Here is a 72089-nt window from a genome sequence, read left to right as displayed (position 1 = left end):
CATCAGTAAATGCATAATTTTCGGGGCATTCGCAGAAAAACAGCAGAATTGAAAAAAGACTATGTAGGGCGAACAATAAAAGTTGAATAAACTTAGTAAATATCATCAAAACGAATCACTGAACACAATTTAGGAAAACAGTTATATCACAAAATTGCTGACGAATGCTGGCATGAGTACTAAAACAACAACTACACATCTATGTAATGTCACGCGTTTATTACACTGTTTTTTTTTTGTAAAGTGTTCCAAATGCTTGTAGACAATCCATGGTTGATGGCCAGTAGTAAACACTAATGATCAAGCATTCATCAATGGGCAACTTCAACAAATGACCAAAAACCTAAAAAAGTATTATACACATACACATATGCACTTATGTACGTTAGGATACATGAGTAATCACATAAATAGCAGCAACAACATTCATATAAGAGTTAATAACACGCAATTTGGAGATATTCGGAGCGGAGGAAAATGTTGTTATAATTGGTTCAATGGAAGATTGTTGATCTTGATTTAAACTAGGTATCTATACATGCCCAGTTTTGAAAATAGGTGAGAACAACTGCTTAGAAACAACAAAGCCCTTGGAGCAGATGGTATACCGGCTGAGCTGTGCAAAGCCGGCGACGAAGAGTTGGTGGGGAGCAAACATTAGCTTTAAGCTGAATTTGGCCTGTTGAAAGCATGCCCGAAAATGCATAAAAAGTTTTCTCGTTTTGGGACATACGTACTGCATATATACATACGTCACTGTTTGGAGTTTTAACATGGAAATGGTGAATAACTTTGTCAATCTAATGTCATCTTGGACATCAAGCGAAGAATAATTCTTGGCAACAGGTGCTAATTTGGGTTCGGTAAGCAAGTGCAAAGCACTACAAATCTCTCATCATTTACATATATATGGCGAAGAACATGGGTGGCGTCGAACAAAGTTGTAAAGGCTGAGAGGCCTGGGTATGATGTACTCATTGATGACGACGCTTCCGCAATAAGATACTTCAACTCGGCACCCATGGGTCATGGGTGGACAACGAACAAAATGGAAGAACCAAGTGCAGAGGATGGCCGCTGTGGTGGAGTGGTTATAGGCGCGTATTAAATCTACGTAAGACCTGAGCTCGATCTGCGGCCCGAGCAACATCCAAATTAGAAAAAGTTTCTCCTAACAGCAGTCGCCCCTCGGCGGGCAATGACAAAACTTCGAGCCTATTTCTGCCGTGAAAAAGCTTCTTATAAAATCCATTTACCGTTCGCAGGCGGCGTAAAACTGTAGATAGAACTGTAGATTTGTGCAACAATTTCAAGACATAGACGACAAATTGGAGGAGAAACTTGGCGAAACACTTGGCCAAAATATCTGTTCGCTCGATTTATAAAAAAGGTGTCAAATGAAAACGCTTGCCCTGTAGATGGTTTTTTTTTTCGAAAAGTGTGGCCCCGCACCGCACCGCTCGTTCGACTGGCAAAAACGATATATCAAATTAAAACTTTTGGACTGCAGATGTGCAATAAGGTTTCCTTTTTGAAAAGAGCTGCCACCTTTTAAAAAAATGTTGTTAAATTATTTAAAAAATTAAACTAATTGTTAAACCAATTGTTATAACTATAGGAGGGTTGCCACCTGTTTAAAAATCATATTCAATTTATATTAAGTGCATTAGGTGAGAGACATATGAAATCGATACCAGAAGGTAGTAGTTTGAAAATATTTTGAAGAGGGTTGTCACCCTACACACATTACATGAAATGTCAAAGTATGGATTTCAAATCAAAGAATGTTAATAAGTCTTTAGTTTGAACACTAAGAATATTTGTGAGGGGTTGGAAGAGGGTTTAAAAGTAAAATTCAAAATATTTTATAAGTTAAATGAATTATTATAGTATGGGTATCAATCAAAGGGGGTTTGAAAAATCCATATTTATACCCGAGCGCACTTGTGCACAAGGGTATATTAATTTTGTTCACATAACGGTTGTTTGTAACAGCCAAAACGAATCGAGATAGATATAGACAAATGTATACATAAATGATCAGGATGAAAAAAGAAATCGATTAAGCCATGTCCGTCTGTCTGTCCGTCTGTCCGTCCGTCCGTGTACACGATAACTCGAGCAAAAATTGAGATATCTCAACGAAATTTGGTATGTAGGTTTCCCTTAATCCAAGGTAGGTTGGTATTGAAAATGGGCGAAATCGGACTTTAACCACGCCCACTTCCCATATAACGGTAATTTCCAGAAATACGAAAACTGCGATATTTTAGTAACTACTGAAGATAATTCACTCAAAATTGACATTTATAATAATTTTCAGACGAAAAATAATAATATTATAAATTTTTGGAAAATGGGCGTAGCCACGCCCACTTATGGTTACATGTGTATATCTTGGTAACCGCTGCACCAATTTCTTCCAAACTTGGCACAGTTGTTGGCCTTCGCACAGCATACCAAGTGGCCGAAAATTTTTAAAATCGGACAATAACCACGCCCACATCCCATATAACGGTAATTTAGAGAAATACAAAATCTTCGATAAATCAGTAAATATTGAAGCTAATTTACTCAAAATTGATACACCCCGGCTTACCATCTAGCGGTAGCTTTCGGAAAGGTGAAAAAACATATATTTAATACTTGCGCCGGGTATTTAATGTTCGGCTCCGCCCGAACTTAGACTTTCTTACTTGTTTTGAACTACATTTAGCGGGGTTGCGGCATATTTAAAAAATCAAATTCAACTTAATCCAACAGTTAATTAAAATATGTATCGCAACGTCAGACGAAGGGAGTTAATTAACAAAGTTTTAACTTGAAAATACTTTTGAAGAGCGTTGCCACCTGTTTGAAAATCCAACTTAGTTAAGTTATACACAAGTTTAAAGAAATAATAAAATATGAATATCAATCGAAAGAGATTTATGAAAGTCATATCGATCCAGCTAAGTGTGTATACTTATAGTTATGCATATTACACGGGTTTAGTTGAAATATGGCACTCCCATCGCCTATAACTCTGACCAACCGCCCGTGCGTCCGCCACTGACTGACACGTAGTTTAACCCCCAAAACTATATTTTTATGCATTAGATATTTGGAAGAAAGAGTTTCCCGGTCTTTCTATTACTTTAGCTTTTTAGCCTGCCAAAACCGTTTTGTTGTGGTTAAATTAGAAGTGTCTACAATCAAACAAAGTCATGGTTGACAGAACGCACCGCCTGCCTTTTTTGTTGTTATTGTTTTTATAGCACTTGCTTTTGCTGACAAATACTTGACAACACATTGCTACAACTTGAGACATTTTGAGGCATTTCGACTGTGACCACACCGTTGTCATAGTTCTGGTATGTCGCTTTCGGTGGCAAAGCATAAAGCGTACAAACAAACATACATATGTACATATATTTATATTTGCGAGTGAGTAAGTATGTCATGTTGATCTAACGCATCTAATGAACGCAAAGCCGCTCTAGAATTTCACTGAAACAGTTTTATTTCACTTATTCATTTACTTCAATTTGCCAAGAAGTCGCTTATTTGGCACTCAATCGACGACATTTGTTAACTTTTCCCCCAGTTAATACATACACATATCTATATATTTAGATACATTTGTATCCCATATCCGCTTTATAAGTGGGTCGCAACCATTTAGTTCAATTACCACAATTACAACTCGATTGAATTAAGTATTTTGGGGGATAAATAATTTCTAAGTATGGCTAACCCGATGGTAACTTGTTAATACATATGTATGTATGTATGTATGTACGTACATATTTATTTCCAAAATGGTGGGTTGGAGGTGAGGCTAAATGCGCTATTTTAGATTCTGTGGACTATGCTCTCGATTTTCAAAGCTCTACCCACGTTTACTGGCTATCAACAGCAGTAACGGATGGCAGCAGCAATAACAAGAGCATGCAATTGCAGTAACAGCAGCTGCTGGCGGCATTAAAATGCCAAAAGCGGCAGGTTCCCATTAAAATTATTTGCGCCCATTCATAGCCGCATAATGGGTAACAAAGGTGTGCCAATTTACATTTGGCCGGTTGACTTTTATACACACTTACATATATACATATATGTATGTACATACCAGTACTTTATACTTAGAGCTCGAGTTCGGGAGGGTGAAGTTTTATGGGAAAATGTGTGAAACACATTAACACTCGGTGTGCAGCCAAATTGGAGTGCAAACATTTGCGCTACATAGCAGAACTTATTGCTATTGGCTTCTGTTAGATACTGCTAGCAGCGATAATATCGATATTATAAATCTACATACAAGCAAATACATTCATACATATGTATGCCGCTGATTGGGTTTCAGAGTAAAACTTTGTTGTTAGAGTTTTGGCTTTTAAAATATTGAGTAGTTTAAGTCGTTAAAATAAACAGCTATTCTTTTAAAATGCCAAAGTTTCTTACGAAGCAATATTCAAAACTGGTTTTAAAACGCCAAATTGGACCCAATAAGAGAAATTCGTTGCGAAAATGCGTTGCGTCTAATCAACTAGTAGGCACCTCTAGAAAATATTTAGTTTAAGTTAAAAAAATTGAATCCTATTGCACATCTACAGGCCAAGCCAGTTTATTTGAGATCACATTTTCGAATAAACGGTGCATATATGATGACCTTTGCAAAAAATGCCTTGGCTTACTATATTGTATGTATGTACCTACACAGTCAGAGAGATACACATAATAATAAGAGGCGGAAACCCTAATAAAAAAAATTTTCAAACTAAATATTCTTTAAAGTGTTTCGAATATAACTTGTGTACAATTTAAGTTGGCTCGACTTTTGAAACAAGCGGCAACCCTCTTCAAAAATATTTTCAAACTAAAACCTTAAATTTCTTTCACCGGACATAGTTAAACATATTTCCATTAACTGATAAACTATGTTTAATTGACTTTACACAGATGGCAAGCCTTACTGCATATGCATAGTTTAGAAATAAAGCCTTTTCAAAGCCATTTCGATTGATCTTTTAATAATTGATTTAACTTCTTAAATAATTTGGATTTAACTTTTTACACGCATGGTAACTCTCTTCTAATACCTTAAAAATATTCTAATTGTTTAATGTAAGGATTTCTTAACACTCTTTCGTTTGATACCCATAACTTAATATTTCATATAACATATGTATAAGTTAACCAAACTCCACTTTTCAAACATGTGGCAGCCCTATTTCAATATTTTTTCAAACTAAAACCGTCTTAAATATCTTTCTTCTGATCCCCAAGTTGTGATACTTTATTCAATTGCCTAATTGCCCTAATTTAAGTTGAATTTGATTTTTTTAACAGGTGGCAACCTCTAATATGTAGTTAAGAAATAATGCCTTTTCCAAATCTTTCCGATTGAAATAATTGCAGAACACTAATTTACGGATATATATCTTTATTTATCTCTTTGTACGGCTGCGGATGAGGGCGCCGTTTACTACCAACCACGGAGAAGCAATTAATATGACAAAGAGTGCCCGCTCTTGGAGAGGAATACGCAACTTACTAAGCCACCCTGGAGTCAAAAGCTGGCAAGCGACAGTTCACCGCTCCATAAAAGACTAGGTTTTAGGCAAGGTTACTTTTATTCAATGTGATGCTGGAAAGTATAGCAGCGACACACATGGATAGGTTTTTGGCATAAGCAGGTAGTCTCAACCCCAGAGCATCAGTACAGCGTTCTTCGCCTTCGAGGCTTAAGAGGTTAGACTGACAATAAACGAGTGAAAGACAAGGTACATCCTAGCGAAACTCGAAGAGTCTGCATGTATTGATACAAACCTCACTGCATACATAACATTGAAGTTTTGAAGGGCTACCTTTTCTTCTTTTTTTATTCCTTTAATTCCAAGGGGTCATGGGACATCTAATGCGCCTGCTATCCATCTAGTTCTATGTATGGCAATTACTTTAAGCTTAACTCGAGTTGCTTCGCCCCTGAATCGATTGTTCTTCTCCTCGTTTCGCGGTGTCTGACGGGAGGCCTACATCTGCCGATGAAGGGATTCCATTCTGAAAGCATAGACAGTTGCAGCGTTGATTCGGATCAACTCGTTGATTTGGAATTAACTCGGAAATTAACTGCAGTTGATCCCGACTAAGTCCTGCAGCTAAGCCAAGAAATAAATGGATATCACGGAGTTTTCGATGACAAGACTGACCAAAATGGGAAGCTGTTGTCTATTGTACAAGTAAGCAAACAAAGCAAGCAAACAAAGCAAGCGAGTTTGGTGCCTTCGGTAGCCGAGTGGTGTGAGCTGCGTCCCAGCAAACAATTAGGTTTGATATACATACGTAAGAGAATGATTTGAAATCAAAGCCCTTTCTAAAATGTCAAACGTTTGGAAATTATTTGATATTGATTTGAAAATAACAGCTTTCTCAATAAGAGGGCATTAGGTTAACTCTTAAATCAATTTCAAATGTTATTTATCAATTGTACTTCAAATGTGGAGATAAAATTAATTATAGAATATGTATATTTCATATTTCATAACAATAGAAACAATAAAGATAAAGTAATTTCTACTAAATTCGCCTTGAAGGGCTGTAGCTTCTTTAATCCGCTCAAACATCGAATCTACTATTTGCGGGCTTTCTATTTGAATTTTTTTTTTCTATCGAATGTTTTTTTAATTAAATTTAACTATTTTTATAACAATTCTTTATGCGCACTTTTATATTATTAGATTCTTGCCATGTTTCTTCAAATCAATCTCAAATGAATTTCAATTGTAAAATGTAAACCTCGTATGATATCAAATTGATTTGATTTGATATCAAATTGAGAAATAAATTTTTATCAAAAGTTTGATACTGTGTTTGCTGGGGTACTACAATTTCGTAGAATCCAGATTCGATCATCGGTTTGAGCGATTGTCAAACATTTTATTATTTTATTTCATATTACTTATTTTAATATTTAGTTATTAAAATTTTTGGAGTTAAATTTTGTTAAAAATTTCACAAAAACATCTATAATTACATTAGAGAAAAAATAAAAGTTGTAATTGAATGAATCAAAAAAAAAAAAAAAAGAAATGAAAATTCTACCGGCAGTGAAACTCGAACCCACGACCTCGCTCGACCTTGATAATCCACATCACTGCCGTCTATCAGGGTACAATTTTGATCAGATCAACTGCGAAGTTAATCTGGATAAACCTTGCCATCCGTCTATGCTATAAGGCCTTTGCGCAATGTGTGGCCTATCCACTTCCATTTCTGCCTCCGAATCCAAACTCTTCATTTGGGATTGTTTTAGGCAAGAAAACTTCGGAATATTAGCCTAAAATATCTCTTTACGAACCGACAGTATCGATATAGGGTACACATTAGTATTGGGATAAAAAGATTCTATATTCTAAATATCGATACCAAATTAAAAAAATACTAAGCTATTTATTTGTCAATGTTATTGTGGCTTATTAACATAAAATTTTTTAAATTTTTATTGAGATTGTTACCACTATTATTTTATTAGGAAAAATGGAAAATGCACAAAGTCTTAGAGGTAGAAGTTATAGCAGCTATCAACACAAATAGCTGCTCTGCGAAATAGTTGCTATAACTTCTTCCGCGTAGACTTTGTTGCTTTTTCCATTTTTCCTAATAAAATAATCGTGGTACAAACTTTAATAAAAATAAACAAAAATCAAAAAAATCAAATCTGAATATTGAGCACGTTTTCTAATTAAGTGTATATATGTACATATATAGGCGTTTGATTATCCTTTTCATTATATTTTTTAACATTTTATCATAAAAATGTCACGTCACGTGAGATAGGAAATGCCTGTACGTACAAACAAAACAAATTTAATAAGAGATAATTTTTTAAATATGATATGCAATATACTATTAATCACGGTTTCTTTGTCATATGCATTTAAGATTCGATGGTAATTGATTCCAAAAAATATCGTTTTGTAACTATCGAGTCAAAGGTATCGGCATCGAGTGACAAAAATATCGATATCGAGTGGCAAAAGTATCGATAAAAACTCGTGTCCCTACTCACGCGTTAAAGATATGATAGATACGTATGTATGTATGTTTTTTTCTAACAAGACGATGGCATATGCAATATACTCGTCAAAGAAAAAACGACCTCACAAAGAACTAAGAGACTATCTATTTACTTATATACATATGTACATATGTTTAAGTACTGTCTTAAGTATATGTAACCCCCTTAATTTGATTGCTAACGGAAGCCAATAAATACCTGTCCACGCATAGACATAGAATTACGAGTGCAAATTATTATTCTGCTATCTAGTCTATTGTTAGATGTTGCAACTTCTATTAAATAACAACCTAACATACATACGAACATACTTACAAACATACCCATATATTAAGCTGAAATCATGCAAATTGGCAAAAGACAAATTACAGTGCTACAAGACAAATTAGCAGATAGACAAACCTACAGAAAAGCCGACAAACAATCAAATGCCGAGACGAGGCTATTCTTTTCTGGCGCATGTGCGTAGTGATGTTTGTGTGAATACGGCTTGCTTGCGAAAATAAGCGCCTTATAAGCATTGGAGACTGAACACATGAATCATTCTACTTACCACAAACATATTTATATACGAATGTACGTAGGTATTTATTCTTGCATGCACCCACACTTCTGGTAAGGATTAAGTTATCTGCTTCAAAACAATTGCAAGTTAAAAAAGTTTTAAAAATTGACCAAAAGGTAATGTAATAGGTATAGTGAGGTAACAACACAGAAATAGTTTATACCTTTTCATGTACATATTTATGCGTATATGTGCATACATACATACATACATATTTTTGTATGCGCACAAATTTCCGATTTGAGGTTTATTTCCCAGCAAAAAATCGGTAATCGCTCCATCGACCAGGACACTTATATAAATACAGTTCCGTTGGTACTGGCGTTGCATTATTTTGAAGTATTTTCTGATATTATAAGCAATGTAGTTTTGTGGCACAATCCGTAGCTGAATGATTGATGATGATGAAAGGCTTAAGTTCTGATTTTTTATTTAATCATGAAAGAACCAATTTCTCTTGACGGTGACCTAACTTGGAAAAATGTTTGGAGTTTTTGACGTGACCTTGAATGCTTGCCTTATCACCATTAGCAAATTTCCACATATCCTACAATGCGCTTCATGATCATTTTTGCCATTTTGTATATGCATAACCAGAAGATGATTTAGGTAGGATGTCTGAAGTGAAGCCATTCTAAAAGACTTATCCAATAAGGACTGAAAAAAGTGCTTCCCTGCATGCTTCCTAGAAAGGGGTTTCCTATTTACAATTTACGCGAATGTACTTAAGTATATGTTTATATTATTTATTCAGCTTTCCAAACAGGATTCAATAAGCATTTTAAGTCTCAATAAAATATATTTGATCTGAAACTTAAAGAAGAACTAAAACTAAAACAGCTTTAAAAGAACCTCTTCAAAAGGCCTTCTGAAGTACGCCCTACAAAAGCCCTTCTGGGAGATCTTCTTTGAGTAGCGAAAGCAGAAGCCTTTCAATTTATACCACTCCGTACAAAAAAAAAGGAAAGAGAAATCAATGACTTTCAGAATGGCCTTTTGTTAGAGATTTTAACTCCTGAAATTATCTACTGCGTAGTATGAGTGACCACTCAGCCGTGTACCTGTTCAGGAGCTTGCACTTTTTTGGCATTTGCCTGAAGATAAAAAATTAGATTGGAACCAAATGAACTAAACAGAAAAGAGGTAAATTCACCAGATATTGTTCAACATGATAGAAAAAATGTTTCATTATCGATTTTCGACTACTAATGACAGAAAGCTTAACCTTTTTTTCAGAGCAAAAATCTGATAAAAATTAGATGGGTGTTTGCGTTGACCTTCATTAAAAAAACCAGGACAATTTAAGTGTGGCCAGGACACCAGGATAATTTGTTTAAATCAGGACAAATCCTGGAAGACCATGAGGAAGTACAATTTTAAATTTAATTAAATATGTATGTACCGATTCTAACGTAATACATTTGTACATATGTATGTATAAAAACTGATTTATAACAATTTTTATTAATTTTAAAATTTTAAGACAGTCTGCATTTTCTGTTTTCAATTTAATGTACATACATACATATTTACATTCGTATCTAGACATTCTACATTACGTCGTTTAAAGAACAAAACCGCGTATCGTCGTTCTGCAAAACCGCGTAAATGGCATTTGCTGCCAAAAATTGGATGTGCTCACACAAGCTCTTGGCTTAATCCTTATCCTTTCGTCCTCAAATATACTAGCCAGAAATACGATTGCTTTATAAAAAGATAACCATTTTAATATATGAATATTTTTACACTGTAGAAAATAATTTATAAAATCTCAAATACGCGGTTTTGCATCTTGCTGATACGCGGTTTTGTACTTTAAACTACGATTATTTTATCTATAGGTCATTTTTTGTTCGCTTCTCTGGATTCTGTTTATCTATGTATCTGCATTCGCTTCTTTGTGAGGCGTTGTCAATTCGTTTCTCTTCAATCCATAATGTAAAGTTTTCTCCCTTCGCTCGAAGGTAATGCTGCCGGTAAGGGCTTACGGCCAATGACATGCCCATGTTAAAGTAATGCCTTCTTGAAAGGGTAAGCGATTCCGATCGCCTAGTTCGATTCCATTTTAATTTCTATGGTAATCGTGTGTTTTTTGCTGGGTTATTAGAGGCGCGAGTAGGTGGTAGTAGTTGCAGAAATAATCATGCCAATATACATATATATGTATGTATGTATGTATGTATGTATGTATGTATATACTAACGATTTCTTATGAGTGTTTATATAAAAATAAATAAATACACACATATGTATGTATCTACGAATGCTAAAACCGAACAGGTAGGTAATTTTTCCCCCTTCAACCAGTCCAATATACAGGTAGGTATCATTTCATTTAGGTGTACGAACGTGTGAAATTTATGCACGCCCAGTGAATTTATTCAACCAAATCGAACGCAATAAACCAAATGCAAATACCTACACCAATACATGAAATGGCACAAATGGCAAAGAAGAAATATCGCAAAATCTGAAAAATATATGTATATGCACATATTTATGTATGCATATTTTTTTTTATCGGAAAATAGTCAGCAGCTTCCTCCTAGAAAACTTTCAAAAATGTTCATTATTTAATATGTATTAATTTCTTCAGTAACAAATTTTATTTTATTCCATAATTCATTCCATATGGTAACCCATTCGTTCATGCCTCTACTTATCGCCTTCGTACAAATTATGTATATATGTAAGTATGTACATTACGTTCGTAATTCGTTTTGACTTCTAGTCAAATTTGTGCGGATCAAAAAAAGCCGCAATATTTTGGTGGAGATTTGGACATAATTTACTTGTCACGGAAATATTGAATCTATGTCTCTGTGCGCACAAAAGCGTACATGTTTACAACAAAAAGCTGCTGTTGGGCAGCATGCGCGAGCATTGAATTGTCTAAGCGCGTTGAAAGTTATAGAAAAGACAAATTAAAGCAAACAAAAAATTCACAAAAAACATAATCAAAGTGTTCGTCCACGTAAACCGACTCTGTCTCCGTGACGTCTTCCCTTTATCAAGTTGTATACATACATATTTATATACATATTGTAGATATAGCAAATAAAAGTGGGCGTGAGATTTTCTGTTCAGCTGCAGTTTGCTTTAGGTGAATGTACAAATGTAAAATATTTCAACTTACATATATGTTGTTGTGTTTATTTTTGAACTTGTAAGTGGTGAATGTTGTGGGCTTTGACAAGTTGATTTTTTACGAGTATTACGAGAAATGGAGCTATTAAATGGGGCATTGCACACAAATTCCCGGCTAAATTACGTAACATGCTACATGTGGGTCTAACAATGATAACTTTATTATATAATAACGCGATTTTGTTTCGTGAGTAAATATCAAAATTATTTGTATTTTCATCTATTTAAGTTTATTTTATATTGTTATTATTTCAGTTAAACGCAATTCGTTTATTTTTCTATTTATTTAAATTTTATTCATATTAGCTATATGTATTAGGGTGCTTTTTTTTTGCGACTATTTTTTTTTTTNACCGAAAAAAAAAAATAGTCGCAAAAAAAAGCACCCTAATATGTATACTTTTTCATTTACCTTTATTTCATTTCATTTTATTAACTATTCCTCTTTATTTTATTTTATATTTTATTGTGTATGTTTATTTTGCTAACTTTTCCTATTCTAATTTTGATTATTTTATAGCCGTTTTTCAATTATTTTATATAAATTTAAATTTTATGTTTAGGCGAGTTTCGTTTACTTTGTATTTATTTAAATGCATCTTAATCATTAATTTCTATAATGGTTTTTGTTTTGTTTAGTTTCATTATTATTTTTTTCTCTGTTTTTCAACAAAGTTGTTGAATTGTTTTTAGGGGGAAAATATTATTTTATTTTATTTGTAATTTATGTGGTTTTAATTTAATTTAATTTAAATTAAATTAAATTAAATTAAATTAATTTTATTTTATTTTATTTTATTTTATTTTATTTTATTTTATTTTATTTTATTTTATTTTATTTTATTTTATTTTATTTTTTTTATTTTTTTTATTGTTTCTCCGTTACGGGTTCACATCAAGTATTGGTTGGTATACAACAAAATACTTAACACTATTGATTATAAAGTAGTATAAGAGAAATNTATTTTATTTTATTTTATTTTATTTTATTTTATTTTATTTTATTTTATTTTATTTTATTTTATTTTATTTTATTTTATTTTATATTACTTTATTTTATTTTATTTCTTTTTTGTTTACTTTATTTTGTTTTGCTTTTGTTCCGTTTTATTCAATTTTTTTTTATTTAGTTTTATTTTAGTTTAGTTTATTTTATTTTATCTCATTTTATTTTACTTTTTTATTTGTATTAAATTTATTATTATTATTATTAAATTATTTATACAATTTTTCTGTTTCAACTATCTATTATTTTATTTATATTTAACTCCATTAAACTTAAATTAATTTAATTTAATTAACTGTAATTTAGTTTAATTAAATTTCATTTAGTTTAATTTAATTTACTTAAATTATACTTAATTCAATTTTATTTTATATACTTCAATATTGTGTATCATAATTCAATTTAATTTAATTGAAAATAAATTTAATTTTATTTTATTTCATTCATTTTAATTTAATATATTCCAGTTGAGTTCTACTTTACTTTAATATTTAATGATTTTCATATTATTCTAATTCGTTTTTATTTGTGTGCACCTCCGAAATTTAACACCAGTTACTCGTATTTTCCTGCTTGTCCAAAAGAGTCTTCGAAGCAATATAAACCCACAAACCGACCGGCCCACTGGTCAACAACAAAAATAACAACACCTGCAACAGCAACCACAAAAAATAAGAAAAATACATTGACACGAAATGCGACAAAGCGCCTCAAATGAGGCATGAAAAATTCAGTCACATTTAGGCGAAACCACCAAAGCTGTTGACCCACTTTCCTGCTGCAACATCGTAACGCCGACAACGACAACAATAAAAGCATTGCAGTGACTGCAGCTGCAAATCATCTATGCAATCGATATTGATGTTGCACACCTTAGAGAGTCTCCCACTTAGCTCTGTGCACAAAGTAATGCGAATATTTAGTACTGGCGCTGTTGCACGGTTGTCCTGAAGCTACTCTTGGCCTTTTTGCTTTTCAAACAAACAGGTAAGCCCCAGCTAGCCAAATAGGTTTCTCAAGTATGTATTTAATGCACTTTTATATGCCAAACGCATACTCGTACCTGTGTATTTTGTTGCCAATGCACACTTACGCAAAATCCGATAATGCGCGGTAAATTAGCGCGAGGTCTAAACGAAGTGTGTTGCATACAACATGTATTGGCGATGGGATGGCATTTGCTTGGCTCTAAATCGGATTTCCGTGGCGTGCCACTTGTGATTACAGAAAGGAGATTTGAATACACATTAAAGAAAAGAAAGAATAAATATGCAAGAGTAGCAACCGTAAAGGAAAGGTTAAAGATTAACAATAAATTGCGAAATACGAGTCTTCTACAAGCTTTGGTTAGAATTTTTTTTGGGTAGCTTTGCACGGAGCTATCTAAGTTCTGTCATCGATAGAAGGATACATGTTTTCACATCAGTTTTTTTGTTTTTCGAAACTTACGCTAAGGAAAGTCAACATGTAGGTAACATCCGGTGACTACTGCTCTTAAGTCGACAACATTTAACTCAATGTATGCAATTACTAAAAAATCTAAAATACGCCCTTGGATACCATAAACAAATGGACGACTTTCTCACACCCAGGTACGAGATCTTAAAAACACTAAAGATATTACTTGCAGCGCGCAACTCCAAAGACACTACTCAAGGAAGATCGACTCAAAAAGGGTTTAAGTCTAGTATTTTAACCTTCACTGCTAATCGCAGTGAAGTATTTTTTTGCAGCCTATCCCATACTTCTCCTTCTTTAAGAAATGTTCAAAATTAAAAAAAAACTCCATATCCACGATCGCTAAAAATTTACGCTTCTTTCCCCTGATCCCGCAATATCCCAAAATACGAAACTTAATAACATCCCCTTGAATTCCTCTGCTCTTTATTCCCTTGCAGAATTAGCACAAGCCCAAACTACTACGACAGATAAGCCCTTCATCGGCGAGGCGCATCAGAAGTCCCCAGAGATTAAAGAACGATGGCTCTGTACCATGACTACGAAGATAAAACACAGCGAGGCAACAGGACAAACTCACTAGAGGACAATGCAAAGGAATTGACCACCAAGTTCAAGATTCATAAAGTGCCACGTATAGAGCGAAACTACGCTCTTTCGCCAGAATCAACAAAGCGCCAGAATCAACAAAGCTGTTTCAATCCGAACGTTCCATAAACTGCAGAATGTGTTGTATATTCCAGCAGCGGAGCAGAGGATATTGAATATTGCCGATTTTCGTGCGCGTCCAAATGGTCTTCTCATTCTGCTTCACCACTTCGTTTCACTTTCTCCGCGGATTACTCACTTTTGGTTTTATAGTCCTCAAGCGCGAAAGAAGCAGACGGCGTTACGCATTTGTAAAAAAAAGTCGATGGGGTGATTCTCTAAGTCTTGCAAGATTGCACGAAAGCAAACAGCAAATCCTGTGTGAAATACACTAAAAAATATGCACAGGGTCGCTTTTTTTCTCCAACGCTTCGATACATGAAAATACATAAGGGGTATCCTCTAAGTCTAGCGAACCCCTTGCACCGTGCACGAACTACACGGTAGAACCGGTTTTCGTGTGGAAAACGTTGCAAGACGTGCAATCCGTACACCGTGCAAGGGGTTTGCATGTCTCAGAGAATATCCCTATTGGTTTAGCTGTGGCATATTTTGCAGGTATTGCGTATAATTTATTGCGTATGTTTTATTTTTGTGTTGAGTTCATCTTGTAGGGCCTTTCTACATAAAAAATTATAATGGCGAGTAAGGACACGATATCGAACCGAAAGTATCGATATGGTACTCATTTAAAGTATCGCTGGAAAAATATCGGGTACCCATTAATATCGGAATAAAAAGACTCGATATCGCAAATATCGATACCGAAATCCAAAAAAAAGAAGTACCTGAAAAAGTGATTAGAAACCTCCGAGCGTATTTCTGCCATGAAAAACAGCTTCTCATAAAAACGCCCTTTGTGGCACAACACGAAGGCACACGCAACAAATCGGAGGAGAATCTCTGCTAAACGCTAACATATTTCGTAAGCGCCAATCTTTTATTTTTACGCGTAGAGAGTGAGGTGTTTGACACTCGGTGTGTTCAAATCCCGCCACATGCAATCCTAACTATAGTAAAAAATTTCTGTTCTTTAAAGCCCAATTTATATCGGGAAGAGTTGATAATCAGACGCGTCAACTTTTATTGAATTCAAGTTCGTGGTTCTTTAAATGGGAGGTATCTGCACTCCTCCCCTTTCTTCTCACCTCCTTCGCCTTGAACGAGCAGACTTGAAAGGAAGACTTGACGTGTCGGAAAGCTGATTAATTTGAGTTTATGACATTCGATACGATACTAGGATTCTGGTACTTGATTCCAAAAATATCGTTTTAAAACTATCGAGTAAAAAATATCGGTATCGAATGCCAAAAGTATCGATATGGTATCGTATCGTATCGAAATTCGTGTCCCTAATGGCGAGGTTGTCGACTGTCCTACCCATTGGATCTGTATGTTTGTCTGTTTCGCGACTAAAACAACACACGGGTGTGCACGTCCAACTAAGGATCCTAACACCCAAAATGAGAATTTGTTAGCAACGCTCAGCTTTCTATTCTCATGTTCTCTTTTAAATCACAAAATTTGTTGTAAATATACGTATTGTACATACATACATATCGTTAGTATATTATGGAAAGGGCGCAACAAACATCGTCGCTGAAATATAAAAAGCCGTAACTAACTAAAAATCTAAAATTCACTTTCTGATTGATAATCCATTTCATCGATTTACTCCACATGGTTTTATGCAATAAAAAAGAAATTTAGTTAGTTGTGGCTTTTTTTGCATTTCAGCGACGATGTGACATACGCCCTTTCCATACTATACTAACGATATGTGTTTGTAATATAAGTCCGCTCTCTGCCTGCGTGAATCTTGTGCGTGTGTGGTCTATCCAAATTCTATGTGGCAACGATCGTTGAAGGTGTCAAGTTAGTTTTCCTTAGCACAGCAAGTTCTATTTGTCCGAACGCCATTATTTCAATAAAACTTTTACGATCTTAAAGGGTAAAACGGTAAGATACTGCATTCGATAAATGCTACCATAACACACTATGTGGCAGCAGTTCATAGAGCGCGAGATGCAGGGAGTAAAAATTAAAAGCCAAATAAACTGAGCCTTTCTTTGACCACCTCAGCGTTTATGTGTGATAAATGGGCTGGGACAGTAAAAAACAAAAAATAACAGTGAGAATAACAATAATGACCAGTGCAACAACACAATTAACAACAGTGCGTATATCACCCCACATGCAAGTAAATATTTGTTGCATGCCGCGTTTAATCGGTCGCAATGTTATCTTGCTTTGAAGCCAATACACCGTTGGTACTCATCAGCGCAGCTTCATCCACGCAGGCGCAGGTTTTTTGGTGCCACACACTTGTCTGGCAAGTACTGATATGAAAAGGCATGAAACGTACAGCGGTACAAGAGGCTTTGATGCAACATCTAATGCGCGCTTAGTGCAATCTGCCTTTGCATTGTATTACCTGAAAGAGACCGACACGGGATGGCTGTATAATTGCACCCCAACGTGAGTGAGCGTATACAGCAAATGATACGCACAAGGAAGCAGAAAAGAAAAATATTAAGAATCTGTTGGACAAGTGTCATCTATGCGATTGCGTGAATGCCAAAGTGATTTGTGTTCAACAATTTGCAACAGTGATGCAGGCATTAATAGGCAGACGGACATCGAAGCGGCGACATTAATTTTATGTTCGAAGCTTTTTCGCTACTTTTATTGTAGCTGCGGTGGTACTCTCCCTCGATGGCTCGATTAGCCGAGGCGGCATATGGCATTATTGAGTGGAAGCTTATGCTATCTTCATGTGCGAATAAAGTGGACAATAAAAAGCAAATCACCATTAAGTGTCTGGCGCGCCTGGATGACAGACTGCTAAAGCTTGGGAAATTTTATGACGCTCTTGCGAAGTAATGACCGAAAAAATCTGTTAACAAGATGTTTTTTATAGCAGTTTACTAGTTAGTAGACGAATCGCTATGATGTTTGGAGAGACTGAAAAATTTTTAAATTATGTACAGTTTCACTGTTAATTTGTAATAGTTAGCTAATATGCTGGGTAAAATGTTATTGAACAGCACACTGATGAATTTAAACTGGCCATTGACTAAAGACATATTTTCAGATCCCTGACTGAGGTTGGCATCTTTATCTCACTATAGCCACCGTCAAATTATGGCACACTCCCAGGCATGCTACGGCTGGACGTAGAACTCGTCGTTGGACCGCTATTAAAAATAGTCAGACGTGGAGACGAGCGAAGGTAGTTTTCATCCCGCAGGTCGGAAAGAAGGAGCTACTTTATTGAAAATCCTTCAGCTTAATCTTCTTCACTTCGTTTGTAACAAAAGCTTTAGGAGAGGTTGTACATTACGACGGAGACAGCTAATGAGCTTTTCTGGACAACGTCGTTTAATACCACCTCATATCCTGCAATGAATATTGCGCTGATTAGAAGGGGAATAATACCTTCGTGATGTAGGTAGTTGGCTTGCTCAGTACCAGAAAGTTAGAAATACAAACTTGAAGGAATATCAGCGTAGCAGCCGATAAAGCAAGAGGCTTTCCACACGGCGGTGGGCGTGGGTTGCACAGTGCGGCGCTGCGCCATTGCGCTGATACCGAGAGGTGAGTTACGAGCGCTGATACCGAAATTCACAATGTAACGCAATGGCGCCAGCAACACCGGAACACTGACAACACCGGGCTCGCAAAGAACCAGTAAGAACACACGAAAGAAAAATGTCACTTGTAATATATGCAGCGCAAGGCGAATTTATACAAGGTGAATGTGAAAATGATGTGTTTGTTGTATTTTTGGGTTTTGAACTTTGATATACTTGAGTTGTTTTTGCTCAACCGATACCACCTCGTATAAATTCACCATGGTGCAGCACTAAGCAAAATGAAATGAGCTTTAGCCTAAAGAGGTGCAATTGCGCCAACACACTGTTCTGATTCCGACAGTGCCGCCGTTACCCAGGCCGACACGGCGGCGTATAACATCGACTACTATCGAACATGATTGTCGATGGACTGCACCAAAACCTGGTGTACTCGGGTTGGGCTGAATATAAATCCAGCAAATCCCACCAAAGTACCATTCACTATGAAATATAAACTTGACTAGGAAGACTTAGAAGATCATTTAGGGCGTATAGCATAATGTAAGGAAAAAGTTGGGCTTGCTCGCCGAAAGTAATTGAGTGGATATATACGGTGATGGAACGGCACATTGTTAATTATGAAGCCAACATCTGGACTGTGTACTTAACAAAACGTGGGACAATCATAACTTTAGCCATGGCCACTAATTCAACTGCATCCTTGTAAGTTCTTTTAGATCCTATTCCTCTTCAAGAGAGCTCTCAAAGGATATCTTGTACCAACATCGTGAAGGAAAATATATATTCTTACTAAGAAGTACCACGAATTTGTAACACCCAGGTCTTCCATGCATGTGAATTTCAGTTCTACAAAACGTTTCAAACTGAAGCTGATAATGAATGTAATGAAATGATATTACTGACAAACTTGCAAATATAGGGCCATTAACCCTTTTCACCGGGCCTGGGTCTTTCTGTAGTAATGATACACTAAAGTCGGAGATTTTATCACAAATAAATGTACAGAAGACATATATATCACACCATTTGGATAAAAAATTACGTCGCTTCAGAGGAATTTAGTGTGAAAAAATGTGTTACTTGAGAAGGCGCAAAAGAAAATGCTGGAAAAATAAGTAAGATATAGCAGAAGGGAGGGCAGAATAAAGCCGAAGCCAATGTAGATGACTTGGAAGGTCATCATTGTGATTTGCAGCTGAATCGCCGCGCTATGTATTCCTTTCAAAGTCTTTAAACTCCAGTGCGGAAAGTTATCCGTTGCACTATTTGTAGCATTAAAGGATACAGCGGAAACCTGAAAACATTTCCCGCATGCGAAAGGAACAGTTACGATTCGTTGATGGCTCCCGTCGAAAGACATTATGGAAGCTAGCGCCGGAAGCAGAATACCAAACGGAACTGGAGAATCGCTACCTGGAATTGGAATATGCAGGAATTTGCAAGCCAGTTTGAGAGGCTGGCTTATTTGACTATTTGAGATGCTTCTAAGGAACATATCGAAAGAATAAAAATTCAAAGGTGTGTAAAAAGCAAGCGATCTATGCCAATTCCAAGCGAACGTTGAGGATGCCAAAACAGCGAACGGATAACCAGTTCTTCAACAAACGGGTGCTCTTAAAGGAAAGGAAGCAGATTCTACCAATGACGGAACTAGTTCGTTGGGTTGAGGTTGATGACAGTCACGGAAGTGCAGTTGCTCAGACAGGAGATAAGAGCAGATCGGCAATACAGAAAAAGCGCGCTCGTTTCAACCTTCTAGAGAAAGAGAAGAAGCCACCAAAAGGAAGTGCTTTTTACAAGCCAGCTTGATGTTTGAAGGGTAGTGTTTCCGACAAGAGCCACGTATCAATAACAACACACCGTGGTCGAAAATTGCAGTAACCGTGGCCACTGCGGGAATCCTCTGAAATGTCTTGGTCGCTCTAGGAAACATTACAAACTGAAGAAAAGAAGGATATAGGAAAGCGAAGATGATCTGGTAGTTGTTCCAAAAGTAGGAGTTCCGGCAGGTCTCAGCGCCCCCACAGAAGGTCACATGGGGAGCACCTGGAAACCAAGAAACGAATTGAGAGGATTAAAGGTCTGATTATGCATACTTCGCATAACTTCGCACAACAATTTGTACCAGTGCACTAAAAACGTTACTTTAGAGAATGTGGAGCAAAATCTAAACTCAAAAGATCGCTAAGTTTTTAAAAGTTCTGCTAATTTCTGGGCAATGGAATACATACAAAATACATACAAAGTACATACGAAATTACAGTTTGAAGTTTATGCGAAGTTGTGCGAAGTTATGTGAAGTATGCATAATCAGACCTCAAGGGGAGATCCCAATGGATTGGTTTCCATCAGTAGGTCAAATAGTGGATAGCTAGATGTGCTGAGTGCTCTCAAGCCTGAAGATCGAAGTCCGGAAGTTATGGAAAGTACGTGCGCTTCCTCAACGTTGGTCGTCTTGCCGTGGCGGGGAAGCTTAAATGATGTCATGGTATACCCCACAGTGTGGGGTGCACCATGGCAACATGAACTAAGAGGGAAGCCAAGTATTGCATCCTTCTGCGGCACTTCTTGACGCTTCAAAATGAAACGTTACTTTGAGCCGCTGAGGAGAGCAATGCGGGGATTACCGCACCAACACTACCCAAGCCAAGGTGTGAAAGCCACCGTGCCGATGGATGAATGGCCAGCGGGTAGTAAAATGTGGCTGGTCGCGAACGGTCCCCTCCGATGCCCGGGCAAGGTCGGTTGTATAAGTGCCTTCTCCATACATAGCGGCTCTGCGGACGAGCGACGAACCCCTTCCGGACTACTCGTGGGACCACAAATGAATAAAGAAATCAAACAAAAACAACAACAACAACAACAACAAAAACAACAACAAGAACAACAACAGCAAGAACAAAAATGAAAGCCTGGGGAAGATGTGACGCTATCGGAGGAAGAACAGCTCCTGAAATCCCCTGCAAAACCAACAAACCCGACAGCGATTTCCTCTGGTGGTGCCAGCCATAGCACCTCAGAGGAAAAAGCGGGAAACAGTAGCAAAACGGAAGGTGCCAGCCATAGTACCGCCGTTTTGCAATTAGAAAATTTTAGTACCGGTAGTGCCAGCCATAGTACACCGGAAGAAAGACCAACATGTAGCAAGCACGCGGCCGGTACCAGCAGTACCCAGCTGCAAAAGCATAGGAAACCCTCAAACGCGTTCATGAAGCAACGGTACCAGAAGGCTCTGTACATGCTCGACAAAATCGAGAGAAATGCAGCAGCCGGACGTGTAGACGAGCGCGATGAGGAAGATAAGCTTAGATATATGNCGGGAGCTTCTGCCACACCTAGTTACATACATACATACATATGTACATACGTATCACTAAAAAAAGTATGAACATTTTTTAGAAAAGAAATAAATACACTTGCAGGCATGTCGTGCACAATTAACTGCTGAATGCGTATGCGAGACCCTGAAGAACGAGTGTTTTCGCAGTAGCTCCCAGAAACCACAATTTTTCTTTTACAATGAAAGTTTACGAATGCCTAACAATCGAATCGACAAATAGATGGTGAATTCTATGGTCTATGGTGAATTTACTAGTTATGAATAAATAAATAAATTTGCAAGTTCAAAAGCCACACTGATAAGCCCAATCACTTCGTTAACGGTGTGCTTCAGTTTTTCGCACAATATGTTCGTTAAGATTTTGTAACCTATGCTAGAAGGCTGCGGTAGTTGGCGCGAATGGCGGGGTCGTTGGGCATGCGTTCATCTGCTCATATTCAGCATACGAGCTGATGCATGCACCTCATCAGCTCCTCGCTCTACTTGAATAGCTCAGCTTGCAGGTTGGCAGCTCCAGCAGATTTGTTGTTTTTCAGCCGCGTAATTGGCATTTGTACCTCCACAATTGTCACTTTTGTAAAATTTATCTAGTTATTATTTTTCTCTACATCTACCAAGTAAAGCCTATATTTTTATAGGCTTTTATTTAAAATTTTTTCGATTTTATAAAGCGGGCACAAGGAACATACTCCTATGTACTTATGTATATATATGAAATAAATATAAAGTAATAATGATATCTAATACGAGTTTAAAATTAATTTAAATTAAAGTCAAATTCAAAATTAATTCAAGTATTTAATTGTTGCATTGGTTACATAATGCAATCGTTTTACAATGCTGCTTGCACACAAACTTTTTACAAGTAATTAGGACACGATTGGCATCGACTTTACTTAGTTGTACTTTTATCTGTATCCTTTCGATATTCATTACTTTTAGTTTGGTTGGTGTTGGTTAATTTTTCCGAGAGGATGGTAAGATTTTTGGAACGAAAAATCGCGTTGAATATGGCAAGGGACAGGGAATGAGGGAAATATGTCCAAAATAAGTCACTGTTATTTTTTTATAAGAAATGTCAGCATTTAGAAAAACATTTTCGTTCCAGCCATTGTTAGCACATGTAACTTTCAATTGAATTAGCTCAGCATATTCTGTGTTATCTTTACTTACTGTACAAGATTTCTCCTCCTTCGATAGTTTATTCAATATGGACTCAATATCACTACGCTAGTGATGTGCTGAGTCGGTACATTTAAGAATTGATCGATACTCGGTACCGTCTTATAAAGTATCCAATACTTTCGATACTTGGTACCGAAATATTAGAATTTCTTATAAGAGTCCGCAATACCCACAAATATGGAATAAAAGTTGTTGAGTGATCGTTGAAGTCGTTAGTCTATGGCAGTGTTGCCAGTAACAGGTTTAATAAAATCCCGTTCAAATATAACCTAAATCCCGTTTTATACTAAAGTTATAATAGAAATCCCGTGCTATATGTACCTATTATACATAAAATGCTTACGGATGAAAAAACACAAGCATGTACATACATAGATATGCAATATTCATAGGAGTTATATGGGCCATTCCACGTCAAAACACAAGCGGCTCTACCCAAAACTTTGAAGGTCAACTAGACGAACTATTGAAACCTAAAGGTGAATCCAATCCAACTGATTCAAATTTTCTGTGAAATATTATCGAAGTGATTTTGGAAAAATCTTTACAAAAATCATAACTTCCGAAACTGTCTTTTGATTTTTATTAGGTACTTAGTTCTACTCGGAGTAAAACATTATTTTCAAAGTAGTGACTAAAAGAGACCAATTGCTTTTGATATTTTGCCAAAAAATGTTATGGAAATGAAAAAAAATACTAAAAATTTGTGTAAATTTCTGATTGACCTAACAATTTTGCATATATTTGCAATATGCTCACAAAACTTATTATTTCTTAAAATAGTATAAGTATTCTTCTTTTCAGAGTCATATAAAAACTTAAAATGGGTTAAAATATAACCGAGCTAAAAGTTATTTAGTGCCGGCAGTCATGCGAAAATGGTTTTTTAAGAATAAGTTGAAAATTTCAAGGTGTTAGAAAAATTTTAAGCGCAGTTTCGTGAATTAATTGACCAGCCCTACAACCTGTACTAGGTCAATTAAAAAGTTCATGATTAGTGTAACATCGTGTAATAGAATCACACAAAATATTTTTGCATTAATCGTTTAAAACAAGTTCAGAATCTAGAAACTCAAGATATCCAAATTAATTTTGGATAACTCATAAAATTGCTATTAAAATTCATTTCAAGTGAATGAAGTTCCGCTGATAGAATTCATATGAACGGCGGTATTTTACCACAGAGTATGGCCGTTGTGTATGTATTTATCAATAACTAAATTTTATTGCTTATGACAAAAATTCCGTTTTTCGCCAGAAAATCCCATTCGCCCTTTTTAGTAAAAAAATCCCGAGAAAAGGGCGAAATTCTGAAAACTGGCAACACTGGTCTATGGTTAAAGAAGTCTATTTGTCCACATTGTTTGGATCTGAAGTTTCTCGTTACTAGGTTAATATCTGCCTCTGCGGTAACCACAATGCAAATCATTATAAAATTACGAATTAACAATGTTTCCACTATAACTGTTGCAGTTGGTAAGACTGTGGCAATAAGTGCGAGAAGGCTCAAATACTGACATACACATTGTTCATCTTTTGAGGAAGCATCGTCTTATTTGTACCTTTTTTTATTTCAGGCGATGTCATATGTACAAATAGCAATGAATCTGAATTTTTTTCTGCATACTTCAAAAGTATACCCTTGCGGTCGGCTGATTAAGTTAAGTGACATTTTGACCAGTTTTGGTTATTTGTATTTTGTCTATTAATTGTTTATAATTTTTTATAAAGTTTAGTTCATTACATAACCAGCACCATATAAATCCGAATCTCAAACTTCGTACAAAATTTATTAAAATTAAACAAGTTTTAACAATTACGCTCAAAACATTTAAACTTTTTATGCTAGCCCATTAAATTTTATTTGGTTAAAGTGCAAATTTCAAGAAAATAGAAAATTGCGTTGATTTTTAATAATTTTTTTTTTGCTGACGGTTTTCTCCCATATAAAGTATGATCGCCAATTACTTTTATATGGAGGAAAATACCTAGGACCGTCAGCAAAAAAAAAAAAAAATTATTGCAGTTTAATCTACTAAAATATAATGGGCTATACATTTTTAGAGAAAGAGAGTAAAAATTATTTTCTTCCTGGAATGGGTTAAATTTGACCCGAAGACCCTACCAAGGTTATCATCACTTTTTATGCATGAGGCCCATTGTCTATTCTAATGTCTAATTGTCTAATGTATTAAATGCATGTACCATAAGCAGAATCCAGAACTATAAAAGCGGAACTAGGAAGCAGTAGGCATGCCCCCCTAGAAAGCTAAATTGGCAACCGATTTAACGCTGTGCATATATGCTAGGGCTGCGACATCGACATTGCTATTTGTAAATAATCGATGATTTGAGTCAAAATCGAGTGCTCAAAACATCGATTTTTGCTTTCCAATAATTGGACAACTTCGATTTTTTTGGCTCGATGTTCATGGTGGAAAATTGAAGTGCCATCACAAAAAAATTTCCAGAATGGTGTGCTTTGGCTATTTATTCCTGGTAAGGAAATCTGCTTTGTGATGGTAGGACCATAGTTTAAACTTTTTCTATAGCGCTTTGATATTATTTCCAATTTATCATTTACTTTAACGTTTTAAGTTAACTTACTCTATTTATGCATACTATTGTAGACATATTGCTCAATCACTTGACACATTCAAATACTTAATATTTCAATAAAAAATATCGATGTATCAAACATTGACTGTTTTCATTCAATGTTTCATCAACCTCGATACTTACTTCAGCATAACATAAGCGAAAGCAAGCATAAGCGAAGAACAAGCACAGGCGTCGCTTGTTTAAAAATCGCCTATTGGTATGCTTTATTTTAGTTTTTGGTGCACAGCGGAGGTTCGAACCGCTAGCGTTCTAAATAATCTTTGGCGGAAACTAAAGATGCGCCTGAAACCATGCTACGACAATAAGTTTATTTCCGGGTCAAATTAATTTGTCGCCAGTGCTGTTGAAAAATTTCGCTGTACCTGATAGTTGATGCCGAAGTACCGAATAAATATGTGGAAATGTGAAAATCCGAAATTTTTATCAAAATGTGAAAAAGGTTTTAATAGTACGAGTTAGGAGATTTGAATTCAAAATATATTTTATTTAATGACTTTTTTGACTTTTTAGGTTTTTCTTAAGCGAATTATCTAATGATTCGACGAAGGGCGTAAAAATCAGATCAATTGTGTTTATTTATTTTGTGTACATTATTCCCGTGTGGCTGACACCGCAGGCACCTCAAAACATTCTTATGCACATCTGCACGTATGAAAGTCGGGGTTTTTCGCAAAACTTTAAATTTTAGACACCCTCGATATATAGAGGATGCGTGCATCCTCCCAAACAAACTGAATTTTTCATACTGAGCATCTCTGGAAGTGCAGAGTATAAGTGCATTATGGTAGAGTACTGAAACCGGAAAGATTTTCCATATAGTACTGCTATTTGATATAGAGAGCAGTCAGCGGTACCAACGAAGAATTTACTTAGCTAGAGTCCATACTATAGTACCAAAGCCGCGTTACTGAATTAGAGTCGGAAATATATATGTATTGAAAAGTGGACAAGACACCTCCTGGAAAGTTACATATTCACGGGGTGTATCACCGGAACCATTTTTATATAAACTTAAAAGGATTTGTATCCATCATATTATCATAACAAAGTACATGCAGAAATCAGCCCGGACTCTCGTATTTTTATTTTATGGCCTACTAAAGTTTTCATGTCTCGGCCTAAATAGTTTTCAAAAAAGTGGAAAAACTGGTTAAAATAAATGTCTGAGCGAAATTAAAGGTTAAGACATATTTAGTAAAATTGCATGGGAAGTATTTTCATTGAACATTTTAACCCATCAGCTCCCGCCTGAAAGGGTCGTTTTGACCCTTACTTCAAGAAAACCCCACAAAAAGCAAATTTCGAAGGTCGTAAGAGGATTGATGTATTCTAGAAAATTGGAAAATTTTACTATGGGTCTTCGAAGGCAAAAACTTCATGCCACCAACCACCAACGTAAAAGTCTCCAGAATTTAATTGGCTACAAAACTTCATACTCGAAAATTTTCTAGAACATCTGAATAAAAAGTTGTACCTATTTTTTAGATTTGCCCATATAAATACATATCGTCGCCTGGGTAAAATATTGTCGTATGTTAATTTCGCCAGGTTGTGGGAAATCGCGATTGAAGTTTGGAATACAATTTCTCAAAAATGCGAAGATATATTTTCTCCAAAGTCTCTGAAAATGTTACAAGCTCACAAAATTTTTAAAATATTTAATTTTTAATGTTTATTGTTAATTAGTTTTGAGTTTATGAAGGATTTTCTTTAGTAAAATTTTGTCGTAAGCGTCATTGTCCAGAATTTGGCAGCCACTTTGTATAAAATACGACAAAAAGTGATCAAAATTTCTACCAAATTAACGACACTTTTTACTCAATATCTCGGAAACTAATAGAGATATCCAAAAATGGAGAACGCAATTTTTATGATATTGATTAATTTAATATGACTGCATCACCAACTAAATTTTTACTAAATTATCGAAAAAGTTGTAGTCATTATCTCGGAAACTAAAGGAGATAAGCGTCATCATTTAACCATATTTTTTAGTATGTGTAATTCCACCAAAGTATAAACAACATGTTTTTTTTGTGCTACGACTATATCAGCTTTTGTGCCTACAAACAGTATTGGTATTTTCCTGCCTTTGATGCTTTAAGAGAGTGATGCTACACCAATTTTAGCCTATGAGCGGTAGATCTTACGTTTCGAAAGTGGCGGTTTTTACACAACCGACAAGGAAAGCGAAGGAAGGCTATAAACCTGTAATAAAGACATTTCCTTGCGATTGAAAACCATTGGAATGTAAATGAAAGTCGGGAACTGGGTGCCCGGCGGACTCAAAGAAAGAGAGATATCGAACAGCGAGCCAGTGTTTCCCAAATGCCTTTTCAACCGCACAAAGTAAAGTCATTTTTGAAGTGACAGATGGATTTATTACGATTGTCCAAAGCGGCAGAAGGCGTAAGTTAAACACAGCGAACGCGGACCATCGACGCCGAAGCCAAATATCCTTGACATCATTGTACTGCTCTGCACTTGGTAGGACCAGAAGTGAATCCTGTATCATGAGCCTCTGAAAAGTGATCAGACGATCGACGGTGCCTTCTGCACGCAACAGTTGACGCGAGTGATTGCGGAAAAACGGGCGAAATCGGGCAACCAGACATAATTCATTGATCCTTTACCCTGACAATGCTCGGCCGCATATCGCACAAGTAGCCAAAACTTATCTTGATGATACCGGATGAGAAGTCCTATCCTACCCGCCTTATAGACCTTGCACCATCAGATTGCCTTTTTTCAGTCGATGCAGACGCCTTTACCGCAGCAGGCTTGATTTCTGTAGAAGACACCATTGCATTGCCATAAAATACATTGTACCAATTTTGTTTAAAGTTTCAAAATCGAGAAAAATCCTTCAAAACTTACATGTATACCCATTACTTACTTTCAAATAAATATTTTGTGCGATGGAGTCTTAAGCAAGCCCTACATTTGTTTTAAATTTTTGCCTTGGTCGAGTTCAAATGAAAATACATTGCTCAAAGGAAAAAACCCCATTTTGTCACCTTCTTTAACGACCAAAATATTAGAGGTTACGCCTGATCACGGTTGCCACAATTGGACACTTTTTACCAAAATTTTTAGCTTTAAAACTGTTTGGTAACTTTTTTTCATTTTGTTAACTTTTGCAAACAAAAATTGATTTGCATTAATTAAAAAAAAATTTGAATTATGTTTTACTTGTATATTAGGGTGCATCACTATCCGTACAAAAACAATCGGTACAATTTTTCCATCGGAAATATAAAATCTATTTTACTTACGATACACAGTGTTTCGACTATATGGAGGCAGGTAGAAAAAATGCATGGTGACAGTTGATAAAAAAAACGATTGGGCTTAGAGAGGGAAAAGCAAAAGTCATAAATACAAAATTTTACATAATTTACTCACCCCCTATCCACGAACGGTACATTTCCAAAAAAAACTGGAATCGGCGCGGTACGGACTCATCAGTTTAGTTGCCTTTGGTGCTTAACTTATTAAAGAAAGTGTTTATTTTTCAACTGTACTCAATTATTTAAGTGTCGTGGAATGTTCAGGTGAAGGTATTTATCCCTTTTTTGGTATTGTCCCCTTTTTTTTATCAAAAAATGTACCTTGAAATATAGAAATAGTTTTCGAATATATAATTGGATCTTTTCGCGCGACTTTGCAATATATGCAATTTTTTTTTTGTTTTCTGAGATTGGAAAGCAGGAAACAAAAATTAACCAAAATTCCATCACATTTAAATGACTGGGCCCATATGTTTTGTGAGTTTTGGACGTCATAGTGATCCAATCCTCCCCATATTTTATATTTAGGGTTTTCTTATAAAAGAGAGAGCACAAATTAAATTTCATCGAAATCGGATGAAATTTAATGTTTCCGCCCCTAAGAGCAGAGGGCGTGCCAATTTCAACAAAACGGCCGATCTATTCGGGAAAATGTAAAATCTTAAGTTAAATTCTAGGATTGCTTTTGAATTTAACGTATTTAAAATCTTGTGTACTTTTTGCATATATGTATCTAATACCTCTATATTGGCAGTAAGCTAACTTCTCAATGTGTAAGCATTCCGAAATCAAAGCGAGACAGTCTAGTACCGTTTTTGTCAATGTATTGTGTACTTGAGTGCCGTTTTTGTGTATGTGTTGTGTACATGTTTATTTATAAACGTATGTGTTCCTTTTCTTTCGTTTCTTTCGTACGTGTTTATTGATATATCTGTACTGTAGTGTTTTCGGACGGTACTACTTCTTACTGCCAATATAGGAGTATTACATATATGACTTTTTGCGTACGAGAAAACAATATGTATCTTTTTTTTATACATTTTGGGAACAAATTGAAAACTTCGAACTAGCCTTCTGAAAAATCTTTCTTTCAGTTGTGTCAGCATATGAACAATATATTTTTAATTAATTTCACCAATTTTATATTTGCTTACTTTCTGTTTTTGTACATACAATTCTTTATATTCTTCTCCGAAAAATAATAAACATTCACTCATTCATATAACTGCCAATGTCTTGCCATCATTAATTTGCCGCATGCGCTGATCAACCACGATCAGCGATCGATGAACTATCGCGCTGCTCAATCAGTTGTGCGGCGGCATTGTAGGTGTACGCGTCGCCGTAAAATGAAGAATATTTTAAAATAGCGCACTAAAAACTAATAAAAAGTAATGTCGATTGTTAGAGGTGACGTGTGTGTCATCGCTCCGGTAAGAGCTTAGCCGGCTTGGCGTTCGGCTGATCGACAGAATATATGTACATAAAAGTTAGATTGAAAACACCGCCTGAACTTGGGAAACTGTGAGAAAAGTTAAACTGTAGTGTGCAAAAAATGCGGCAGCGCGCGTCGATATATCATTGATGCTACAATGTGTAAAAGAAAGGTGGAGCAGCCTCCACAAAGTGTCACGGCGCCGACTACTAAGCCCTTACTCTTACAAAATGGCTTAGCGCCGATCGCAAAAATTTTCATCGATGATTTAACAGAAAGAAGGCGTTTGTGGTGCATACCTTGGTTCATTATCATAATGTGTTGTGTGCAGGTGTAGTGTGGAAATTTATCAAAGTTTTATTTTTAAGTTTTTATTTTAATAAATGCAACCTTTGGAATGGAATCTTTTTATTGCCACTTTAAATTGCACTCCCAGCGACCGTACAGGCGTATGAGTAACATTTTACTCCGTTTGAATTTGTTAAATATTGCATGCAAGCACATACATATGTACATGTGTACTTACGAGTATATATGTAGATACTATACGTAAATATATATATATATTGCACATTCACTGTTCACATTAAAGATTGCACAATTCGAAAAAAATTGACAAAAACCACATTGCTGTTCACTTTTGAAGTGGTTCCGCTGATCCATTTGATTATTTACAAACGACAAGTTGTTCTTGTGTATGCGTATAGTAGAAATAATTTATGTACAATACATACATATGTGATAGCAGGCGTTTAAATATTCACTTTTTGCGGTTTTCGGTTTTTGAGCTTGCGAAATTAATTTCAATTTGCCAATGTAAAGCTTTTTTTTTTAATTATAAAACGTAATCTTAATCTTAAGGCACTTCCAATTGGCGTCAGTTGGCACAGAAGAGAAACGACTGGCATGCTTTATTGAACTTGGCCAAAATCGTTTAGGCGGTTACAGCGCCAAATAAGAGAAAGAAGAAGAATCTGAGGCAAATGACACGGAGATATACATATTTTCAAATTCATACATATGAAAAATATGTACGAGTGTTTGTTTGAGCTTTTAAAAAGTATTTGGGTATATACGATTATTTGACCCACTCACGCTAAATGCAAAGGAAAGTAAGTTCTCAAGGAAATGAAATTTGGTATATTTCTATTGGCTCGATGCAAGGCCATTTGTGAGCTGGACCACTTTGAGAATAACTAAAAAAATTTCCCCGAAAAATTTCAGACATATTTATTCAGTAGAAATATTATGGGATTTGAATGGGTTAGAAAGATAGCCCAGCACATAGGTGCTTCCGCTGATAACATATTTTCGGTAATTTTTCATAAGGGGATTAAACCTAAATATTAAACTTTAGATCGTTAGAAAATCGTGTGCTTCTTAAACAGATCGATGGCTGAGTGGAAGATCGACCTATCTCGGCAGCCAGTTCGAAAACGCTCTATCTCAAAAAACTTTTCAAGAACGCCCTATTTCAGAATTCGTTTCAAAAACGCCCTTATTAGATGTCAACTAACTTATAGCTAACTACTTTTAGACATAAAATATTAATTAGAAAAACAAAATATTTTTTGGCTTTTTTTTTTACTTTTTTATTTGTTCACTTTATCTTATTACATTTTATATTTGTTTACATATTCTGCTGTATGCGGTCCCATATTCGAACAGCGTCAGACATAACTTCAAAATGATAATACATATATAATTTCGATCTTCCTTTTATTTGTCCTGTATTCGAAAAAGAATCTGCGAAGTTCAGAAAAAATGTGTATTGAAAGTAATTTTTGTATGAGAATATTTAAATAGAAACTTGTAAAAAAACAAACTCCCGATAACGTCTGCATGACTCCTGCACGACTTTGCAACTAACCTAAAGTCAGTTTTGTCATAGCTAATTAAAAGTTAGTTATTTATCGAACTCCCGCAAAAAAAGCTAACTAGAAGTTGGTTATTTTAATCGGTTGATAATTTTTGTCTGCAGGGTGTTGATAAGGTTTTTTGATGTATAAACATCTTAGCTCTCGGTGTGGGTAAAACTTGCGTTAACGCAGCGGAAAATTGCGGTAAACTGCTTCTTATGTAACCTGGCAGAAAATCTGTAATTTCTTCTTGTGTGTACAAACAAAGATTACTGGGGGGTTTTTCAGGGCCATTTCGGGACTAGTTATGGACCCTTGCAGGGACTAGTCAGAACTATTTCACTTGTTCGGGATCACGTTGAGCCTAGTTCAGGACTATTTTATGCCCATTGTGGGACTATTAGAGACCGTTTCAGGAGAGTTTCAAGAATTTTCGAGACAAATGCTGGACGTTTCCGACCGCTTCAGGGCCTGTTCTGGACTATTTCAGGACCACTTAACGACTTGTTGGGATCATTTCGTGACCATTTCGAAGTTATTTCTGCGACATTTGAGTCTAGTTCAGAAATCATTTCTGGCTCATTTCGGGACTAGTTCAGAAGCATATCGGGACTGTATCAAAACTATTTCAGGACCATTTCGGGAATAGCTTGGGATCATCTTGCTACTAGTTGAGGAGAATTCCGGGAAAAGTTCGGGATTATTTTGGGGCTATTAAGGAACCATTTTGGGAGCCTTTAAGGACTAGCTCGAGATCATTTCGGTACAAGTTAACGACTTTTCAGAATCACTTTAGGACTGGTTTGAAATTGGTCCTGCAATAATTCTGAACTATTCCAGAAATGGGTATGGGACAGTCGTGCACAAAATAATAAATTTAAATGACATTAGTGTTTAATTTCTAACCAAACCTATTTATATATGTAACTGAATCTGCTAATGGTTGTGACCTAGCTGTACTGCCGTTTTTTTTTTTTTTTTTTGAAAAAAAATAAAACATATCTATTTAAATGTGTCCTCAGAGCGGCCCAGTTGACTAACGTCATTGAATTTAAACAAAACACTTGTGTGAGAGTTATAAACGGAAAGGAACGTTATGAGTCATTTGATTAAGCGACTGATTTTTTTCGTGAGACATCCTAATCAACACTTGTAACTCTATTTTGTCTAGTTGAACTCACTAGACCATCTGACCTGGTTTTACTTTTACTTACTGCTTGTGTGTCGCTAAGCCAGGTGCAATCCATAGTTTGGCTGTGAATATAGGTACAAGAAACGTTTACATGCATATTCACTCATGTTTGCGGCAATCTTTATCCCATGAAGTCGTGCGTTAGCTTTTATACATATTTACGTATGTAAGTGTATGTATTGTAACATGTATCTTCGTTCATAAACCTGCATACCTACCAGTGTTGCCATTTTAGCCGTTTTCCGGCTATCTTTAGCCAATTGCGACAACAAACAGCAGGAAAAAATTCGATTGAGCCGGCACCCGATTTGTTAGCCGTTTTGCAAAAAAAAGTTAGCCGTTTTAGCCGATTTTGCTATTTGCCGTATTTTATTAAAATTTAAATATATGTACATACAAGTTTCCATTTTTTAATATGAAAAGTCTTAAAATACTGGGTCGATTTGAATGATTTTTAATATATGTGAATATCCAGTGAAAGTATAGCTGATTACTTGCAAACACCATTTAAATGCAAATTTCATATTTTATGCAAATTTTATAAAAATTCAGCATTTTTTTTAATTTAAAATTTTAGTCTAGTAAAGTGCAAATTTGAGGTAGCTGGCACTTACCGTTAATTATTGACAATTTTTGGTTGACGGTGTTCCGCATTTTTCAACATATAAAAAATTGTAGCACATACTTTGTATGGAAAAAATTCTTAGCACCATTATAAAAAAAATTACAAAAATCAACGGCAAGTCCTAGCTACTTAAAGTTTTCACCATATTATACTAAATTTTAGTGGACTACAAAACTGCATACATACCATTTTGTTAATATGCTGATTAAAAAGTTAAAAGTTGGTGAACTTTTTTCACAATGTCTGAAATTGAAAACTTTATGGTGTTTGTTGAGTAATCAGCTATATTTTCATAAAAAAATAATAAACATTAAATAAACTAAGTATAAATAGCAAAACTTTATGGGTGTTGGGCTACCCACTAAAACCCAAACTCCCACCGCCCGCGCAAGAATCCCGCATCTGGCACCGCAATTCTGCATGTCTTCAGATGCAGGAGCGCGCTGTTAGAGCCTTGGGGCTGCTCTTTTGTAGGGGCGTTTCATTCGGGTGTCCTCAGTAGACAACCGTCCTCTCGTTTGCAGCGGAGTACGAATTTCACGTATCTCGCAACTGCTTCCCACTTTTCTGCGCTGGAAATCATTATCCCAACTATGTTGTCCGGAGTAATGTCTCCGTGTCTTTCTTCCAACATTCTGCGCGAAATCAAGAAGTGTTCGCAGGTGAAGAATGTGTGGTACACGTTATCTTCGACGTTTCCACAGTAGTGACAGAACGGTGAGTCCACCCTTCCCATTCTATGAAGATATTCTCGGAAGTAACCATGACCGGTGAGGAATTGCGTCAGGTAGAAATCGACTTCCCCATGTGGTCTGTTCAGCCATGTTTGAAGGTCGGCTATCAGGGAGTGTGTCCATCGACCTTTTGTGCTCGCGTTCCAGTTTTGTTGCCACTGCTGGATCAGTTGCTCGCGCGCCCTTGCCGCGGCAGCTGCTCGACCTATCTCGGCACTGAGATTGTAAATCTCTTTTCGCTCGTAAGCAAGTAGCTCAATTGGCATGACNAGCAGACTCTCCATCATTTTGCCTGCTGTGTCTAGCATGCAGAGTGGCCGGAATTGCTACATACATATGTATAACCAGTAGAATTAGCATTACCATTACTATAAGTAATACTATTACAATTACCAGTATTATTACAAATATAATTACCAATATCATTACCATTACCACTGCTATTACGATAATCATTGCCATTACCCTTACCATTACCATTTCATTGTTTTCAAGATTTGTCATCCCCCTTTTTAAGTCACCGTTTAGAGGTCGTTTTAGTCGGTTTTAGCATGTAACCTGACATATGTTTATTAAACTGCATCACTCCCATACAACAAATAAAATCGGCACAGTTTTTCCATTGGAATTATAAGATCTACTATTTTTTAAAACGTCCACCAAAATATTTCAGAAATATATAAAGATTTAAGCAAGCTGGACCGATTTGAAAATACCTCCAAAAACGGAGTTTTTTATGAATAAAAACAGTTTCTTAAAGATGTTTTTTGAAAAAATCCGCCTAAATGACAACGGTTTAAGCTTAAAAAATTTACATAAAAATATTTAAAAAAATATAAAAAAAAATTGACCGGAATCGTAATCATGAGATTTTTGATGCGGTTTTTTTTTCTTTTTTCAAAGAATGGTCTAAGAAAAACTTGAATAACTGAACCTAAACTCCTCCGATTTCGACTTGTGAGGTATCATCGAAAAGGTATTTTCTCACCTCTTATTTCTTTGCTAATAAGCTCATTCAAAGGGTGAAAGAGAAAGGTAGGATGAACCAACATAATTCAAAGTTGAAATAAGATGTGTTGGTATTTGAAAAAAAAATAAAAAATTGGGACACGAATGCCCTTTTTGCACATAAATAAAAGTAGTGGGAAAATACCTTTCTACCGAGATCCCAGAAGTCTAAATCAAAATAGTTTTGGCCCAGTTATTTAAGTTTTTCGTAAATCAATCAATCAAAAATCTCATTATTACGATTCTGTTGAAAAGATGTTTAAATATTTTTATGTAGATTTTTTAAGCCTAATGTGGTTTGTCATCTGAGGGGACTTTTTCAACAAGTTTTTTAAGAAACTATTTTTATTCATAAAAAACTTAATTTTGGAGGTATTTTCAAATCTGTCCAGCTCGCTTAAATCTTAATATTTTTCCGAAATATTTTGGTGGACGTCTTAAAATATAATAAATTTTGTAACCCCGGCGCAAAAACCGCAACTTTTTTTGGTGATGCAGTCTAATGTACATACATACATATGATTGTATTTATCGAGGCTGCGTTTGCAAAACTAAAGGTATTTGTCAATATAAATATGCACATACATACATATGTACATATATATTTAGTACATGTATTTGTGGTACACCGTTTTAAGACAAAACCGCAGGAGTTTACTAACCGACTTTTGCACATAGCCCCCAATGAGGAAATATGTATATTGAATTTAAAATTACATACATAATAAGTAAGTACATAGTACGCGATTACCTATATTTGTTTATAAACAAATCTAAATCGTAATTGACTGACTTTAATCCGTATATAATTTTAAAACTATAGGTTTTCCTTTTTCACATCGCAAATGGCTGCATTTTTCAGCGCTTTATGCACATCCCCGGACATCCTAAAGACTTCTGGCGCTATTTCACCTACACACTACTGCATTCTGATATCATACACCTGCTACTGAACGTGTCACTACAGGCAAGTATTTCAAATAACCCAGAGTTCATCGGCATTCACTAGTTAAAACCAACGTACTTGTACAGCCCTCGGATAGCTAAAAGTGCTAATAACATAATAATTTTTACAATAACATGAACACTTGTACATACATACATATCCAAAACTAAGCGAACTATGAAGCTTCTCTGTTTATTTATTTTCTCCTAAACAAAGTTGGAAAATATTCGCAACGCTTTCCCATTCTTCTATTCTTTGTTTACAGTGCATGATTGGCTTTTGTTTGGAGAGTGAGCAGGGACACTGGCAGGTAGCCGTGATTTATTTTGCTGGTGGAATTTCCGGCTCGTTGGCCACCGCATATACTCAGCCAGAACTATCGTTGCTGGGCGCGTCGGCTAGTGTTTATGCCCTGCTAGCGAGTCATGTGCCACATATGGGGAAGGTGAGTTCAACGCCTCGCACCTTACTAATGTATTCATGTACTTTATAATTTAGGTGTAACTTCACTTACAAATTACATACATATATTCTATTTGTAGTTGGCAAATTATATACTATAAACATACATCATTTTCATATTTTTCTTTATCAGAACTTCTATCGATTGCCACATCGTTATCTGCGCATTGCAGCTTTGTTGATTTTGTGCGTCAGCGATGCTGGGTTCACCTCTTTCCACTATCTGGTCAACAATAACATTAGCCCTCGTATTTGCGTGGAGGCACATATTGCTGGCGCTATGGCTGGACTTTGTTTTGGGTTTTTGCTCTACAGCGGTGCCAAAGGTCGAGGTTATTGTACCGACTGCCGTTTGCCAAATGTATACTTGGTATAAATAAGTTATATGTTTTATAAAACTTCGTAACTGTAATGTTTGTAAATCAATATATAAGTATAGCTTATATATTAGTATATTCACGAATTTTAGTGATGCGTGTATTTTAAGGCCTCATTAGTATTCTATGCCAATAAAACGGGGCGCAAAAGTGTGTAAAAACCAGTGAGCTGCATGGATACACTCAAATTGCATCTTAAGTCACTCGCTTTCTTTTCACATCTGCACACACTCGCACTCGTTTATTTCCAAACATAACGTGCGATAGCATTGAAAAAACCATGATAGAAACATTACAAGGTAAATTCATTCTCTCAATTCGTCGGCCATGAATTTTTTCTGGCGTTTGCCAACATTTTAAAATCATACAAAATTGAAAATAAAAAAATTAAATTGTTCACAACCCAACAAGCAAAATAAACTTAAAGAAAGTTTTTTTTAAGTTTTCAATTATAAACATTAAGCTTACAAAACGTTGATTTTTTGTTTATAAAACGCTTGAAAGTAAGCGTAATATAATCGAAAAGGAACATTGGTTATAAGCGTAGAAATATAAACTTGTAATAAATGTTCAAAAGAAAGCTTTTTATAAGCGTAAAATTGAAAACTTATAATAAAGGTTCAAAAAAAGTTTTTTATAAGCGTATCAATACTTACTAAAAATTTTCAAAAGAAAGCTTTTTATAAACATTTTTATAACCCTTTATTTAAAGATATTTCATTAAAAACTCATACATAGATTGCTTAACATCTAGAAACTAAACGAAATGCGAATTTTCGGCGGACTCATCTACAGTCGCGAAAATATAAATAGGGAATAGACATTTTAGCATACAAATTCACAATAACACATACAAATTAAGCATAAAAAAGTTAATTATTACATCTTGATGCGTGCTTTCAATTACTTGCGGTTATTGGCAAATTGGCAAAGCGACATCGATGCAGCTATATATTCCGCTTCATCGCCGCCATTCTCATTGATGAACTTTTCTGAAAAAAATTTAATACATTTTTAATTGAATGTTAAACTAAGAAAGGATAAGGGGAACTCATCATTTGAAGACTCGAATGCTCCACCGATTAGCGCAGCGGGTCCTGGATTGGATTTTCTTGTTTTACCGCATTGGTTTTATTTAATTTTTTCTTTTAATAATATATTTTAAAAAACGTAAACACGTCACTTACGATTGAAAAAATTTTATATTTACTACTTCATGTCGTTGGCATTTACATTTCATTTATAAGTTTAAGTTATTTATAAACATTCGCTCTCAAAACTTATTAAAGGTTTATTTGAAAAAACTTTTAATAAGCTTAATATTAAAAATGCTTATTTAACGCTTATTATAGCAAACTTAATTTAAGTTATTTTTAAAAACGTTTACTGAAATGCTTGTTGGGTAATTGTTGTTGTTTGAGATTGAAAATGAGAATGTGTGTGTGAGTTTGAGTTTTGATTTTAAAATTATATTGTTGGCAAACGTCAGACTGCCTCTCAATGGTTTTACCTTGTTATGTTTTTATCATGGAAAAAACATTGTCAATTGAGTGAGTAATTCACACTATCAAGTGCTCGATTCAAATAACAAGTGCTTGATTTGAAAAACAAGTGAGTTATGCCATGCTGTAATGAAAGTATCAAAGAAAAACAATTTGTAAAAACAATTTTTGTTAATTTTATTGGTTTTCTAACTGCATACTATAATGCAAAAATATCAACAGATTAAGGGCATCATCATTTGGCAAAAGGTGGCATCTTTTGTCAGAAATAACATTTCCAGCAGAAGGAGTGGCTATTACTCTGCGACTGAGTTTATGCAGCAGCGGCATTTCGCATTTGTGTACCTCCCACTAATTATCTAATTATATCGAAGTCCGTATGAAAATATACCTCAGTATTTTCATATCGCCGCAGCTCTGCAGTAGCTTTATCGGTTCTGCTCACAAAGGTAGGTTGTTTAAGAAGACCTGAAAACAGCTCAAAGTTGTCTGAAGGTAACAAAGGTGTATCCGCAATTTGTGGTTCCGTTGTACTGTCGGAATTCTCAGTTAACGTTCTCATAATTTGTAAACATTTCTCTTTTGTGTGCCTTTGCTCGGATTCGGTAAAGTTCTTGAGCTCTTTTGCTGGCGGGTATAAACAGGCGCAATTTTGTGCAAATCTGTTAAGTTTTCAACAGCAACTGTTTTTAAATAATAAAGCAACTTATTTTTCAAGTCTCTTATAAAGCCGATGTCTTCTGAGGTAACATTGCATTTCCTTTGTAGACTAGTTATATAAATGTACGTCAGGTGCATAACTAAATAATTTAGTAAAACGAATATATTTAAAAAAATACTTCATCAATATCCATTCTCTACTAATTGTTTGAAGTCAATGAGTGTCATTCGATTGCTCGACTTGCTTTGCATAACAGCATTTTTCACTCGCTTGACTTGATTTGGAAAGAGTATATCAATGCCATATTTGAAATCAAATGAGTACACTGCAGCTAAACATTGATTTCAAACCTAACTATGAAACTCACTGTTTGTACGGTGTTTCTCAGTACCCTTATACAGTTCACAGCACTGAGTTCATACTATTTAGATGGAAGTGAGTAAACTCATGCTGTTGTCTGGTAAAAACCAATCAATTAACTTGCATGATCTCGGTTCCGATATTAAATAATCAATAATTGTTTATACCCGCATTTTGGCACATTAGCTTCAATGTGCCATCTAATAAATAGTTTCGTCGCACTCCTTAGCTTTTTTTAAACGATGTCGTCACAAATTGCTGGCTGAGACATCAATACAGTGTAAGAAAATTCCTTTTCTATAATTGTTTCCTTATAGAAAGGTTGGGTTCTTTCTCCACCTTAGACATTCTTTCAGTGTTCCTCCGGGGTTTTTCGACATGGACTGTTACTTTAATTTAATAGTGTTCGCTTTATTTTTGTGGTAACGAAACTTGTTCTGCAAGTTCTGGATCATTTCTACACTCTTTCTTCAAATATTTCTCGTATTCCAGATGCGTTTTGTGTTTGGTTTTTCGCATCGTGTTTTTACTATATTCGTATTTCAAATTTTTTAATAAAATCAATTGGTGGTTCAAGATTGTTTGTGGATTAATAGCATCACACTGAGGATTTGGCAATAACCTTTTTCATCTATGAAAAACAAGACTTACGGGGCAATGTTTACAGTAAGAAAAACATTTTTTCTATGAATCGACATAATTTAAGCATTGTTGACGCTATTTCCATTTGAATGAGGAAATATCGCCAATGACTTTATTTCCAAATCTTTGTTGACTTTATTTCGCTTTTGGAAAGTTAATAATGTCAATTGACTTTATTTCGCACCAGTGTGTCAAAATTGACGTAGGTGCCGATACGTGAATGCGCTGAATCCGGCATCTCCGTTCATCTCCAGAGTTGTTCGCTCGGCTTCCATATCCTTCTTAGGAAAGGCGCACAAAACGTAGTGCGTGTTGAGGCCGATCATTTTAACATAAAATACCAGAACGAAGCATTGCTGAAGCCCTTCTCCTGCATGAGAAAAAAGAAATCACGTTTGAAATCTCAAAAAAAAATTAATAATAATTAACTGTTTGCCATTAGGAGGCGGCCTAAATTGCAGATGCCTTCAACGCTAAGACTGACAGACGCAAAACACAACTTGAAGGGAAAGCTAGGCCAAATACGCAGAAAATGTTTAAGCGTCAACAAATTTTTGTTAGTTCCGCGGGGAAACCTAATTCAATTGATAAATAGACGCTCTTCTCATAGCATTTTCCAAAACTTAGCCTATGACCAATACTTCGTTGGTCGTACATTTACCAGGTCTAACGCCAAACTGATAAGGTCCAAACAGTTCGTTGAGGGTGGTTCTTTATCTTTCACGCAATACGCGGTAATTGTCGCATATGCTAATCGCACCTTCGTCGTCATCAACTGGGGCTTGGTCTCTTCTTCTTCACTGCTTTTAGAACTGGTTTAAGTATTGAAGTATGTCTGGGAAATTGGACAGTTTTTTGTCGTGGTTATTCTTTCAAGACTTCGCCGTGGTCTAGAAATCTTTCGGTAGTTTTATAACTTTCTGAAAAAATTGTCTGGCGTTCCTCTTTTTATTATTATTAGATTGGCGCTTACACATATGTTAGTGTTTGGCCGAGCTTCTCCTCCGATTTGTGGCGTGCGCCTTGGTGTTGTCACATAAAGCGGTGGGAATTACAATTTTACGCCGACTCCGAACGGCGATTGTATTTTTATGAGAAGCTGTTTTTCATGGCAGAAATACACTCGGAGGTTTGCCATTACCTGCCGAGGGTTGACCACTGTTATGAAAAAACCTTTTTTCTATATTTTTTGCGATGTTGCTTTGACCTGCTTACCACTACCCCACAGCGGCCGCCTTATCACTAATTATTTCCAGCTTTTCGCACTGACTTATTTCGTACTCTGAAAAAATTTGCATCGCTCGGCGCCCTGTAGGCAGGCCCGTCGATAGAGAGGGGGAAAGGGGTGGAACTAGAGATGGGCACGGGCCTAAATTTTCAGGCCCGGCCCGGCACGAGTGCAAAATCAACTTTCAAAAACACGCACAAGCCCGCACGTTAAGAATTTTAGTGGGGCCCGGCCCGGGACGACGGGACACACCCCAGCCCGGAAATAAAGAGCCAACTTTTATTGTATGTATACATATGTACATATTTTTAATTTTGTGTTTATGTCCATATGTATATTTACTTAAGCGAATCAATATTTTACATCAAAGATTTTTATAATATATTTTCTGGGAAGTAGAAAAAGTGGAAGGTATTTTATGTACAGATATGTATGTAAACAAAACTACTAAGTATCATACATTTTCTATCGGTTTCCAAATACTTTTTTTGCTTTTCTCTTATCAAAAGAGTTTTAAATATGTACTATTTTTTTTTGTATAAAAACAAAAGCTCATCTAAATTTTTAGTATTAGCAACGGGCTTTTTCGTGCCTTTTCGTGCTTTTATGAAATTTTACTGAACGCCCAGGCCCGCACGAGTTCGTGCTGACAGCAAATATTCCGGCCCGTACCCGCGGGCTTACGCAGGGGCCCGTCGGGCCCCTGCCAAAAGCCCGGCCCGTGCCCATCTCTAGGTGGAACCCTTCTGCCCCGGGCTTTTTAAGGGGCCCGAAATTTTAGAACCACAACTTGTTATTATTTTTTTTTACAACGTAATTGCTCCTGCGTTATAGGCTTTTATTATAAATACTTATCGACGGCTGAGTGGAAGATCGACCTATCTCGGCAGCCAGTTCGAAAACGCCCTATCCCAGAAAACTTTTCAAGAACGCCCTACTTCAGAATTTTATTGAAAAACAATCGTATTTCAGAATTTTATTGAAAAACACTGTATCTCAGAATTTTGTTGAAGAACGCCCTATCTCAGAGCTCGGTTCAAAACGCCCTATCTCAAACGAAAATACATTGAAATTAAGCTGAGATAATGCGCTATTCAACCCAATTCTCAGGTAGGGTGTTTTCCAATCAAATTCTGAAGTAGGGCGTTCTTGAAAAGTTTTCTGAGATAAAGCGTTGTTGAAAAATTTTCTGAGATGGGGCGTTTTCGAACTGGCTGCCGAGATAGATCGATCTTCCACTCAGCCATCGATATATTCCGTGCTGATTGTTTCTGACTCTATAAATTAAAGAAAATGATAATATTCTTTGTAATTAATACAATTTATGTATCCATATACCGTGATTTTTTAGTCCTGCCTGTAGGCGGCACCTCCAGTTGAAGAAAATAGTACTAAAAATGTAAGAAGTATTTGTGGTATTTATTTATATTTATTTCTTTGCAGATCCTGCGATTACTCTAAATCATCTAAGACTACGCTTAACTCTAACTAAACGTCATAAATATATTTGATTTACAACTTAAGTACACAAAATTTAATATTAAAGTGAAATACTCTTTAAAATGGTATTCGCTCCTCCCGCTTTCCATTGATTAATGCAAAACTTAACGCTTTAATCCTTCTCTCTTAAGCAACACTAAAGCTAAGAATCGTACACCATCGTGACGCACGGCGCATGGAATACGAAAACAATCCCCTAGCCCTAAGCATGCGCGGCTAAACTTAATCAATCTTACTTCTTTCGGTCGTACTACATAGTACATACACTACTCCCGCCTACAAAAATAATTAACAGTCCAATTGACCACACTTGACGCCCACCTCAGTGCATTTGCACTCCAAACAAGGGCTGGACAGCTCCAATATAATACGACCGACCCGGTACATGCGCCCGTAGATATTACAGCCAGCCAACTTGAGCACACCCGCCGGGTCAATTAGATTGTTGGATGCGCTCTGTTGCGCCTCAAGCGGCGTTGACGCTGCAGGCGCATCTAACGACTGTGGCGCCGCTGAAATAATTTGTTCGATGTTTCGTTGCACCAGCGGTACACTGGTAGGCGCCGCTGTTGGCGGCATTGTGTTGCTGCTGCTACTGCTGGGAGCTAGTGTGCTGTGGGGAAAACTTTCGCGTGCCGGCTCAAGTCCCTCGAACTGATTGAGTGAGTTTTTGTAATGCAGCAAGCCTAGGAAGTCGCCATCAGCATATTGGCCAACGACAAATGTACGTTCGGTGGTGCGCTTCACTTCGAAGCTGGTGTCCATGAAGGGCAGCGTATCGAAAGGTGAACGCAGCAAAGGCTTCGGTTTTGGTTGGGTTGTGGTTGTTGTTGTGGGATGACGCATGGTTGTTGTGATGTTTGCGCGCTTTTGGATTGACGTCGTGGCTATATTTGAAGCTTTAGTGGTCTGTCGCCGTGACGAACTTGATTTGGGCCGAGTACTTTTTGGTCGCGTTGTCGATGCTATTCTTGTTGCAACAGATGTGGCTGCAGCTGTATTATTTCTATGCAACACGGGCGACTTCGTTCTAGTCTTTGTTCTTGTGGTGGAGACAGTTGAAGCGGCGGCAACAGATGCATTCGCATTTAATTTAAAGGGCGCGGCAGACACTGTGTCCGGGGAGCTTAAATTAATCGTAGTAGAGTTGGGCTTTGCGGTTGTTTTTTGTAAGTGTTTTGACGGAGCAGCGGTTGCTGTTGTAGGCATTGTGACTGTGAATGTGCTGGTAATATTTGGTATTAGCTCAACCGCTGCTTGCGGCAATGTTTTAAATGGTGGAACAGTACTGCTGCTTATGGCCGCATTATCGGCTGGGAAAGGTGAAGACAATACTTCCTCGCCACCCAGCAGTAAGTCTAAGAAAGACGCAATGGTATTCTTGTGTTCTTCGGTGGGCAGTTTGGAACTATTCCTCATTGCGTGCTCCACATTTGCTGCCAGGAACGGCACACTAGGTGGATGGGCATCATTTGCGGCATTCGCAAACTGCGGTGCTGCTGTCGTAATATGTATCAGCGATTGACTCAGATTCTCTGGATCTTCATACAATTTCATAGGCTGTTGTAGTGGATTTTGTAGCAATATGTTGGCCTTATCTTCTATAAGAGAAGTCAAATCGGGTGGCGGCTCAGTTCTTATGACATCCTTAAATGGATCAGGCGTGGTTATTTCTGCGATACAAATAAGTATAAAGTAAAATTTAAATAATAAATAAAGCACTTAAGTAATTCTATTTGCATCTTCATATACTAAGGTACTTACCAATTACTTTTGTTGTGTTCTCTCTGGCCGGATCACTTGTAGTTATATCAATCAGATGTTTCGTTACTTGGTAGCCACCGTCAACGTAGGGCAGCGCACCACCTTGCTCTTCATCATCATTCAGCACGAGTGGATTCTTGGGCACAAAACCGCCTTCAGTTTTTGTGGGTGGTGAAAAGCCTTTATGTTCCACGTTTGCTCCAACAAAATCGTACTTCACGAAGGAAGCTGCTGCACTGCTTGAGCCATCCAACTTACCTGCAGTTGACGACATTACTGGTGGCAGTGGTCCTTCCACGTTGAATTTGTAGATATACTCAGCCTTGCTACCATCCTCGATTTCCGGATAAATGGGGAAATGTGGCTCCGTGATGGCTGGATACCTATTCCCTTCATCATATTGATCGTAATCGATTTTGGCTGTCGGAGCATTACTGTGGTAGTAATCGTAGGGAGGCTTATTTCTATCAGCTTTAACGGCATCAGTGGGTAGGAAGGGAATAATTTTCAGATTTGGTAGACTGGGTGGCAATGTTGGTTCGGCGTTGGCATCAAAAGGGTCTGCCTCTAAGATAGTTGGATTTGTTTTGATCTCCACTGGTTTAGGTGTAGTGCTAGGAGGAATAATAGTGCTTCCACCGGTCGTTGTTGTTGTCGTCGTCGTTGTTGTTGTTCTAGTGGTGGAGCTTGGTTTGGGCGTTGTCGTGGTTGTCGTTATCGTTGAAGTTTTAGCGGTAGTGGCATTTGTATTGTCCACAGATTTTGGCTCCTTGGTGGTTGTAGGTGTTCTACTAGTCGTCACCGATATCGGTACTTTGATGCCTTGCGCCGGTAATGGTTTGAAAGCTGATAAATTTGGTGCAACACTTGATTTTTTTATTACTTCAGGCGTCACGGTAAGATTCGCGATCTTCGAATTGATGCGCGTATGCGTAGGTTTGCCCGTAGGCAGCGGTTTGAATGAAGGCATTGGCTTTGATTCAGAACTCGGTACTGCTATCGGCACCTTTGATGGTTTCGGTGTTGTGCTTGTAGTATTAACATTTGTTTTTGCGGGAGTTTTAACTTGTGTGCCATTTAAGACTTTTTCCGCGCTGAGCATGTCTGTGAGGCCATCCAAAAGTGCAGTCAGTAGACCGTTTTTCTTCTTTTCCGGCGGAACTCTCGTTGCTGCCTGCGTCGTGTTGTGTGGTCGGGCAGTGGTGGTTTTGTGAAGTTTATCGTTGGGTTTGTATGTGGATTTAGGTACAAACTTCAGCTCGATTGGCTTTCGGGTGGGCTTTGGCCTAGATGCGGTTGTGCTTTGAGTGGTTTTTGTACTAGGCCTTGTGGTGGCTTTCGAGCTCGGACTATGTGTTGTTCTACCGGTTGTTGTTGTCCGCAAAGGTGTCACAGTCGTTTGCGGCTTTTTGGTTGTCGCGATCGTTGTCTTTGCGGTAGTGCTCAATACTGTCTGTTGAACTTCTCTTAAAGCTTGATCGTTTTTGATGTCATTATTTTCCAAATTATTGCTCAATTCCTGCTTGTGTGAGACCACTTGAGCCTTGCCATCAGTGCTATTTTTGTTTCGTACAAGATCTTCGGCAAGTGGATTCTCGAACGGTTCACTCGATTGCGGGTCGCCCACAATAATTTCTCCATTACCTGAAAAATCCTCAAAGTCGTGATCAATACGATCAATACTGGGCATAGTGGACTCTTGCAGATAGCTCGTTGTTGTACCTATTCTCTCCCCAGTTGTGGTTTTCACTGATTTCTTCTCGTTTTCATCTGGGCCTAGCAAAATATCCACCCAAGATAGGCCTTCATAAGCCGTAGTTGTTTTCAACTCGGGCGGAACTTCCTCAGTCACTTTTGATGGTGTCTCGTCGTCAGTGCCCAATAATAGATCTAGTAAACTCACTTCCGTAGGCTTCTTTTCCGCTGTAGATGCTTGCGTACTTATCTCAGGTTCAGTAACTACTTTCGTCAAAGGCGCCGCCAATTTGTCTATATTCTCTGCAATGACTTCATCATTATTTCCATCGATGATTTCCAAACCCTCGCGTATAGTGTCCAAAATGCTCTTCTCATCGTTCTTCTCCAATATATTTTGATTATGTGTCACTGTAACTGACGGGTGCCTATCCGGTGGATACTCAACCGGTATTCTGTTTGTGCTATTCGCCTCATCCTCTTTGCCGAAGAGCAATGAGAATAAGTTGAATTGACGTGAGCTTTGTGCGCGCTGACTGCCACAATCGTAACTGGATGGACAACACTGCCCCTTCGGGACCACCGGTATGCAATTCTTCAACGCTGGCGAGCACTTCTTTGGCGCACAACGGCGCGTACCACGTATGCAGAAGCAAATGTCACACGGTTTGTCGGGATCTGAGCGCATTTTCTGTCCTTCCACGTAGAACTGTTTATCCACTGTACAGCCGCGATTGCGCTGCAGTCGCTGCGACATGCGAAGGTAATGCTTGTTTGACGTCTTGCGGTAGCGTACCTCTTGTGACGATTTGCCAGACGGCTTGCTGGTGCAATCATAGCGCACCGGACAGCAAGTGGAATCGACAAATATGGGTTTGCAGCCTTCAACGGGTAACATGCATTTCGGTTTGACGCATTTCTCAGTGCCACCTGAAATGAAAAGTAGGAAAATAAAAAGAAGAAGTGTTTGATGTAATCGAAGGAGACAGCAACGAGAAATTGAATGCCTTTTAAGTGGTCGCAATCATCGCACTTACCAATGCAGTAACAGTAGGTACATAGATTGGACGATGACATTGCTGAACCGGATTTGTAGACGGTGCCGTTCTTAACGCAAACTGTGAAAAAGGAATTGTAGAGAAGAGGAAGTAGATTGTATTACATAACATATAAAAGTAAGCAAATTGCAACAGTGAAACTTTTTCCAAAAAACAAGTGAACTAAGTGATCTTAGTAGTATTGTATATATTATACAAATCGTAAATGTGGATGACTCTGACACCTTCGTAGAACTGTGTTCATTTTAAAGTAGAACGGAGAATCTATTCTACTTCTTGAGAAAATACAATTAGGGTTCTTATACTGAATTTCTATAGAGCATTGAAATGAGCAAAAATTTCTATCGCTAAAAAAGGTCACGTGTGTCTCCAATTTTGATGGTGATGGTGATGATGGTGATGGTTTTTTTATTTCCTGTCGGCTTAAATTATCGCTTAATTGTATCTCAATGCATCTGAAAATCGTTTTATTAGCTTAAAGTAATGGCAAAGCTGCCTACCTTTGGCTGATGCAATTGAAAAAATAACAGACGCGAGTTATGAAACGACTTGAATTAATTTTGTAATGGCTGTATAAACGAACTTTATTTCTTCAATGACAAAAGGTATATTTTCATATTAAACTTTCTCATTCTATCACTATCAGTTTCGGATACCGATTTCGAAACAATAAAGTGATTCACAGAGTAAAATGTGTGCAAAAAGTGCCTGCGTTTTTTGGGTATGCTTTTCAAATTAATGTAATAAATGTCATTTAATATGTATATCGACGGCTGAGTGGAAGATTAACCTATATCGATAGCTGGTTCAAAAACTTCCTATCTCAGCAAAACTTTTCAAAAACGCCCTCTTTCAAAAATTGGTTGAAGAATGCCCTATCTCAGGATTTTATTGAAGAACGTCGTATTTCAACATATTTTTAATATATTCTCAGTTGATATAGGGCATTTTTAGACAAACTTCTGGAGTAGGGCATTCTTGAAAATTTTTCTTAGATAGGGAGTTTTCTAACCGGCTGCCGAGATTGTTCAATCTTCCACTCACCTGTCGATATCCACCGCTTTGTTCGTTGAGCTGTTGAAGTTTCTCGGAGAGCTTAAAAATTTCGCGTTCGTGGAAGTACTTGTCTCTATTAGTGAACAACTGAAAAAGGTATGTAGTAATTGACCGCCGCATCTGAATGTAACATTATACCATTGAAGGAGTTTCGAAGAGGGTGACACAAGTGGAACTACTTATGTATGCCGGCGCAGTTGAGTATGCTGGGAGTGACAACAAATAGGGGGTCGCCAAAGTTGGATATGCTTTCGCGTTGGCGCAAGTTGTGTTCCCTCCTTTGCAATTGACAAGCTCCGAATATATCTCGATCATAGATTTGTTGGTATTGCTCAATTTCCAAGCCTTTTGCTTTTGTATCGCCTAACGTGGGTTTGACTTGGTAAGGTTCTTAATTTTTCGTCATCCACCTCGTTAATTCTTCTTGGACGAAGAGCACTTTTGATATCAATGTTACTATCGTGGGATCTCTTGAATCAGTTTTGGCACTGGCATTTCTTTAAAGCAACATCTCTGTAATTTTTTGGCATATTAAAATATGGCGAAAATGTACTGTTTGGTTTTCCATTTTAAATTCGTTGTAAAGTCTCCAAAACTCAACCTAAATGCTTAGCTTTTAAGAAGTAATCCTAAATGGTCAGCTACTAAATGACAAACGACTAAAATGCATATGTATGTATGTATGTATGTATGTATACGTAAATGACTCCAGTGCACCCAAAACTGAACTGACAACAACTGCCAATTCAAGGGAATATTTAACAGGTTTGAAAGTTCTAAGCGTTTTTTTTTATTTTCAATGAGTGTTCCTTGCTCAAATCAGTAAAAGTAAGAGCTAACTGAAACTCTTTTACTTTTATTATAAAATATATACTCAGCACGGTCGACCTTTTTTGTCCTGAAATTTCCAGCGCCATTTACTAGCAATAATTTCTAACGAGTTTTGCAGTTTTCTACTAGAACTATCGCCGTTTTGTGTCTATTTTGACATACATATGTATGTATGTGTACGTTACTTATTTATTTTGTCTCATAACCAATGTATACATACACGCATCTGCTTTTGCTTAAGGTTATTTTTTCTCTTTTTTATCTAGATCCCTAACTCTACCCCTGTTCGTTTTAAAAATATTCATGTTATTCCGTTTTTCCATTATCTTCATTTTTATCTTTATACTCTATCGATAACAAAATCGATAATAACGTCCAACAAAATATCGCTAACAAAACCGATAGAAATAGCGATAACAAATTCGAAAAAAATATCCATAGCAATCGATAATACTACTGGTAGCAAAATCGATTAGAAAATCGATAAAAAGATCAATAAAAGAATCGATAAATATTGTTAACAAAATCGATAAATATTTATAACAAAAGCTATAAGTATCGATAACAAAATCGATAAATACCGATATCAAAATCGGTAAATATCTATGAACACATCGCTAAATGTCGACAAAAAAATCGATAAAAATCGATAACAAAGTCGACAAATATCGATAACAAAATCGATAAATATCGATAACAAAATCTATAAAAATATCGATAACAAAACCTATAAAAATATCGATTATTTTATCGATAAGTCTCGAGAAACCCGAAAGTTTATAAAATTCCAAAATAGTTCCCAGATTGAGTCTCCGTGTCTCTCTCTATATCCTTTCCTTTATAATTACCTTTATTTTAATCTTTCTTCCACTATCTTCGTCTTTACGTTTATCGGTATCCTCATCCTCATCTTTGTTTTTACTTTTATGTTTATAATTTTCTGTATCCAAATATTTCCCTTCACCTTTGCCCTTGTATATACATATAAGTAAAGTGTTTAAATTTACCTTGGTCTTCATTTTTGCCTTTATCTTTACGCATCTTTATTTTTGCTTTTACTTTGACCTTTGCCTTTATACTTTTCTTTATCTATGTACGTAGTCACCTTTACTTTCATTCTTGTATTGGCCTTTTTCTAAGTGTTATTCTTTAACCTTTTATTAGCAAATTTTTGTTAAACTAATACCATATGCATATACACTTGTTTCATCCCCAACCATTTCCGTTGCACCAACCTCCCAACCAACCAACCGCCGCTAAAGAAGTTTCACTTCAAAACTTTTTTTTAATATGACTACATTGACTTTTCTAATGAAGAACACCGATCAAAATTAGTCTTAAAGGTACAATTAACAGGTCTATGCTGCGCTGGTAACAACAATTTTGCAACCAGTAACAGTGTTTATCATAACTATACATATTAAAGCCTTCTGACTAATTATTATATTTACATAACTTTAATTATTTTTTTATAGAAAATTTAATTCATTGTATAACAAATTTTTTTTTTACGGTGTTGTGTCTTTTCCTACATACATATGTATAAAAACATTGTCGAAGAAAATGAGTGACACAGATAACAAAACAAATTACCAAAAATCAATGATATCGAGCCCTAACCGCCAAAATAACGTAAGCGACATTTTTTTCGAAATTTTATTTTTGATGCAGAAATGCATCTAGATGCTCTAGGAATATTTCTGCATCAAAAAGAAAATTTTGAAAAAAATGTCGCTTACGTTATTTTGGCGGTTAGGGCTCGATATTTTGTAGCCACTTCAAAGTATGTACGTATGTACATTTATCTTCAGTATTTACTCACCATACATATCCACCTCAGAATCGTCGGAGCGCCGCTGCAGCATATTATCATTAACGACGCGATCAATGGACTCCCGTTCGTAGTGATCCAAGTAAGCGATTATGCGACGCGTTGCCGGTATCTTGTAGAATGCATCGAGACGCGCACACGACAGATACGGACAACAGGCGTTCCGCTGTTGCACCACAATGCAGCCTCTAGGCGGTGGCATTGGCATTTCGGGACATACCTTCAGTCTGCAGACGAGCGTCTTCTTCTGGCACTGGCATGTGAGACACTTCTCCACGGTGGGCACGAGCGATCTGTCTGCATACCAAGTACCATTATGGTGACAGCCTGCAACGGAGTGATCAGACAAAATACCAAAAAAAGTAAAGAAAACGAGATTAGCAAACCGGTTGAATGTTTGTAAAGTAAGCGTGCGCAACATAACTGAGTGTCTGTATGTGTGTTTGTGCATGTGAGTGGCAAATTAAAAAGTGACAATGAAAATGCAAGTTAACGCCTCCAAATGGGCAGCCAACACGAGCCACTGTCATTGCCATGGACGTGTGTAGTCGCAGATAAGCGTAGACTGACACTCCAAGTTGGACTGTAATTATCGCGCGAGCATAAATGACTTGTTTACATTGTAAACGGAAGGCTGGAGAGGGACCGGTGGAGGAGTGGCATTAAGTTGAATACAAGAAATGTTTGCAGTAATGGCACAAGTTTATTTTCAGTACGTTGGTGTTGGAAGCATATGTGTCATTTAATTGCCAGCGAAATTGTAATTTAAGTTTTGTTTTACACAACATTTCCTTGTTGCTGTCTTAGGTTTTGTTACACTTTTAATGGGAAAGCGCACGTGAACAAGATTTTATCACGCTTGATACTCATAATTTCGTTATTTCGACTTTTTGTACTTTTTTAACATACACTTTCACGCGATTTTTGTTAGTACAAACCTAATTTTTACGTGGAATTGGTAATTTACAAGTTTTTTCTCCTGTGAATTTTACTTTCTGGTAGAAGTTTTCAAGAATATTGTTTGACTTTCTTTAAACTCATTGAAGTAACAATTTGAGTACGTATTTAGCCTGCGGGAAATGTATATATTTAACAATAAGTTGACTTGAAGTTAATTAGGAAGGAACTAAAGGTCACTATTATCTGTATATTTTTTTTGTGAAAAGCTAGCTATGTATATTTCTATGGCGATGACCGCGAAATAGTCAAGGGTGGTTATCTCTGCATTAAATGTCAACTAACTTGTAAGTGACTATTTTTGGACATAAAATATCAATAAGAAAAATAATCTTTTTTTCCTTTATAATTTACTTTAGATATTTTATTGCGTTTCATGTCTGTTTAAATTTTCTACTGTAGGTGGTCCCATATTCGAACTCCGTCAGACATACCCTATAGTAAAATGTACTAGTTGTAAATTACCTCACAACTACTATGTACCACATGCCCAACTAGTCAGCCAACTACCTATTTTCCATGCAATCAACTGGTATTTTTAACATGGGGATGTCCTACGAGATGACAACTGTCAAATTTCGGTCAGAAATATACCAGTCTCATACTAGTTAAAAATAGACAAAAAAATACTAGTCCAATTATGGACCAAAACCAATAATGTGGGAGTGAAAAAATAAAATGAATTCATGAATATACAGTGAAAAACGTTTGATTAAGTACACTTTAATATATTACACGTTTTTATTTAGCAGTTTTAGCTTTGCCAACAATTAGCGTTAAATTGTTTGAGTATTAATTAAAATCAAACAATAAATACATAATTTTTAAAACTTTCGAACATAAATTTAACTGAATTTTTCATTAAATGTTATTAAAAGTAAAACGTTTCAGTGCAATAAATACTATATTTTTTATCTTTTTTAATAATATTGAATATGCAAAAGAAAACATTTTAGTAAAAAATAAAATAAATACTTTAGTTCACTTTTGAGTGAACTAAAATAAAAATAAAAGCTTTCATCAAAATAAATTAAATTCATTATCACTGTACATTTCAGTATATTATATTTAAAATTAATTTAATTATTAATTAATTGATTAATTAATTAATTAAATTTAATTGAAATTAATCAAATAATTGTATTAATCGTGTAACTAAAAAAGTCAAAAATAATAAAAAATAATCAAAAATAACAAAATAATCATGTAATTAAAATTAATGAATGAATTAATTTTTTTTAATTAATTAAATATTAATCATTAAAAAGGTGCTAATATTGGTATTTAATCATTAAACGGTTAACCAAAAAAAAGATACTTTAATCAATAATCATGAATATTAATCATTATTTAACAGATCTGTTATAATTCAATGCGTACTCGCTTTAATGGTTTACATTTTTCTTGACTAGTTTGGGGTTTCACTGCAGCGTAACTTCAAAATGATAGTAAAAAATGTCGATCTTCCTTTTATTTGTCTTCAATTCGAAAAAGTATTGGTGAAGTGCAGAAATAAAGTTTAATCAAAGTAAAATTTGTATGAGGATATTTAAGTAGAAACTTGTTCGAAGAAAACAATCTCCCGATTTCGTCCGCATTACTCCTGCATCACTTTTCAGCCAGTTTCAAGTTAGCTTTTTGTAGCTAACTACAAGGTGGTTATTTTTTCAATTGCTAATTTTTTTCTGCAGGTTATGTCTGAATCCACATATACAGCAGTTGTAAGTCATTGCACTGGAAACCTCGTTTAGAAACAAAAACTTTTCAGAAATGCGCTATTTGAGAATTTGATTGCAGAACTCCTTATCTCAGAACTTGAACGTAGAACGCCAATTTAAAATATGCAACAACCATATTTTCCGTTGAGATAGCGCATGGAAATTTCATGTTTTTGAGTTATATAGCGGATTAGATATATAAATAATCTTATCTTATTGTGGAAAATCGACAAATGCTTAGTTGTTACCAATCCGACACGGGACGAAATTTTGCCATTTGTCACAAAACCGAAGTAGGTAATCCTTACTACTGAACAGTGGCACATGTCTCTAAGTTATCGTGAATATTGGGATATATTTTCATTTAAATACTTAGGAATTGTTTTTTATTTCGTACGTTTTCAATCCAATTCTTAATAAATCTTTAGAAAAATTCATAATTTGGAAGCTTACAAATTTTCCCTATAGAATGATTGCAAATAATACGGAATAATTACGTTCCAAGATATGTTATTGCTATATTACGAAACACAAGGCCTTTAGTTGGCTCTAATGAAAAATAAGACATTTTGAGTTGTGTCGTCATTGCGGAGGACCATCGATATGTAGGAGTTATTCTAACTGAAAATTACCCACCCTATTATACGTTTACCTTAAAAAAAATTTTAAAATAACTTAAATTCATAGAAACAAGGTCAAGGAAAGAATGGGGATTCTTCGTTCAGATAAGGTATAATATATAAGGCTTTTTTACTCCCAAAATCATTCATGCAGTTTAACCTTAAAAATGACGTCGAAGATGGGATGGAAGGTTAAAAAAGGCACATCCTTCAAAGTCAAATAACCTTTGTCGAAAGCGATCTTTGTTAAAACTTACCGCAGTCGTGTAAATTGGGTGAAGAAAGGAAAAAACTATCTTCATACCTTGGGGTTCTAGTGGAATGTAAAATCTGAATGTAAAATATTCCATTCTTTTTTAATTCGTGATAAAAAATTGGTGTTATCAGTTAAAAATAATGTTGACCTTGAAATAACATCCAAGGTCAATATTCCTTTTTAAATTTATTTTTTTCATTTAATAGAAAGAGGCCAGGGCTGGCATAACGTTCAAAAATAATGCCTCGTATTTAGCGCACTCGGTAGTACAATTATTTTGCTTTTGTTGAATTTGATAATATTACGCTCTATATATATTGATATATTGCCACATGTTGGCTTTCCATAAGAGAGGGCTGCCACCCTATTTAATATAGCCAACCGTTGCAGGTGAAAGCACCTGATATTTTTTTATTTTCACTTATTTCCAGACTAGGGTGGCATAGGTTGCAATTGGTAAAATTATTGTGAGGTGCAGGAGGAAAAGAGGAGGAAAAGGTTCAAAGTTCCTCCCTCTAATTTCGGCAGAGAATTGGCGACCTTTTTTTTCTGGTGAACAAAACCAGCTATGTTTTGGAGGTGTTAACACCCAAATCGTGCTGGTTTTACCAATAAGAGATGTCGCTTTAATGCTCCTTCCATTAGCTTGCCTATCGATGGCGGGAATTTGTCTGAGGTAAGTATTACCAATCGTTAGCATAGCATACCTCTAGGATATAAATAAAACATGAATGCGCGATAAGAATTTATGTTTTTATTTATTATCATCGATATTTCGGCTTCAATCTGAATGCATCTTCAGGAATTTTTGGCTTTGCCTGGTCTATTCCTTCTGTTCATAATTGCACTTACTGCTTGATTAAGTGTCATGGTTTTTTTTTGCAGGAATGATGTGATTTATTAAGGCTTTTTCGAAGCACTTGGTGAGAACTGTGATCAAAGAATTTACTGCTCTATATATATCTCCGTTCCACAGTTTACACTCGATGTTGGTTGATGCCAGTGTGTGGGATGCGCATTTATAAAATTTGCTCAAAACTGATTTCTTTGGATTTTTGTGAGGCTGACAAACTTCTGTTTCAGAATCAGCAGAGAAAAGAGCCGAAGGTAATTCGAAAAGGAACAAGTAAGTGATATCCTTAACCAACATTATATCAACACCTTCCTCCTTAATCTTTTGCAGAATATCGGCTTATTACCTCTGTTAAATTTGGCTGGGTTAGTAGAACGAATATATTCATAATGCAATCGGCCGGAGTGTTGGTCGGAGTTTTGACTACTTCCATATCAGCAACTAATGGAAAAAATGTTGGTCATTTAGCCACCGCCTAAGTTTACTTTTTACGCGAGGTACAACTCACTTCACTCACCCATTTACTGCCTGGTAACATAGGTTTTATTAAAAAAATTTTATTTTTTCCCGAAACGAAAGTTAAGGAGGTAAACTGTTTTTAAATGACAAGAATTTCACTTTCCATTATGTAAATTTTATAGTTTTACTTTCTGTACTAACTTAGGCGTATAATACGAATGAAAATCGGCTTACCTTTCCAGTTTTTGTACAATGAATTGTGCTTAATAGGGCTCATCACAATATTTAAGAAGAAAAGCAGTCAACTAAATAAGTCTAGAAAGTAAAATATTTATTTATACAAAAACTACAAACAAAATACCCATTTTTTTAAGCATGTGATCTAGCACAATCAACAAACTATTAAGTAAGCAAAACACTAAGAAGTCATTACTATTTTAAGAACCAGTTGAAAGATTTTAGTAAGTAAGTACACTAGTGTTTATGGCTTACGAAAATATAGAAATTGGTAGGTTTTTTCAGCGTATTATGTACCCACAATAAGTCCGACGGCTGGGTGAAAGTTGGAACCAAACCAATTTCTTACACCAACATACACACACAAACAAATACAAAGAATAGTATAAAGTAGGGGCAGAACAACAACAAATAAACGACATAATAGCTTAGAGCTTCTGCTGGTCATCTAAAGCAGTTCAAAGCTGCTGGCTGACAGAGAAGGCCGGAAAATAAAAAAATCGTAAATGGCTTTTCTGAAGAGAATATCACACAAATTGCGCCATTATGCTGTTATGCCTTTCACAAGCAAGCGCGCAACATACGTACACACTCATGCACAGCATTGCTAGCTATTGTACAAAAAGTGTTTCTTGTGGAGAAGGGCAAATGCGGCAACCCACAGCTGCATTGTGGTCTTGATTTCTTAGCGTTGCACTCCGCATATAAAACTCGCGGTCTTTACATAGAGAAAAAGTGAGCGGAAAACTGCCAGCACAAACAGAGCTATTTACAACTGCATAAGTGTGCTTCTTGATCTTTTGCTGCACTTCTAAATGCAACTGTGTATGCATGTGTTGGTGCAGATTTTAGAAGCTACTTCTCGCCACTCACCAGCGACCAAATATAGCCAGCTAATGAATAGAAAATACAACTAAATTTCATTATTTATTTATACCCTCATTCAATCATATTTTCAACGCACTTTACTGTGCGCCGTGTGACGCGACGTGCTGCGCAAACAAAATGCTCATTGAAATATCTAGATTTGCCTTTTGAAATGCCTTCGCGTAATCTGCTTAATGACAGCACTATAATTTCCGAGCGCGCAATGACAATTGCCATCAAACAAATGCTTACAACTGTCGCTACGTGTTTGTAGGCAATGAAATTTAGTCGCACGGTTAGCGCAAGTTTGTGCCTTAAGTCTTTTGTTTGATAGCGTATTTGTGATAGCAGCTCGTAATGACTGTATGCGACCATTTGCTTATTATTTCTGTGTGACAATTACTAAAAGTCAATGCAAAGAAATGGGAAAGTCTATTCGACAATGGGAATGAGAAAGCAAAGCCATTTTCGTCATTAATTTCACACTAACTATGTATGTTCCATCCGGTAAGCTTTGCCTCCCCCAATCGAAAAAGAAAAGAAGAATTAGAAAAAAGATACACATTGATGCTCAATGTATATATAGTTACTAACAAACAACGTTCTTGTGAGAAATTACGTGGAACATGCGAGTTTCACATTTTTCTCGCCCATCTTCCAAATGATTGTCCGTTGCGGCAGGTTGTTTTGGGCACAAAACTTTGTTGTCAACGCTTTCCATTTCTGTGTCATAGCACCGACATTTGTACAACTTTTCACTCTAACTCATTCCGTAAATAATCTTTTTTTTTGTGTGGGTTGTCTTCAATTCATTCTATTTAAGTAACATTTTACTTTGCTTGCGTCGAATTCATTTGCATGCCTTCGCCGGTGGGAATTTCTAGTTGATGAAATGCTGCTACAAACTTAATGATGGGTAGCGCTTAAAGCGTGGCTAATCTCTTACTCTTCTGCGTATTTTTGTTTTTCTGTCCTAACGTAGATTAGTTGCTGATGGATTTGTTGGAGAAATAAAACTGGGACACAAATTAATTCACATAATTATGGTAAGCAATTTTGAACTTTCCGCTGGGCGTTATTGGTTTCGTTGGCGCAGTCAGAGTGACACAAATGGACAAGCCAACCGAATTTATAAATATTTTTCTGCATGATGAGGAAAATTATAGCTATTTAAGAAATTATTTTTCAACGCGTTGATAAGTTAAATACAGTTGATTAACTGTTTAGCATCGCTGAAATGTGGGTCATGCGTTGGAATATTCAAGCATAATTGCAATAAAGATTAGCCGGTTAGTTAAGGTTAACTTACAAAATCAAAGGGATTTCTACGAATAACCAGAAGACGAAATATGTTCCTTGTGTTGTCCAGTATTAGATGTTGATGTTGTAAGCATTAGTCGCTTTTATAAAGCTTGACTAAGGGTGTGCTAAGAAATACACGATTTAAGTGTAGTCAAGTGTGCATATGTCGCTTACATCTGAGTTTACTATGCATAAACGGCATTTCGAGATGCTAAAATAGCATGAGTTTTACGGCGCAGAGAAAGCTTTTCCATTCAATAAAGCTGGTCTTGGGCGAGAGCTTCTGAAAGTGGTGTTAACGGTCTCTCGGTGAATGTCGTTCAAGATCTGCTTGCACACTATTAATGCCAAAAGTTGTCGATGTGCCTCAGACTAAAGTGAACGTTTTCTTACAAACTCTAACTCTAGGTTATTTTATCTTGGCTGCCCTCAATCAGCACTGAAAAAGAGCATTCTTTGGCCGACATCGACGAACCCTCCTCAATACGGCGTAGTGGCATGGGCAATGCTCAGCGCTTTCGATTTCCTACAAATCCATAGCTATGATGGTAATAATTCAACTGAATACCTATTCTAATGGCGTCTGTTCGCATCAGACAATGCCCGGGATAAGAACTTCAAATACATTTTGAAGCAGTTTTCGCTCCTTTTCTCGCTGCGAAGGAGGTTTTTTTAATGGCATTAGAAAAAACCATGGCCGTTGAGAGTGACATTCGTTGAAATGTCTGTAAATTTGTCGACTGCACTTTGAAACCCTTTGTTCTTCAATCCGGTGCCAAGCGCACAAAGAAGAAAAAGCTGAAACCCAATCATCAAGTTATTTGGACTGAAAATCAAAACAAATTTGGTTCGGGCAGAGAGAGTTCGGCATATCTTTGCTGCAATCTCAGTGAGACCGAGTGGGTAATGAACGTGGAAAATTATCAAAAAAATGTCTCCGGATACGAACGGTGAATCTGCTATAACCCTTAATTAGGCGCAAAGAAAATCACACAATTAGTCGCGGGGACCCCATGCGAAAGTGTTGAAAAAAGAGATTTCAAATTTAAAAAACGAAGTGTGTATCATGATAAAAATATAGTAAGGTAGAACCGCTGAGAGTCACTTTTAAAATTCTTGACGTTTCCAAACAATTTAATTTTTAAATTTACTCACAAACTCACACACACATTTTCATTTTCAATCTCAAGCAACAACAATTTCGAACAATTTCAATTTTTTATTTTCACTTTTATATGATTTTAAAATGTTGGCAAACTTCAAAAAAAAAAATTATGGCCGACAAATTGAGAGAACGGTTCTACCTTGCTATGTTTTTATCATGGTGTGTATTATCGAAAACATTAAAGTACTCTATTATCGTTAACTTAAAAAGAAAAAGAAAACAAAAACATATTTTCAGCTTCAAACGTAAAAAAAAAAGATTTAAATTTACCGCCCTCAAAAAATGTTACGTTAGTGGTCGCATGGGGTCAGCGCTCAAGCGAGTAGCGACACATATGTACGCGACGATGTTCTGGCAGTGAATTTGTAACGTACCGTGCATGGACTTAGGAAGCTAGAAAGAGCGCGAGCACGCTCCAAGCACTCCAAGATATTTTTTTTTTCAACTTGAAATGGCCTTGACTCCATGCGCCTAATTAAGGGTTAAATAAGCACCTTTTTGTACCCGACCGCACTTGTGTAAAAGGGTATTGTAAATTTGTTCACATAACGTTTGTTTGTAATAGCCTAAAGGAATCGAGTTAGATATCGACAAACGTATGCATAAATGCTCAGAATGAAAAGAGAAATCGATTAAGCCATATCTAACTGTCCGTCCGTCTGTTCGTGTACAGGGCAACTTGAGAAAAAATTGAGATATATCAACGAAATTTGGTACGTAGGTTGCCCTTTATCCAAGGTAGATTGGTATTTAAAATGGGCGAAATCGGACTGTAACCACGCCCACTTCCCATACAACGGTATTAACGAAGAATGCAAGAATTACGATCTTTCGCAAATTGTTGAAAATTAGTATGTGAAGTGGAATTTTTGGTAAAAAATAGTGTTTTTATGAATTTATTGGAAAATGGGCGTGACCCCGCCTTCCGCTTCGCCAATTCTTACCAATCTCGGTAAGACCCTTGATTGGGGCCCAGCTAAGAAATTTGTTGAAAATCTTTGAAATCGGGCGAAAACCACGCTCACCTCCCATGTAACGGTAATTTACAGTAAAACGAAAACTGCGATAAAACAGTAATTACTGAAGCTAATTGACTCAAAATCGATGATTGCCGTAACTAATCAACGCCTACTTTACGACTAGAAAGATCTACCTCGGTAACCGCTTTACCGATTTCTACCAAACTTGGTTCAATTATATCATTAAGTCTAACTCAGCATATTATCGAAAACGTTTGAAGTCGAAAACTGTTCATCACGCATAAGTACTGTAGAGAAAGTTGAAACGACGACATTTGATACCTGCGCCGGGTATATAAAATTCAGTTTCGACAGAACTTATACTTCTTTAGTAGTATTCATATAAAATGATTCACAACCAAAGATAACAGTAGTTAGAAAGTCTTTCATTGATCTGAACAAAGTTTTTAAGTGGAATGTATGCAGATTTGCGGTCATTTCATGGAAAAATGACGAATGCACTTTCAAAAAATTGTATGTCAATATACAAGCATTGGATATGATCAATGTAAGAATAAAAACAAAAAATATGTTTTTCAAATACTACAATTTTTCTATATTAACTTAAGTTTTAGCAATTTCATGCCGCTTCGATCCCTAGTTCGCGGGAATTCGGGGTATTCTTGGATACAGTTTAATTTTGGCTGAAATCCCACAAAAAATAACTTCTTATAAAATTGTTACAGCTTGGTTTTCTAGTACGAGAAATAACCTTCCTTTGCCTATCGGCAGTTTGACCAAATTGTATTAAATTAGGCAATTTGTTTCAGTTGGCGCAAAAATTGTGTTTTTACAATTTTTAAAAGGGAATTGTTTAACAGTTCTATTGATAAAAAACGTGTATCTGTAAACGAAAATGAAAGAATTCATTATACTTAATTATACACGTGAAAGCGTTCGCCGCAACTTAGTATCGGGCGCAACTTAGTAGGATATTTCCACCAAAAGCTAAAGTGCAGTTAAGAGGTCGGGTAAGTTGCAAGAATTTTGACAAGGGGCTATCGGCATAGTTTATATCATACTTGTTGGCCTTTTCTTTTGTTTGCTTGTGGTGAGTTGTGTGGAGTTAAGGCGCGGTGGAAATGAGTGAAGAAATGTAAATAAAAAACGAAGTGAAATATGGCAATTTTTGAGCGAATAAATGAAGCTTTTCCCTACACTTACCTACGGGTGGTTAATTTCAGTAAATCTACCAACACTGATTTGTAATCATTTATTAGAACTAACTATTTATTATACATTTCTGTGTTATTAAGCACTGTAATTTAAAAATCGCCATAACTCTTTCCACTGATACTGAAAAATCGATATTCCGCCCGTCACTAGTATGAATTGGAATTGCTTAAAATTTCCATTCTTAAAGTAACCTGATGATAGTACGAATGGAAATTATGGAAAGTGAGTTTTTAGTTTTTTAAGCAATAATTTTTTTATTTAAACTCAATTTTTATCCTGTGAATTTAATGGTTTCGGTTTTGTTAGTAAAAATATTTATGTGTATCTTTTCTTCTTGTTTTTAATTCTAAAACGATTGAGTAAAATCCCCATGCTCATCTCTGGTTACGCCGCTGCTTACGTAAATTCACGTAAAATATGTACGTAGCTACAAAATTTAGAACTGAAAGATTAATGTTGGATCTGCATATCTTTGCCAACTCCATTTTTAATAGGTTTATTTACATATTTTTCGATTCTCCTATTCACAAGTAATTACCATCCGAAACTATTTATGTCAATCAGTCTTTAATCCCGTTAGCATTGGGGAACAATTATGCCAAAGCATGCTGAATACATAGCAGCATACAAAAAGCAGTTTAGGAATTTTTTGAAAAGAAACCACACTTGAGTAAATTGCGCTATGAGTGATTTCAGTATTTCAATCAACAAACTGTTTTCTAATATAGAATTCGTTTTAAATTACCGCGAGTGAGTAAATAAATATTTTTATGGTTAAGTATGTTGAGTGTAAAACTTACCTGTTGACTGAGTAATATAAGCGTCCAACTGCGCGGGCCACAAGCCAAACAGCGCCACCACAACAGCGGCAATAAAACGCCACAACATTTTTGTATAAAGTGAGAAAAAAGAAATAAATGAAAAAAAAAAAACGATTAGCGGCACCTTGCCGGCCGGTGCCGGTTGCGATGTGTGAAGGTGTGTAACGCCTGCGTCAGGTTAACCGTTCGCGCCACTCGAAGCAGCTGATCAAAACAAACGCGTCGAATCTGTGTCACCGGGTGAATTAATGGATGGTTCGGCGAAGTGTTGGTTGGTGGTGTGAACCGCTGCTGGTGGATGGTTGCACGCAGGCGCGTCAATGCGTGCTGCCGTATGAATTCGAAATATGTGTGTGTATGTGTAATTTAGCTGTTGGATAATTAAGTGGGAAGGCCGGAGTGTATTGCCCGCTGAGCACTTTTTTGAGGACGCTGAACGGCAAGTGAGTGGGCTGATTTGTGAGTGAATGCGTTGAATTGCCAATGCTGTTGTTGGGCTCTTATTGTTTGTAATTGCTGTATCGGCTTCCTTATTTGACAGTTAACTTATATTTATGTGGGTGGCTTAGCTGCTATTTAATTACAATTTATGCATTAAAATGGAAATAATTTCACTTTGCTTGTCACAATTATTGTTGGCATGCCACATAACCAAGTTCCAAAGTATTTATTTCATTGTATATCATTCTTGCAAGTATATAGCTGTAAATAAAAAAAAAACGTAAAAAAGTGATTAATAAAAGCAGAAAACATAAGAAAGAAAGTATGAGAAATTGAAATAATGAAGCCATTGCCTTGGCTATTAAATTACTTTTTAAAAAATTTGATTGAGGTAGGTAACAAAGTGGCTGACACCTTTTGCTGTCGATAGGCTTCACTGATTGTTGTATGAAATCAGCATTTAATAAATCATAAAGCAGAGAAGTGATGTGAAACCGATAAGTTAGCCAGATTGCCAGAGGCACTTAGAATAAAAATACCGAACTAAAGGAATAGCACTGATCTTATTTGAATAACAAAAATGTTTGCTCATTTTTGCTCATTATTCCAAAATCTAATACTTTTAGCGAAGTATAAGTTTCCAAGCGTAGAAATCTATGTATCCCATGGAGGAATTGTTCAAGGTGAAGTAATTAGAGCGAGAAGAAGGACAGGATGGTTTGACACTGCCTTATTTGAAAATTTGCCTATGAATTTTGACTATAAGACAGCCGAATGTCAGAAAATAAAGAGAGAAAACTATTTTATTACTTCACCTGATTATTGCGCCATGTATGTATGTATCCTCCTTACAAAGTATAGTATATACATATACATGGAAAGTCGAAATTTTTTGAACACGTTAATGTTGAAAAATACTGAACGGATTTGTCGAGATTTTTTTTTTAAATAGATATTTTGGCCTTTAGATGTCTAATAATGTATTATTTTTTTGTGTAGGGTTGCCACGTTTTTAAAAATTATAAGGTAAATATCGTTAGTTGGACTAAAACTGAAGTACCACGTGAAAGGACATGGTCGCCGCCGCCGCCGTTTTTTGTCATTACTCACGCGCCGTCGCAGGCGCCTAAGGAATTTTGTACAAAATTTTCATGGTGAATGCACATTGAAATACATCGCTTGAAGGCACTACTACTCCAGAATATATACAATTTTTTTTTCAATACCACAACATTATTCCTTTTTTACATATTACTACAACAACAAGAAAATTATCACACACCAAAAACTTTAACGATAATATCTCAACGATATCTTAACGATAATATCGAATCTAACTCCTCAATTGTTGGAGATAAAACAAAAACATATTGATACTCTTGTGTATTTTTTCTTTAATAAAGAGTTGAATATTTTTTAAACAGATTTTGAATAAGTAAGTTATTTTTTTCTAGGGTCCCACACACGTATACAGGTACTAGGTGGCTGTGTGAAAATTATGTTAGCATTTACAAGTGGTGGTCAAACCCCAGGAAGATTTTGCTCCATCGCACCGCAATGTTTTCTACACAGGGTTAGAGTTCCCCCTTCCTGGTGGAAATTAATTGTCTTTTTCATTACTTTCGGTTATCCGTAGGAAAATTTGGCGCTTAATACTTTAGTGGAAATTTTAACCACTATAAGCCATTTTTTAAATAGTGGGTCAAAAAGGCCTGTTCTGCTGGGAGTTGATGGGTAAAACTGTTGGAAAATAGTAGACCACCCTAATTATCAATCTATAATCCGCAAAAAATCGTAAGAATTTCATAATTTAACATAAATGTAATAATAGCGACATAGATTACTCCAACAACTTAACTTTTTAAATCTTTTTTATGTCCTTAAATTTAAATAGTACATACGGATCTATAGAGAACACAGAGAACCATGTATAAATGTACATATATACCTCAGACCTTCTTCTGTTCGCCCATCCATCAAAATTTTAATTCAAGTAGGAAGTAAAAGTATTTAAATTTAAAACTATGAAATGAAATAAAAGGAATTATAATCTGAATTGGCATGGCGAATGCCTAACGCTGGCGAGATGACATGATAAGATTAGTAGCCTCTTGGCTCTTTGGAATCTACCTTATAGGCAGTAGCGCCGGCGTTTCCAGAAGCCTGTCGGCGTAAACCTCTACTCCGGATGTGCAATAGCTTTTATTTTTTTGTTAATGACACCAGATTAACATAGTTGATTAAATTTAAAAAAAATGAGATTTCAAGGGTGTGGCCTATAGATGTGCAATGAATTTTAATTTTTTTCAAAGGCTTGCCACCTGTTTGAAAAGTTGAATTTAATGAAATCATGCATAAGTTATATGAAATATTGAAATATGGGTATCAAACGAAAGAGTGCTAAGAAATTTTTAGTTTGTATATACACACATTTTTTGAGTTGTTTGAAGAGGGTTCCACCTGTTTAAAAGGTTAACGGCAAATTACTTAATACTTTAAATGAATTATTAAAACATGGGTTCCATTCTAAATGCCTTTCAAAGGCTTTATTTCAGATCTATATTTAGAAGGGTTCCCACATGTTTAAAAAATAAAATTCAACTTGAATGGTGGCAATTAGGTTACGTAAATATCTATTACAATATGGGTGTCAGACGAAAACAATTTAAGCAATTTTAAAAAAGTTTTGAAAAAAGTATGGTGGAGAGGCCAAAAATTTTTACCAAAACTTGCTAGTAGCATGTGCAACATATGTATGTGAAAAGTATTTGAAAAGTGTGTAGTTTCCACTATAGTAAAACGAAGTTTTGATTTGAATTAAAGTAATTTTATTCGCGCGATAATTCTACACTACGTAACAGTTTGTTGCTGACAGCCTTAAGAATATATTATATATTACATGTACAGCAGCGGCTGCAAGCAAAGCCAGATATTGATAAAGATAATAGTGGGAGATTCCTTGGAAAATGTCCGTTCCCTTTAGTATACAGAGGCGTACTCAAATTACATTAAGACTGCCACAGATTGTACAAGTAGTATTTTGATATGTTCTTGTTTTATTTTATTAACCGACTTCCAAAAAAGGAGGAGGTTATCAGTTCGTCGGAATATTTTTTATTTTTTATTTTTATTTTTATTTTTATTTTTTATGTATGTTACCGCATAACTTTGGACCACGTTAACCGATTTCAATAATTTTTTTTTGCAACGGAAAGGTAGTATCTCAGAGGTGGTCCCATACTAATTTGGTTTAGATCCGATCATTTAATCATGAAATATATAGAGATATATATATATATATTTTTTAAGTCGGTTTTTTTTTGCTAAAAATTACTTGTTTTATAAAAGTATTCGCTTGCTGCTTTNTAGAGGAAAATCACTTCGTTTGTTTTAGCGTTTAACCACTGAAAAAGGGATCTACTGAACGGAAGGTTTAAAATCACTGAGCTGCTTGTGCGAGTAAGAGCTAAATACGTTTTCGGGCGTAAGGAACTTTTAAGAACGATAAATAACACAATGGTACAACCAATTTTAACCGAGCTCAAAAAAGGGGGAGGTAACCAATTCATCGGAATATTTTTGTTTTGTATGTTACCGCGTAACGTGAACCGATTTTGAGGATTCTTCTTTTATCGGAAAGATGATACCTCAAGGGTAGTAACATACTAATGTGGATTAGATCCGATCATTGCATCGTAAAGAACGGTTCTCGTAAATTTTTATATGAGAATTGAAGTCGGTTGAATTAATCATATCTTTAAAATTTCAAAGCCCTTTCTAGAAAGATTCCGACGTCAGATAGAAAAACTAAAAACTTAGTTTTATCATATCTCTGAGCCGCATCACTTCATAATAAATGGTACTATTTTCATAGTATTTTCTTCAACCAGCGCACTGAATACCTCGATGACGTAGTAATTAGATGCTTAATTTGATATTTACAAGATAATTGCTTCATTAGATATTGCACCTGATTTTCTGCACATAAAGTATTAAGAATTCTATTGCGAAATTAAGTCCAAGCACCTGTTCTACACTGAACCGAGTGGAAATAGGATTGCAATGAAAACGTCAACGTCAACGCCATCATTCGATAGAAGAACATTAAAAGCTAATCGCTGCATTGTGATTACAAAGCGAAATACCGTTAACAAAGAAACAGCATAAGTATTTAGCAAGAACAAAAAATGCAATAAAACGGAAATTAGAGTCTTAATGGATATTACTTTTTCTGAGTTGAACCAAGAAGAATGCAGAAGAACAAATACTATCTCTATTGTATTGTTGGAAGACGTTTTTGCAATAACTGAGCAACTAAACAATAAACTATAAAATGCTGGCAAATGGATAAAAAAGAGAACAAACTACCACATACCACGTAGCACTGAACTTGAATGGAGTCAACAGTGGCAGGCACGAACTAAAGCATGCAACAATGCCACACCAACAACGGTTGCGCTGCAGCTGGTGCAATGATCGGAAGATTCCAGACAATATTTGCAGAGTGCAGCAGACTACCGCTGTCAACTGACAGAACTCGAAGAAGAAGAAGCAGAAGATGACTCCAACAATAACCACCACTCGCGGCCGAGCATAGCTAAATTGTACATTCATTTTGAATTTTTGCTGCTTTTGAAAGCAACCAAAACAGGTAACGCGGTGCAACAAACAGTGCAAATATAGAGTGGAATAAATTAGAAGAAAGGAAACGGCAAAAACAAACAAGAGCATCGCATTGGAATGGCAGGCACTTTGCATCACTAATGAGCGAAAATGTTCACGAGAACGGTACAATTGAAAGCCGCTTGCAAATGTTAAGTATATTGCACTTGCTCAGTGCTGGAGCAAAAGCGTGCAGCAACAACAGCAACAGCGCAGCCGCAACAAATGCATAGGAATTAGCAAGGCAAACAAAATTTACTTAGATGAATGCAGCAACTCTGGTGAAGGGCTTTAGAATAGCCATGCAAAAAAAAGTGTGCTTATGTATGTGAGTGCCCGCGCTCGCGTGTATGCACGCGATCTCTTGGACGTCTTAGCGCGTAATGTCAAAATGTTATGGGAATGCGTGTTTTGTATGAGTTTGTTAATGAAAAGCGGAAGCTCGGCATAAATGCGCAAACATAATCTCATCGCTTATATGCGGCTCACATTACACACCAAAACATTTGAGAAGTAACGAAAGACTTAAGCAACAAACTTGTGCGTGTCTGAATGAATTTAAAGGCAGTGACAGTGGCAGAGGTAGAGGTAGAGGCAGCAGACCAACTCATGGCCGCTAATTTACGCTTAACAATGCGAAATTATGCTGGAATCCGCTAAGCAAACAACCTGAAGAACTGCTGCTGAGTTTCTTTTCTTTTGTTTTATGTTGCTGTTAACGATTCATTCCAGAAATACCATCTCTCTATGCTACTATAAATATTTGCAAGCAGCAAGAACAAGAAGTATTTTAAACAAATATTTAAGCTGCGCTTGAATTAAATTTTATGTTTGCTCTTTAACGAGTTCTTTGTTTGCTAATTCCTTTACCGTTCTGATGCAAAAGATGCAAAACAGTTGTAGGTAATGTAGTACTTAACTGACCAACTGTACAGGCCACTAAACAGAATGAGTTGCTGGTATTTGCTGCACAGAATTATTCGAGGCAATAAAATAAAGTATAAACGTTTTTGAAATACATACAGATTAACTTACAAACTTCTTCTACAAAAATATATATCGTTACCTTAATATAGAAATTCCCTGTCTCACAATAACTGTTTTCGAAGACATGTAATACAAAAATCAAGACTAACTGTTATTTACAAATTATAAAAAAAAAATCAAAAATAATTGTTATTTTGGATTTGTAAAATAAAAATCAAAAATAATTGCTAGTTTTTTAATCTTGCATATAAATTACAAATAAAAATTTATTTTCAAATTTAGTTCTCGGCGAAAAAAGAAATCGTTTGCATTAGTTGTAGAACGTTTACTTCATAGTGAATTTTTTAATGACAGTTTTCATCAAAAACTGTTATGTTTGGTCCCTGTCCCTGGATTTTTAGTAAGTTATTTATTTGCTGCGATTCGAGCAACTAACAATTTCCAGTGAATTTCAAGAATCACTAGAGCTTACACGGTTGGTGTTAGTATTACAATCTCAATTAACTTTTATATAGGCACATCTGTTTCAGCTAACCTTGTAATCTACAAATTGAATCTTCACTATAAAAGTTCTCCTTATGGTCCTCCAACGATAACCTACTTAAGAGGGGCTCTAGAAAATTATTATGTAGAATCAGATTCTAGTACAGAGCTACATCTGGCTACATGAAGCAAAGAGTCGACAAGAAATCAATGCACCGCAGATTACATTACAACATGCTTTCAACCATAACAATATTCTGAGAAAATTTCGAAAATTAAATAAAGAGCAACCAAATCTAAGGAAATTCGACACACAATCGCGACATCTTTAAAAAAATAAACCGTTAGAGCCGCCGGACAGTTAGTTCAGTTGTTGGAAGACTTAGTTCTGCAGAGTTCTCCATGCCAGCTTCATTTCTGGAGTTACCCCATGATACATTCACTCACTTTCAAAGAATGATTGAGAATGTTGAAGCCTTCCAATTTTATTTTCCGCGTAAACAAGAAGACCACGGTTGTCACTAATTTTATTCAGTATTCTTTGTATTTTTGCACGGACTTCACTGAGACATTTTTCCTGATACTTTTGTACAAACATTATCCCCGTTAGCTTGGATGTGCAGAAAGTAGTGCACAACTGTGAGTAGGAAGCCCAAAACCTAACACCACAATAGGAAGGGAAATACCGAGGAAACCTTCTTCCAATCTATAGAAGGGCACCAATGCCATCTTCCTTCCACGTAGTTAGCCATCTCCTAGTTAACTTCGAGTGTATACGCTATATAATTATTTCGTCCATTGCATGACCGTAGAGCTAACACAGTCATAGGCAGAGTTGTCAAACACCTCCCCAACATTAGGAAAGGCTTCCACAATCTCATTCCACTTCGATCTTTGTCTCAAGGTCATGCAGAACTGATTCGCAGAGATTTCCACTTTGGTATGCATGTTGGTAAACACTAAGCAACTGTCTACCAGTTATGCACAGAATTAAGGAATTGGTTCTGGATAACTGGGCTCTTTAATGAACCGACCCTTCAGAGCCTTACAAACATCGAGAAATGGGACTAAAAGGATTGAAACACGAAATGTCCCGGAAAATGGTTCCAGAAAAAATAAGTCCATAAGACTGAAAAACCATTTAACAAGAACCGCAAATCAGCCCGAAAGAACCAAAAACAAGAACACACGAATATTTTACAAACCTCTGGTTTACGAAGCCATTCATAGTTTCGTCTATTTAAAGTTTATCACAAAAACATGTCAAGCTTTAAGAAAAGTATGTTACTGTCCTATGTATCCACCTTTAGTAGCGAGTCTGATCGAGAATAATTCACAGAATGCACGAATTTGGTCTGGTGGTATTTTGCCCCAGTGGCGGCGAAAAGCAATCTCTAAGGCTTTGATTGTCTCATATTTTTTAGCTGATACTTTGGCCATGGGAATGGACTATATGGAAAAATCCATTTGGTTTAAGTCCGGTGAATAAAGTGGCCGTTGTCGAAGAAATGAAGGTGGGAAGTTAGTTTTTTCTGAAAAACGTTGGATTTCGCAAACCTTACGCGATGGCGACGAGTCTTAATGAAACGTCCAAATATTTCTACCGAATTATTTTCGCGCCCAAAGGAACAAAGTATCGTTTAAAATCCTGTTCAATACAAAATACCACTGTACTATATTCGTGCAGCCTGTGGAGCATTAACGGGCAGACTCGATGTCATTATCAGCGCTAAAGATGGCTTCATCAAACAGTAATACATTTTTCTTAAACCTTGAATAGTTCTTAGGATGAAATGATATTGTTGAAGAAAAATAGCAAAACATACAAAATTATAGCATCTTTAATTGGTAGAACTTCGAGCGCCTACCCCTGTATTTTGCTTCCTTAATTTGGGAATGAAAACTGAGCTAAATAACTTTCCTCTAAAGATAGGGGCTGTGGACCAATTCGAGACTATAATGATAAACATAAAAGTAAAGACAAAGTGGAGGATGAGGATACCGATAAAAGTAAAGATGAAGATAGGGGAAGAAAGATTAAAATAAAGGCAATTAAAGAGGAAAGGATATAGAGAGAGACACAGACTCATTCTGGGAACTATTTTGGAAATTTAGAGATTTTCGGCATTCTCGGGAGTTATCGATGAAATAATCGACATATTTATTGGTTTTGTTATCGATATTTATAGATTTTGTTATCGACTTTGTAATCGATATTTATCGGTTTTGTTATCGATATTTATCGGTTTTGTTAACGATGATTATCGATTTTGTTATCGATTATTTATCGATATTTTTATAGAGTTTGTTATCAATATTTTTATCGATTTGCTAATCAATTTTGCTACCAATATTATAACCGATTTTGCTATATTTTGTTGGATGTT

At 36.0% G+C, this 72089-nt stretch overlaps 2 protein-coding genes and 1 long non-coding RNA gene across 4 annotated transcripts; 2 read left to right on the top strand and 1 right to left on the bottom strand.

Annotated features, from left to right (window-relative positions):
• Positions 1-30232: 30232 nt before the first annotated feature.
• rho-6 (serine protease rhomboid 6) lies at positions 30233-37815 on the top strand. The gene is made up of 4 exons (XM_017609649.1): positions 30233-30679; positions 36590-36733; positions 36978-37157; positions 37308-37815. The coding sequence occupies exons 1-4, from the start codon at positions 30506-30508 to the stop codon at positions 37548-37550; spliced, it is 741 nt and encodes a 246-aa protein (XP_017465138.1). The 5' UTR covers positions 30233-30505; the 3' UTR covers positions 37551-37815.
• Positions 37816-43342: 5527 nt separating this feature from the next.
• Positions 43343-63827, bottom strand: LOC108358360 (mucin-5AC). Of its 2 annotated transcripts, XM_017609643.1 has the most exons (5): positions 63109-63827; positions 51671-52006; positions 47941-48021; positions 45209-47833; positions 43343-45117 (listed from the first exon to the last, which is right to left on the bottom strand). In XM_017609643.1, exons 1-5 carry the CDS (start codon positions 63194-63196, stop codon positions 43733-43735), a joined length of 4515 nt encoding a protein of 1504 aa, XP_017465132.1. In that variant the 5' UTR covers positions 63197-63827; the 3' UTR covers positions 43343-43732. The 2 variants fall into 2 exon arrangements, with proteins under 2 accessions (XP_017465132.1, XP_017465134.1); XM_017609645.1 differs by lacking the exon at positions 51671-52006.
• LOC108358361 (uncharacterized) lies at positions 48690-62128 on the top strand. The gene is made up of 3 exons (XR_001846757.1): positions 48690-48701; positions 60966-60973; positions 62061-62128. It is a non-coding gene; the product is annotated as an uncharacterized LOC108358361 (long non-coding RNA).
• Positions 63828-72089: the final 8262 nt, after the last annotated feature.

This window comes from Rhagoletis zephyria, unplaced genomic scaffold (genome assembly GCF_001687245.7).
Source record: "Rhagoletis zephyria isolate East Lansing unplaced genomic scaffold, Rhagoletis_zephyria_1.1 Rzeph_scaffold_00242, whole genome shotgun sequence".
Taxonomy (NCBI): Eukaryota; Metazoa; Arthropoda; class Insecta; order Diptera; family Tephritidae; genus Rhagoletis; species Rhagoletis zephyria.
The sequence above is the reverse complement of the archived record's forward strand: the minus strand, read 5'-3'. Positions and strand labels throughout refer to the sequence as shown.

Bases quoted from the DNA above. Each gene is read 5' to 3' on its own strand.
- LOC108358360 (XM_017609643.1), bottom strand. From the start codon at position 63,196: ATGTTGTGGCGTTTTATTGCCGCTGTTGTGGTGGCGCTGTTTGGCTTG. The intron at 47,834-47,940 runs GTAAGTGCGATG...TTTTCATTTCAG, and splicing joins TACCTACTGTTACTGCATTG to GTGGCACTGAGAAATGCGTC. The intron at 45,118-45,208 runs GTAAGTACCTTA...TTTGTATCGCAG, and splicing joins GAACACAACAAAAGTAATTG to AAATAACCACGCCTGATCCA.
- rho-6 (XM_017609649.1), top strand. From the start codon at position 30,506: ATGTGTAAAAGAAAGGTGGAGCAGCCTCCACAAAGTGTCACGGCGCCG. The intron at 30,680-36,589 runs GTGTAGTGTGGA...TTAAAACTATAG, and splicing joins TCATAATGTGTTGTGTGCAG to GTTTTCCTTTTTCACATCGC. The intron at 37,158-37,307 runs GTGAGTTCAACG...TTTCTTTATCAG, and splicing joins ATGTGCCACATATGGGGAAG to AACTTCTATCGATTGCCACA.